Source organism: Phascolarctos cinereus, unplaced genomic scaffold, assembly GCF_003287225.1.
Source record: "Phascolarctos cinereus isolate Bilbo 61053 unplaced genomic scaffold, phaCin_HiC Scaffold_5;HRSCAF=322, whole genome shotgun sequence".
NCBI classification, from domain to species: domain Eukaryota; kingdom Metazoa; phylum Chordata; class Mammalia; order Diprotodontia; family Phascolarctidae; genus Phascolarctos; species Phascolarctos cinereus.
In genome coordinates this window covers 297,216,137-297,286,793 of record NW_027555958.1, presented here as the reverse complement: position 1 = coordinate 297,286,793, position 70,657 = coordinate 297,216,137, and the positions used below count along the sequence as shown (strand labels likewise).

General features: G+C 43.7%; 3 protein-coding genes and 1 non-coding gene across 15 annotated transcripts; 2 read left to right on the top strand and 2 right to left on the bottom strand.

Annotated features, from left to right (window-relative positions):
• Positions 1–21,843: 21,843 nt before the first annotated feature.
• TRNAQ-UUG (transfer RNA glutamine (anticodon UUG)) lies at positions 21,844–21,915 on the top strand. The gene has a single exon. It is a non-coding gene; the product is annotated as a tRNA-Gln (tRNA).
• Positions 21,916–33,428: 11,513 nt separating this feature from the next.
• GNGT2 (G protein subunit gamma transducin 2) lies at positions 33,429–39,564 on the bottom strand. Its single transcript, XM_020997372.2, has 4 exons — positions 39,477–39,564; positions 35,174–35,295; positions 34,607–34,713; positions 33,429–33,806 (listed from the first exon to the last, which is right to left on the bottom strand). The coding sequence occupies exons 3-4, from the start codon at positions 34,688–34,690 to the stop codon at positions 33,681–33,683; spliced, it is 210 nt and encodes a 69-aa protein (XP_020853031.1). The 5' UTR covers positions 34,691–34,713; positions 35,174–35,295; positions 39,477–39,564; the 3' UTR covers positions 33,429–33,680.
• A 1-nt stretch (position 39,565) lies between these two features.
• On the top strand, positions 39,566–53,692 carry ABI3 (ABI family member 3). Of its 3 annotated transcripts, none has more exons than XM_020997362.2 (8): positions 39,566–39,839; positions 44,050–44,217; positions 45,913–46,089; positions 48,582–48,667; positions 49,104–49,190; positions 49,408–49,544; positions 49,912–50,043; positions 53,105–53,692. In XM_020997362.2, the coding sequence occupies exons 1-8, from the start codon at positions 39,723–39,725 to the stop codon at positions 53,266–53,268; spliced, it is 1,068 nt and encodes a 355-aa protein (XP_020853021.1). In that variant the 5' UTR covers positions 39,566–39,722; the 3' UTR covers positions 53,269–53,692. The 3 variants fall into 3 exon arrangements, with proteins under 3 accessions (XP_020853021.1, XP_020853020.1, XP_020853019.1); XM_020997361.2 differs by having other exon boundaries at positions 49,405–49,544; positions 49,915–50,043; XM_020997360.2 differs by having other exon boundaries at positions 49,405–49,544.
• On the bottom strand, positions 51,786–63,084 carry PHOSPHO1 (phosphoethanolamine/phosphocholine phosphatase 1). Of its 10 annotated transcripts, none has more exons than XM_078155990.1 (6): positions 62,690–63,084; positions 61,424–61,659; positions 58,808–58,914; positions 58,548–58,670; positions 57,307–57,422; positions 51,786–56,086 (listed from the first exon to the last, which is right to left on the bottom strand). In XM_078155990.1, exons 4-6 carry the CDS (start codon positions 58,590–58,592, stop codon positions 55,213–55,215), a joined length of 1,035 nt encoding a protein of 344 aa, XP_078012116.1. In that variant the 5' UTR covers positions 58,593–58,670; positions 58,808–58,914; positions 61,424–61,659; positions 62,690–63,084; the 3' UTR covers positions 51,786–55,212. The 10 variants fall into 10 exon arrangements, with proteins under 10 accessions (XP_078012116.1, XP_078012117.1, XP_020853024.1 ...); XM_078155991.1 differs by having other exon boundaries at positions 61,583–61,659; XM_020997365.2 differs by lacking the exon at positions 58,808–58,914 and having other exon boundaries at positions 57,307–57,663.
• Between the last annotated feature and the right edge of the window lie 7,573 nt (positions 63,085–70,657).

The window sequence follows — 70,657 nt, the reverse complement described above, 5'->3', positions numbered from 1 at the left end:
ATGCCAAGCCCAGTTGCAAAATTTGCATGAATCTATTTGATAAACCAGAAAATTATTATTCACCCATAATAATTCACAATATAATTCACACATACTAAGATTTCCAGGTTCAAATGCTTGTTTCAGCATACTATCATGAGACAAATATATTAAGCATTTTAGTTCAGGTAAGAGTAAGACCAAATATATTCTATATTCCCATGGAAAGTGGGTTCCTTAACCATTCATATTTAGAACTATTGAGATTTTTTACATAATATTTTATCTTTTCCCCCAATTACATGTTAAAACAATTTTTAACATTTTTTTAAAGAAGTTTTGAGTTCCAAATTCTATCCCTCCCTTCCTCTTTCCTTCCCTTCCCTCCTCCCTGAGACAGTTAGAAATCTGATATAGTTTATACATGTGCAATCATGGAAAACATTTCCATATTAGTCATTTTGTACAAGAAGACTCAAAAAGAAAAGAAGGAAGGAACAAAGGAAAGAAGGAAGAGAGAGAGAGAGAGAGAGAGAGAGAGAGAGAGAGAGAGAGAGAGAGAGAGAGAAGAGAGAGAGAGAGAAATAGAAAAACAGCATGCTTCAGTAACTGTATTCAGACAGTATCAGTTCTTTCCCTGGAGGTAGATAGCATTTTTCATCATAAGACCTTGAGAATTGTCTTGGATCATTGTATTGCAGAGAATAGCTAAGTCACTCACACTTGATCATTGTATAATACTGCTGTTACTGTGTATGTTCTTTTCCTGACTCTGTTCGCTTTGCTTTGCATCAGTTCATGTAAGTCTTTCCAAGTTTTTCTGAAGTTGTCTTGCTTGTCATTTCTTATAGCACAATAATATTCCAACACAATAATATATCAAAGTTTGTTTAGCCATTCCCCAATTGATAAGCATCCTCTTGATTTCCAATTCTTCGCACCACGAAAAGAGCTGCTATAAATACTTTTACACAACTAGATCCTTCTTTTTTTTTTTAATGTCTTTGGGATATAAACCTAGCAGTAGCATTGCTGGATCAAAGGGCATGCACAGTTTTGTAGCCCAATGGGCATAGCTCCAAATTGCTCTCCAGAATGGTTGGATCAGTTCACCACTCCACCAACAGTTGCTTTAGCATCCCAGTTTTCCTACATCCCCACCAACATTTCTAAATTTCCTTTTTTGTCACATTAGCCAACCTGATAGGTGTGAGATAGTACCTCAGAGTTGTTTTAATTTGCATTTCTCTAATCAAACTACTAAGATTTAAAAATAAAGTGAGAGTTTCTTCTATAGACCAGACTAGTAAATAAAAAGCAGGTCTTGATTTTCTTCAATTTTATTTTCAAGCAGGTGTTATTTTTTTTTAAATTGGGGAGCATACCAAAATTTTTTTGGTAAATTAATTATTCATACTTCTAACTTGTTCATAAGTGTGATCACTTTATCTTTCTGGACCAGAGTATGAATTTGAGGTCTTTGCCTTGATTTTTTTAATACTGAATCTCCCCCCAAAAAAAATGACCAAATATGCAAGTTTCAGAAGGAAATGTTTGTTACAAAATTAATTTGCTTCTTCTCTATTATTATGACTAAGAAAAATTGCAATTTCTTCTTTTAGTTCAAACACTCTTTGAAGTACTTTGCTACAAGGAAGCAATGTGTTTCACAATAACAGAATGAAAGCTTAAAAAACATCAGAGTACCCTATTTCTATGTCATGTCATCACATAATACTGCAAAGAAGCTTCCCTTTAATAGATTGTTTTTAATGAAGTCAATTTTAAAGTGACTTGAAAAACCATATGTAGTTCTTCATTAAAATTTCTCAATACAAGTGGTTGTCCATCAAATGCACAAAAGAGGCGTTTTAAACTTATACTTGTAGACCTGCATTTTAGCTACACATCAATGGAGCTCCATCAGCAGTCCAGTAGAATCCTACCCCATTATATCATATTCATTTATAGATTTTTCACTAAAGTAAAAATTTCTCTTGATGTAACAGTTTCACAAAGTAAAAAAAAAAATCTTCCCTAATAACAGCTTCAAGAACATGTCATACATATATAATCGAATGAGCATTTTAACTATATTCGTTGCTTCATTCATTTGCCTACGAACAGGAAAGTTGTAGCTTCTCAATTAAGAGAAAAGATCTTCAAAAGTAATAGATTATTCTTCTTTCCACAGTGTAATTTGCTAGTCAGACCTTTCAAAGTTGCTTAACATACCATTCCACAACCATTCTTTCAACCTTCTCAGTTGGCTGAGGTGGCACCAGCATTGCTTCTATTGAATAAAAGCTTGTTATACTTGATGGTTCTGTAAGCTATCTTACATAATGTAAGCTTTCCTTTTCAGGTCACAGACCTGTTTTCTGACAATTTGTTTTTGATTATTAAAAGCATCTAATTTTCTCTAAAATAATTCTCTTCCTTTGCCAATGTATTCTGCATGTACACTTTCAAGATGTCATTTCAATTTCTTGTTTCAAGTGAGCAGAGCCAAGAAGACAATTTATACAATGACAACAATATTACAAAGACTTTAGACTTCTCAATAAAGCAGTAACAAACCCTGAATCCAGAGGCCTGAAGATGAATGAAGCATGCTAACTACCTTCTAACCGAGGTAGTGGACATATAATGAGACCTGCATTTTTAGACATGGCCGCTGTTGAGAAATTTGTTTTGTTTCACAATACATATTTGTTTTTAGGTTTTTATTCTTTTTTTTTGTATTTTTCTGGGGGGAGGGGTTGGCGATGAGGTTAAGTGACTTGCCCAGGGTCACACAGCTAGTGAGTGTGATATATTTTAGGTAGGATTTGAACTCAGGTCCTCCTGACTCCAGGGCCAGCGTTCTATCCACTGTGCCACCTAGCTGCCCTGGTTTTTTATTCTTCTATTTCTTTTTTTTTGTCGCTCATTTGAAAGGGTGGAAAGGAGGGAGGAAGGAAAAAATAAATGCTTCTTATTGGGGAAAATAATAAAATTAAATTAATAAAAATTATTAAGTTTCATGCTATTTGCAGCTAAAGCAAACAATGCAATTTTTTCTCTTCATCATTAATAGTACTTGTTTGTTTTGTTTTTTAAATTTTTTCATATGAGACAATTGGAGTTAAGTGACTTGCCCAGAGTCATACAGCTAGTGAGTGTTATATATCTTAGGCCGCATTTGAACTCAGGTCCTCCTGGCTCCAGGCTCTGTGCTGTATCCACTGCACCACCTAGCAGCCCCAGTTAATAGTAGTTGTGAATCCCAATGATAAATATAATGGATTACATTTTCTGGATTTAGGTTGTTACTCTGTGTCTCTATTTTTTTCTTTTTGCTTGTACTAGTTTCAGCTGTTCTGGTGGATTTTTTTTTCTTCAAATTGCTTATATATTTGTCTATCATGAAGAAATATAATTTCACTTTGTTTTTGGAAAAATGAGAAAACAAAAAACTTAAGACAATTAAATTTAAATTTAGTTACTAATTTCAAACCATTATCTACAATTACTTGCATCTACATAATCTACAATTACAAGGCATCATTTCAGTTTTGTAAAGTTACAGTCTTTTGGGAGACCAGCTTCTTATACTGTATGTGCTAAGATGAATGATATTCAGAAATGTAGCTAATATAACGGTACTTTTAACAAAGATTGTTTAACTTCAAATTTACATGCTTCACATTCACATGTATCAGGCATCAGGACAGCACGACTCCTCTACGTCATAAGCCTATGCTGACTAATGGTGACACTGGCAAATTGTACCTATATTAAGATCTGTCATGATAGACATGACAACTCAAATTTGACCTAATTTATGCATACAGTATTAAATAATCCCTAGCTTGCATTCACTGTTAGAGTGGATTTATTGAATTAAACTTACTATTATTTGCCCTACATTCACTGTTAGGATGAATTTTTTTTTTTTGCATTAAACTCCATTTTGTTACATTACATTGTAACAGGGATAGGCCAAACCCAATCCCTATGGGAATACTCTACAAGCTTGGCTGATGCAATCCTCACAAGGGCTTCAGAGCTGGTGAGACCATGACTATTTCTGGTCGGCTAACCAGATATCGGGGAGAACACACTGGAATGGAAATTTTACATGGTGAGGAAACAGACTTTTGATTGGACACTAAGCCAGAAATGAATGGGCACAAAAAAGGAACCAGTGGGCCAATGCTATCTCTTTCCTCTCCCTGGCTGCACTGGAGTGAGCAAGACTGTTATAAAGCCTCCAGGTGGGGAGAGAAGGGTAGTAGCAGTGGTGGCAATGGTCTCCTGCTACCAATTGCCTATCTCCTCACCTGGACAACATGTAGCCCCATGAACACAAACCTCTGTTCTTTGCCTCTTTCTGTTTATTCTTCCCTGCTCTAGAATGAGTAGTTATTGGACTAGGCTGCAACCCTGTGAGCTTTGAAAGGTTGGAAGATCAAATTGACAGAGGGATGGGAGCTGGAGTATACTCCAGACTTCAGTGGTACAGTGTATAGAGCGCCAAGCCTGGAGTCAGGAAGACTCATCTTCCTGAGTTCAAATCTGGCCTCAGACACTTACTAGCTGTGTGACCCTGGGCAAGTCACTTAACCCTCATCTATAAAATGAGCTGGAGAAGGAAATGGCCAACCATTCCAGTATCTTTGCTAAGAAAACCCCAAATGGGGTCACGAAGAATCAAACATGACTGAACAATAAGAAAATTCATTCATGTACCTATTCACTAGCCTGTAACACCTGTCTGAACAGCTCCCTGCTCCATCGACCTGCGGAAGCAGGTTATGAACCTGACCCTGCCTAACACGGGCCACATACAAGAGAGACCCAAACAGCCTGGAACCAAGAGAGTCAGCAGACAAGAAAGTGGCTCATAGTGAGCCCTCAATGCCTTATCTCACAAGAACAAAAGGGATTTTAAATTGTATGTAGCCTCTGGATCTGAATTAACAGGTATGACTTACAGTTATCAGTCCTGCCCTTACGTAGTGCTGGGAATACTCTTAAGCAAATGCACTCCCTGGTCATCTTCCGTTTGCACAGCTTGGGAGAGTGTAGGAGGCAGACAAATAACTCCAAACTGAGAAACAGGGTTCACCCTGGGAACTAGAGCTGGAAAGCATTTGAACTGTTGCTTTTATATGCGATACAAACGACTAAAGCCTTTGTGATTTTTTAATGAAGTTTTTACTAATCTAATTAAACTGTTTAACTGTGACTTTGAGATTTAAGTGACTGAAACAATGTATCATATGTGGAAAGGATAGAACTGAGGGGTAAGTGGGAGCTGAGGCAATCGACTTGACAGGTATATCTGGACAAAAACCCAGAACATAACACCAAGGGGCAGATGTTCCACATGTTGGAACCTGTCCCAAGTCCTAGCACAGGCAGGGAAAAGAAGACTTTCTGTAAAAGAACTTTCTGTAAAAATACAAACATGTATCTACCTTCACATATGTGTGTGGGACTTATTCCTGAGTTATGTTAGAGGTCTCACCGTCCTAGCCTCCCACCCTAGTAGAGTTAAGATAATAGCTACCTTCAAGGTCATGTAAGTGGGACCCCACGTGGGTGGACTATATGATAATGCTTTGCAGACTAACCAGTCCTTCTTTTCATACCATCAACTCATCATGATGTTGTAGGGGAAGGGAATAAGCATATATTTTAGGCATTGTGCTGAGTACTTTACAGATTTGATCCTCACTAGAACCTTGAAAGGTGGGTGTAATTATTATCCCCATTTGCAGTTGAGGAAACCGAGGCAAACAGAGGTTAAGTAACTTGTCCATGGCTAGTACCTGAGACTGAATTTGAACTCAGATCTTCCTGATTCCAGGTGTAGTACTCTATCCTCCGAGCCAGCTGGCTGCCTCTAAAAGACTTGAAGGCATAGCTCTTAAAGTGAGTGAATTTCCCTACTAATCACTGCCTTAGAATCTCTGGGAATCAAGGAAAACTGGTGAAATATCAATGACACATCGTAGAGATTAGCTGTTTCCTGATTAGAACAGGAAAGCTGAGAAGCCATTTTGGTGAGTCCATATCTCACAAAGTGACCTAGGGTTGATGGCAGTGCATGGCACCCATCGACGGTTGGCAGGGGACTTCATCTATAGACTTGAAGCAAGATGTGTTCATCCTAATGATGCTGCAAGATGATCTCCAGTGCTTCTGTCTTTGGCCTGTGATCTTGCATCAGAAGCTTTGATCGACCATGAACATCTCCTTCCATAGGATGTGTAAGTTTTGTGTGAGAGCTCTGGTTTCTCTGGTGCAGCCACAAAATCAACACATAGGAAGCATCCAGGGAAAGTGGACAGGAGGCCCTTCCTGGTCACCTGCCCTGCCCCCCCAAACTCCTCATGACTCCCACACTAAGTCGTGTGTGTGTGTGTGTGTGTGTGTGTGTGTGTGTGTGTGTGTCTATGACCTGTGTCAAAGCCCAATAGAGGGAGATTTAGAGTTGTCTCCTGTTTCTTTTTTAATTATCTATATTCTGAGTTACACTCCCAAAATGCAGGTAGTTCAAAGATGGAAATAACACTTAACAAAAGCTTTGGAGTTTTGTTTTGTTTTGTTTTCCTATAGGTTAAAGGAGGAGATCTAGAAACCAGTATTTGCATTTGGGACTGGGGAGAATAGGTAGGTGGCAAAGAGAGGTAGACTGGGAGGCCAGGAGACTCAGACCCCTAAGCCATGAGACCCTGGGCAAGTCACTTTATCTCTAAACCTCAGTTTCCTCATCTATAAAATGGGGGTGCTAATAGTACCGATTTCATGGGGCTGTTGTGAGGATCAAATGAGATAACATATATAAGGTACTTCACAGACCTTAAAGCACTATATGAATGTTAGCCATTATTATTATATATTGCACTGAAGGAGACAGCAGATTTGTAACTCAGCATTTGCCAAGGTGCTTGGCCTGACCAGGCCTTTTCTGCATTTGAAATGTAAAAAGGAATGAAAACTCTGCTTCCCTCAGCACCCAAATAATTTATACTCTTAGGCAGCTGGAGGCCCAGGTGTTTAGAGAGCCGGGTGTAGAATCAGGAACACCTGAATTCAAATCTAGTCTCACATAGTGGCTTTGCACTCCTGAACAAGACACGTAAACTCCTGTCTGACTCAGTTTCCTCAACTGTAAAATGGGGATAAAAATAGCACCTACCTCACAGGATTGCTGTGAGTCTCAAATGGAATATTTGTGAAGCTCTCAGCATAGTGCCTGGCACATAGTAGGCGTTTAATAAAAGCTCGTTCCTTGGTTTCTCTTTTAGTCAGTGATCCCCACAAGAATGCATGCCCATAACAGGCTGGCCTAGCCTACGATAAGACTGCTTCTGTTGCCTGGACCTGTGGTTTTCCAGCTTCCCCAGAGGTCTCCTCTGCTGAGCCTAGTTTTATTCAATGCCAGCACAAAGCACAAATACCAAGTGGGAAGAGTGGGACAAAGACTGCCTTTGTTACCTTTATGCCCAAGGGCCCCCCCTTCTTCTGAAATAGGATCTTCATTTCTCTGTTCAAGATCTATGCCTCAGGGCCTTCCAGCAGCAAAGGGGCTGCTGGCTTATATGGCCTCCTATGTGATAAGACACAGACACACAGGGGGCCTTCCCTTAAGTCAGCTTATGGTGGTCCATTATCTTATAGACACACATAGCACCACAGGGATCCAGTGTTGGGGGAGGGGCAAAAGGACGGTGTACAAAGAGGCTCAATAAATATACGTCTATAATAGCTAATTATTTTTTTTTGCTTTTTTGGTGAGGAAATCGGGGTTAAGCGACTTGCCCAGGGTAAGCTAGTAAACTTCAAGTATCTGATGCTGCATTTGAACTCAGGTCCTCCTAACTCCAAGGCTGGAGCTCTATCCACTGTGCCACCTAGCTACCCCAATATCTAACATTTATATAGCACTTGAAGGTTTGCAAAGTGCTTTACAGATATTAAACTTATTCTATCCTCACAACAATCTTGGGGGACAGGTGCTATTATTATCCCCATTTTACAGATGAGGAACCTGAGGCAGACAGAGGTTAAGTGACTGGCTCAAGGTCACATAGCTAGTGAGTATCTGAGGCTGGATTTGAACTCAGGTCTTCTTAATTACAAGTCCAACCCTTTATCCACTGTACCACCTGGCTGCCACATGTGTATATGTATATGCACATGTGTATAGACATAAATGGTATATATACATCTAATATATGAGGTATACATGTATACTTGCATATATAATGCAGATACATGCATTAAGGTCTGTAGAGATATGTCTAATCTGTGTTTCTTTAATATTTATCCATACATATATACCTATATACCTGCTATATATATACACATGTGTATGGTATATATGTATATATACACTATATAGTCTATATACTATTTGTGTGTATATATACACACATATATGTGTATGCACATATATGTGTGAAGGCACACATATATACACTATTTATTTATACATACATATTAACTATATACACATATAAGTATACACACACAGGGTATTCCAAAAATCTTATTGTAATGAAGCTCCTAATGCTTAATACCTCTCTAGGAATGTATGTACACACACATCTATGTGAGGCTGAGAGAACAAGAGAAGACCATGGTGTATTAGAGAGATAACTTTTAGGTCATGAAGACTTGGATTCAGATGCTGCCCCTGACAGATAGTGTTTGGGTGACTGTGGACAAGTCACCTTACCTGTGTTAGCAGTCTGAAACTTTAATTTGCAGAGGTTACTAATCTATATTGGTAGAAGGCATTCCCTTCATCAGGATTGCCCAAATCAATGAAATCGTGAGCCTAAATAAAGATATTTAGACAGATATAGGGTATCTCAAAAGTGTTAGTGTAGTTTATATTTTATAGATATATTATAGTCAATAAATAAATAAACACACACAAGACATATTATGTTCTTTTTAATACAAACATTTCAAAATTTTCTATACTTGAGATCTCCTAAACAGGGGTATTCCTCTTGTAGTTACATTGCAGGCACTCATATACAGTGCTGAGGACTTATCAACGACTTAAGTCACTCACTTGAACCATAACAGGTTACACTTATATGGTGCTTTAAGGTTTTCAAAACACATTATTATACTTTATCTTATATGAGCTTCACAACAACCCTGAGGAGTAGGTGTATTGGGTATTATCATCCTGATTTTTATAGAAGAGGAAACAATCTCAGAAAGGCTACAGTTTTTGTTGTTGCTCAGTTATTTCACATGTAACCCATTCTTCATGACCCCATTTAGGGTTTTTTTGGCAAAGATATTGAGGTGGTTTGCCATTTCCTTCTCCAGCTCATTTTACAGATGAGGAAATTGAGGCAAACACAGTTAAGTGGCTTGCCTAGGGTCACACAGCTAGTAAGTGTCTGAGACCAGATTTGAACTCAGATCTTCCTGACTCCAGGTCTGGCACTCCATCCACTGTGCCATCTGGTTGCCCCAGGCTACGCTCACAAGCTATTAAATGTCACAAACTGAATTTGAACCCAGGCCTTCCTGACTTTAAGCCCAGCATTCTTCCATTCTTCTTCCTAACACAAGCTTTTAACACCAAATTTTCTTTTAAAAAGGCAGGTGGGAGACAATTCTTGTATACAGTGATCAGATCTGTTGGATAGCTGGCAATTAAGTCACTTTTCTTAGCATTACTCTGAAAATGTGTCCAAAGCTAACTAATGCATGCTGCCAGGATAAGCTTTGCTAAAATCGCTGTGGATCAGACACTTGCAAGAGCCAAAAATAGAACAATAGAACATTAGAACCACCAGGAATCTCAGCTGCTATTTGGCTTACCCCTTCATTTCAAAGAGGAAGCCACATATCCAGAGAGGGGAAGCAATTTGTCCAAAGTCAAACAGCAAGTTAGTAGGAGAGCCAGAAGCAAACCTTGGGTCTCTTGCCCTCCCCTTTTCCCTCTTTGCATTACAAAGTCCCAAATCCCAAACGTTACTCTAATGAGCACAAAAGAATGCAGACACACTTGGCAAGCTTAACCAGGCATATGGTACTGAAGTTCTGTGAAATGGAGAATAATAAGACAGGTAAATTATTGCTTCAAAATAAATGATCTGTCAGTGTAACTTTTCTCTTGTGATAGGCTGAGGTGTCAAAATGGAAAATCTAAAAAAGGGGATGTTCATATAAATTTGCCCAAGGTCCTATGACTGGTTAAAAGGAGTCTAATAATTAATAATACAGAACAACATCATCTTCCCCACAGCCACGAAAATGATTGCCCTAAACCATAGGTCTGGCCATATTCCTACCCTGGTCAAGTGGTTCTTGGCTTTTCTTGCCTCTGGACTAATTCAATAAACACTTAGGTTCATGCAGAGACACCTCAGATTGCATTTCAGACCCATCATTACTGACTCCAGTCTACTTTTTTATTTTGGTTTTTTTTTAAATTTATTTATTTTTAGTTTTCAACATTCACTTCTATAAGATTTTGAGTTTTAAATTTTCTCCTCCTCTCATTTTTCCCCCCACCCCAGATGGTGTACAATCAGATATAGGCTCTATATATACATTCATGTTAAGCATATTTTCCCGTTAGTCATGATGTAAAGAACAATTAGAACTAATGGGAGGAACCACCAGAATGAAGCAATAAAACAAAACAACAAAAGAAAAGGAGAGCAAATAGTATGCTTCCATCTGCATTCAGACTCCATATTTTTTTCTCTGGGTATAGATAGCAATTTCCATCATGAATCTTTTGTAGTTGTCTTAGATTCTTGAGTTGCTGTGAAGAGCCAAGTCTATCAAAGTAGTTACATAATGTGGCTGTTACTGTGTACAATGTTCTCCTGGTTCTGCTCATTTCACTCTGCATCAGTTCATGTAAGTCTTTCCAAATTTTTTTTAATTCTGCCTGCTCATCATTTCTTATAGCAAAATAGTATTCCATTACATTCATATACCACAACTTGTTCAGCCATTCCCCAATTGATTGGCTTCCCCTCAATTTCGAATTCTTTGCTACCATAAAAAGAGCTGCTATCAATATTTTTGTACATGTGGGTCTTTTTCTCGTTTTTATGATCTCTTTGGGATACAGACCTAGAAGTGGTATTGCTGGGTCAAAGGGTATGCACACAATCTACCTTTTTAGACATTACACATATTCTCTTTTTACCTTCTGTTCATTATAGACACGTTGGCTAACTTGTGGTTCCTGACTTCTGTACTTCATAGGCTATACCTCATTCCTGAAATGCCATTTCTTCTAACTCTCTGTGTCAAGAATCCTTGACGGTTCAACTTGGGTGTCACCTTTTTGAAGCAGGCTTTTCTGGTTGCCATAGTTAAGCCTCCTTCTCTACTTAAATTATATCACATTTATTTTTTCTTTACATATTTTATCTATAAGAGCTCCTTGAAGAAAAGAAGGAAAGAAGCATTTGTTAAGCACCTACTCAATGCCAAGCACTGTGTGCTAAGCATTTTACAAATATCTCATTTGAGACTCACAATCTTGTGGTGCAGGTGATGTTATTATCCCCATTTTACAGCTGAGGAAACTGAGGGTTAAGTGACTTCCAGGGCTGGACTGCTTAGAAGTGCCTGAGGCCAGATTTGAGGTCAAATCTTCCTGACTCCAAGCCCAGTACTCTACCCAATATACTACCTACATGCCTTGAGGCCAGGTACATCTTTTTTAGGTCATGTCTTAGAATCCCCAGATCCTAGTACAGTACCTTGAACATAAAAGGTACATAATAAGTACTGAAATTAATGGAATTGAAGAAAATGAGCACAGTATTAAATCTGCAGTCAGTCATTTGGGCTCAGATCTCAGCTCTGCCCCTAGGTGGCACAGTGGATAGAGCACTAGGCTTGGTATAAGGAAGACTCATCTTCCTGAATTCAGATCTGGCCTCAGACACTTACTTGCTACGTAACCCCGAGCAAGTGACTTAACTCTGTTTGCCTCAGTTTCCTCATCTATAAAATGAGCTTGAGAAAGAAATGGCAAACCACTCCAGTGTCTCTGGCAGGAAAACCTGGATGAGTTGGACATGACTGAGACAACTCAACACCACTTGAATAAGCTTGCTGAACATTTGTGTAGTTTTGTTTATAATCATCATCAATTGAAAAGGGGATAGGGCCTCAGGGTCCATCTAATCCAATCCCCTCATATATACGTACATGGTTGTTGTTCAGTCCTGTCCCATTCTATGTGACCTCATGCACTTTGACCATGGGATTTTCTTTCCAAAGATATTGGAGTGGTTTGCTGTTTTCTTCTCTGGTGTGTCCCCATTTTACAGATGAGGAAATGAGGCAAATAGGGGTTAAGTGACTTGCCCAGGGTCACACAGCTAGTATGCATCTTAGGCTGGATTTGAACTCAGATCTTCCTGCCTCCAGGCCTGTGGCTCCATCTGCTGCACCATGTAGTTGTCCTCATATACACACATACATACATTATATGCATATAGAGCATATACGCACAGAGCATTCCAAAAATCTTAGTGCATTGTTAAAATAGAGCTTAATATTGCTTGAAGCCTGTATACATACACACACACACACACACACACACACACACACGTGAGAAAGTATGAGAGTGAGAGAACAAGAGAGAGATAATGGTGAGGTGAGGTGAGGAAACTGAGACCCAGAGAGAAATAATCTACCCTAGGTCACAATTTTCTCACCTGTAAAATGAGGTTTGGGGACTCAGCAGTCTTTTAGATCTCTTCTAGCTCCAAGATACAGAATCTCAGGACATTGGATAGAGCTTGCAACTGTTCCCTCCCACATCTATTCTTTCACATGATAAGCATGTATGATATCTATGTATTTTTCAAGTCCTTTAATCCTGAGATTTTTTCCATTTTCCCTGATTCTCTTTGAATTCCTTCTAGTTAGCCCTTAGCCACAGTTACACTGGACACACCCTCAACAAAGCCTTGTGCCATGCCTGCTGTCTGTGATGACTGCCAATCCATTTCTTATCCAAACAAGTATCTTAGAATGCTTCATACCGAGCCAAGTGTATGGAGCCGGAAGTTAGCCTCCTGTCAATTGTCAGTGATTTTAATTTTTTTTCAGTTAACAAGTATTTATTTTTTTCTCCCCACACTTAACTCCCATTGGGAAAAAAGAAAAACAAAATCCTTGTAAAAAATGCATAGTCAATTAAAACAAATCCCCACATTGACCATGACCAAAAATATATGTCTCATTCTACATCTTGTGTCCCTCTTGACGCTGCCAGATAGTAGATAATATGCTTCATCCTTGGTCTTTTGGAAACATGATTGGTCAGTGTATTGAGAAGAGAGTTCTTAAGTCTTTCAAAGTTGTTTGTTTTAATGCTGGAGGGGATATGGAAAAATTGGGATGCTAATACACTGTTGGTGGAATTGTGAACTGATCCAACCATTTTGGAGAAGAATCTGGAATTTTGCCCAAAGAGTTATAAAACTGTGTATACACTTTGACCCAGCAATACCACTGTTGGGTCTGTTTCCCAAGGTGATCAGGAAAAGATGAAAAGAATCTATATGATCTAAAATACCTATAGCAGCTATCTTTCTGGTAGCAAAGAATTGGAACTTGACAATATGCCCATCAATTGGGGAATGGCTAAGCAAGTTGTGGTATATAATTGTGATGGAATGCTGTGCTGTAAGAAATGATGAGCAAGTTGGAAAAAACGTGGAAAGGGGCAGCTAGGTGGTACAGTGGATAGAGTACTGACCATGGAGTCAGGAGGACCTGAGTTCAAATCTGGCCTCAGACACTTACTATGTGACCCTGGGCAAGTCATTTAACCCTGGTTGCCTCAAAAAAAAAAAACGGAAAAACTTGAATGAAATAACGCAGATTAAATGAGCAAAACCAGGAGAACACTGTATACAGTAACTGCAATATTGTTCAAAGAGTAACTCTAGGAATAATTAAGCTATTCTGAGTAACATGATCTTTCCTGTCAACTAGGAAGGACTTTTGAAGGAAAATGCTATCCACCTCCAGAGAAAGAATATGGAAATATGAATTATATGGTTCCATATATATGTGTGTGTATGTATATATATGGCTTTCTCTGATGCAGGGCTGGGAGTGGCAGACAGAGACAACTCAGAACTCAAAAATGTAACCAAAAATTTAAATCAAATTTTTTTTTATAAGGAGCAGGCAGCTAGATGTGTCTGTCTTCTGGGACTTGTCCTGCCAGGATGAGCACTGAACTGATGTTCTTATGTGATATAATTTTATAAACTTAGCCCTGATGTTATCTTTTAAAAAAACCAAAACACAAAGTTGTTTGTCTTTACAATGTAGTTGTTTCTGGTTCTGCTCACTTCACCCTTTATCATTTCATACACATTTTCCCAGGTTTCTCTGAACTCATCCCTTCTGTTGTTTCTTATGGCATGATGATGTTCCATTACATTTATATACCACAATTTGTCCAGTCATTTCCAATTGATGGGCAAACCTCCCTAGCTTCCAATTCTTTGCCATTATGAAAAGAGCTGCTGTAAATATTTTTGTCCTTTTTCTCTTTCTTTGATCTCTTTGGGGTATAGGCCTAGTAGTGGTATCACTAGGTCAAAGCATATTCATAGTTTAGCAATTTTTGTTTTGCTTCTTTTTCTTTTTTTTTTTCTGCCAAAGACAAGGTTTATTAAAGATCCACCATATTGGCCAGACTCTTAAGGAATCTAAGCATGTGTATCGCTAATGCAAGCAGGCTAGATTTTAAGAATCCAAGCACCTTAATGGAGACCAGATGGATCTTATATATGAAAGGACTGTGGGAGGGATCTAGCAGTGGACAAGTAGTTTGGGGTGACTGGAGGAGGGGTCTGGAAGAAGAGAGTCTAGGGAGGATCTTGATGGGAGTGACTAGGAGGGACAATGGGATCGAGATGGGATTAAGGGTGGGAAGTGGCTGGGGGCCATCAGGAGGTAACAGACAGTAGAGGGCTGGATTAGTTTAAGGGTAACAGAGAATTGGGAAATTGGGTGTAGGTGATAATGAAAGCCTGTTGATAGGATTATGGCCTCAGGCAAACTAGAGACTTCCTTGACCAAGTGGAAGAGTTCAAGGAGAGTCCAAAGGTGAGGTTTTCTAGGGCCCACAGACAAATGGGCTTGGGCTGTACCCCATTATTCTCCCCTCAAACAAATGAGACCCAAATTCTTTTGGGGTGAGGGGTGAAGGTCTTAGCTTCTGAAACTGCTTCCTGCTGGCAAGGGGCATAGAGCTGTCCCTGCCTTGAGGGGGTCCCAAAGAGGAGGTTGACTGGAACCAAGCATAGGTTGCTTCCAGGGGATGATGGGGGGACATTGGCTGGTAACTCTTGTTTGCTACCAACTGTAGGTGAATGTCCTGTAGTCTGGAAGACACAAATATGACAGAAAAGACTGCAGGGCCAAGATATAGGGAGAAGTAAAAGTATAAGAGCACCATTAAAATCATTTACATTTGACCTGCAGTATTATCTGATCTTACTACTTTTTCAAAAGTTTAAGTAACACTTTTGCAGGTAGAAGTTTTCCACCCTGGTTTCAATAGTTACAGAGACTGACTTCCACTTCAATTATCACTGAAATTCTCCTTCTCAAACCAAACTGAAGATGTTTCTGTTTCAATTTCAGTTGTTTGGGGGTATTGAATGACTACACATTCAGGTCAAAAAAAAAAAGACCTCACACATTTGCATTGATCTTTTACTGACCACTTGCTCTGATTAAAGTAATTTGCTATAAAAGGATAAAGCAGGATCTAGATTTAGGGCCCAAGTATGACAGGATAAAACATACTTAGCTCTGTTTGGATTCAGATAATTCAGTTTTCCAATCATGCAGTATCCAATCCACCTCATGGCCAGACTCGGGACTAGCCAGGTGGGTAACACTTCTTTTCAAAAGAACATAATAGGGAAACTGAGGTTGGAGGATCCCATCTTAGACTGAAGCCAAAATTGTTATCTCAATTTTTCCAATGCAGATTTCCCACCAGAATCACATTCTCTCTGAGTAGCCTGTGGCACCTCTCTCAGAGATGGTGGATTACTGATTACTGATGGATTATTATGATTCATCAGACAACTCAAAATAAAATCATTTACAATCCCATGAGTTTTTTCCTCAAATAGCAAGTTTCACTAATCACAGTTTAGGAAAAACTTTTCCAGGATTTACATCTCAAATTTAAATTTGTCCTGGTGTAAAAAAACAATCATTAGAGATTATTTCCTTATACTTGCAAATTCTCAGTAAACCATAACCCAAATAAGCTTTTTGGCAAGTTTACACATTAAAACAATAACCAACAACATCCAAATTGTTTTAGCTGCAACCAAATTATGAAAAATTGTTTGACATAACCAATACAAAAGTTTACCAATGTGAAACTTATACCAGTCAGGTGACTTCAATTTTGTTAAATGCATTACACAGAAAATCAACATCTGACCATTAACAGTTAAAACTAAAACTTTAAAAAGAGCGTGCTTACCAAGTTAGCTTCTTTACCTTGACCCAACTCCTCTCCCTCTCTCCCCACAGCTTCTGGGGGTTGAGGTGGGGTGGGGGGTGGGCAGGATGTGCTGAACCTGGTGATGCCCCAGGGCCCAAGGCCATTGCCAGTGGGGCCCATGCTGTCGCTGCTGCTGCTTCCCCTCCTTCCTTTCACCAGGTGGGGGAGGGCAAATTTGAAGGTGAGGGGGGAAGGGTGAAACTCTCTTCTCCTATAGGAGCAATTAACAAAGATACCCTCTTGATTCAAGGGAAGGGAGTGGGAGAAGGGAATGACCAGGGTTGTATGGAGGTGTTTCAAAACTCCTTAATGATAGATCACAAAACCTCCAGAATCTGCTAAGATGTTTTTAACTGTTCTAACTTTTCCCTGTAGCCTTCATGAAGGAGGATTCAGGGGTGTAGAGAGAAGGAAATAAGTAAGCCTCAGGGAACCAAGAAGTGAGAATTGACAATTGGGCATATGCTTCTGGATAGAGCGTCCATCCTTATCCTCTATGCTATGGAAGCTGTACCCAGCTCCATGGCCTCGACAAACTGATGGACCGAGAACCTGAGAGCATCAGGACGAGTGCAAGACAGCCTAAAAAGCACTTCCAAGCCTTCCTAGGTGCTTGGAGAGTGACCCCCAACTGCAGGGCAAGAAAGAGAGGGGAGGCTTACATCCCTTCCAGTCTTGGCTGGACAAGAGCTTGGGGTTAGGTAACTTCCCCACACAGGCCACCAAAATATTGAGGTTTAGAGGTTTAGGGGTGCTGGGACCCCAAAATAGTGACACATGGGTCCTACCCAAATGAATTTGACCCAAGCCGTCTCTCAGTCAAAGACAAGATTTATTAAAGATCCACCATATTGGCCAGACTCTTAAGGAATCTAAGCATTTGTATCACTAATGCAAGTGGGCCAGATCTTAAGAATCCAAGCCAGCTTATTTTTCAAATTGCTTTCCAGGTACTGGTTCTTGATCACTTTAAGGGAGTCTCTGGGAAGGTAGGATGGTTTTTGCAGAAGCTTTAGGCATGGGAGCAGAGAGAAAACTGAGAATTGTTAGGGAAAAGGTGGACTCTTTTTTTTTTCAATTTTTAAAAACATTTTTATTTAAAGTTTTAAGTTCCAAATTCTATCCTTCTCTCCTTCCTTTCCCCTTTCCCCTCCCTGAGATGGCAAGCAATCAGATAAAGATGATACATGTGCAATTATATAAAACATTTTCATATTAGTCATTTTATACAAGAAGACTAGAGTAAAAAAATGAAAGAGTGAAAAATAGCATGCTTCAATCGATATTCAAACAACATCAGTTCTTTCTCTGGAGGTAGATAATATGTTTCATCATTAGTCCTTTGGGATTGTCTTAGATTATTGTATTGCTGATAATAGCTAAGTCATTCACGGTTCTTCATCAAACAATATTGCTGTTACTGTGTACAATGTTCTCCTGGTTATGTTTACTTCACTATGCATCAGTTCATGTAAGTCTTCAGGTTTTTCTGAAATCATCCTTTTTGTTATTTCTTAGAGCACAATAATATTCCATTACAATTACATACTACAGCTTATTTAACCATTCCCTAATTGATGAGCAAAGGGATGGACTATTAAAGTCTTATAGACTCTGGGGATTCTTATGCCCACTCTCAATGGCAAGTCAACTCCCTATAGGGCAGATGTCCCCAAGTGTTCTAGAGGTAACCCCAAGAAATTAAAGAAACTCTTTTAATACTATCAGGTCAACCCACCATTTTGGACGACTTGAATCCCACTATCAGTTTAACCAATGAAAATCAATTAACTTTTGCAAAGAAATGTATTTTCTAAAGAAATAATGCAAGAATAGAAGTATAAAGCATTTCTGTCAGCACTGAGGCACATTCTCCCCTCTACCACCTAGGTTCCTGGGGAAATTGGACTCAAAGTTAAAATGGTTTCTACATAATATTAGTCCCACCAAGTTCCCTTTTAGATTCTGTGCAGCTGTTGGATGGAGTCACCCCCTTCGCTGAAAGGTGTGGAGCTTTGTTGCTTGCTGAATTCACTGCTGGGCTAGGTAAAGAGTTTCTACTCCCCATGCAGCCTTTAAAAAAGCTAAGCTTGCAATCCCTAGAAACAGTTCAGAGAGTTGAAACACAATCAAGGCAGGAAACAGTCTCAAGAGTGTGATCCCTATGCCTCTACCAAGGACAATGAGGGTTGGCAATTTTTCTCTTCTTTTGTCCTCCTTCTTCCCCACTATTCCTAAAGGCCCCAGCACCTTGCAATAAAGGCTATTTATTTAGAAAGAGATACCACATCTAGTCAGGAGCAGAGAGAGAAACACACAGATTTGGGAGCAGAAAGCAGTCTTAAATAGCAACACCTCTGGAAGAAGAGAAGAAAGGCAACTGTAGATTCAAGGGAGAATTGGCTCTGACAGCTGGGAGCTGAGCTGAAGATAGGAATGGACCTAGGGAGCCCAAAAAAATTAGACCAACAGAGACATTTAGCCCAAAGGGTGTTCAATGTAAGGACACCAAGAGAAGTGAAAAAACATAAGAGCCCTGCAGTAGCAGGTGTTTGAATCGCATTGGCAACTTGTATTTCATACATGTTACACCAATGTCTATTGCTCAAAATGCGTGCCTATTCTTCACTCTGATGCAGTGTGTATTAGCGGGAAAATGTGTCCCAGATTTCTGATGGGAATGTTTTGAAGCTGCTGTTAAACTATGCCATCTTAGTAAATGCCTTATGTCTGCTGGCTAACTATTCAGGGCAAATTCACCAATGGGGGCTTGCGAGCTATAATTTTAGGAGGACAGACCCAAAGAGCACCCTAGAACCAGTAAAAATAGCTACCCCTACCCCCAATCTGTGAATGCCAGTTCAGGAGGGAGCCCAAATGGACTGTATCATAATTTCCTTAGCCATTCCCCAACTAATGGATATCTACTTTGTTTCCAGCTCTTTGCCTCTATAAATGTTGCTGCTATAAATATTTTGGCACATACAGGGCTTTTCTATCTTTGATGTCCTTAGGGCATATGCCTGCCAGTGAGATATCTGAAGGATATGGATATTTTAACCACTTTCTTAGCATAATTTCAAATTGGGAGCATTTAAATTTCTACATCTTCTGAAATCGATACTGAAGTACTTTAACATTTGTCCTCCCTGTAAGGAAGTAAAGGGGAAAGGGAGAGGCTTTCACTCATTCATCCAATACACATTTATTTACTATTATATACAGTGACCTGTGCTAAGCAATGGGAGATACAAAATTTAGATTTAGGCAGAGTCCCTGCCCTGAGCAGGGTCCTGAGCAGGATAAGACCCAGAAACAAAGTATCATATGCAATATTAAATCATAAATGCATAAGAGAGTAACAAAACAAAGTCCTGTGGGAGGTCTGTGGGAGGGGGGGTCTTTGCAAAGGGGTATCAGAAAAGGAAATTGGATAAACTTTAACAGATATGAACGATTTTAGGAAATTCAGGACATTTAAAGGATATGTAAGAAAATATGAACAAAGGCAGGGAGGACTGAGAATGAAGGCAGAGTTGTGTGGACAGAGGTCACTTAGGTAGTGTGGATAGAGGGATTGGAAGAGGGCTGAGCTATGAAATAGGGCTAGACTGGTAGAGTGGGTTTCTTTTCTGATTTTGCACACCAGGACCTGGGGGGTAGGGGCTGGTTGAGTTGAACTGGTACAGATCTGAGGTGGGGTCCTCTTGGAAGAGGGAGAGTCCTGGCTGGACCTCTGGAGGACTTTGCTATGGGCCCACCTTCACCTTTGACCAGGAGCATAGCATCAGGAGAACCCCCCCCACCTCTCTGGGCCTCAGTTTTCTCTTAAGTTGGAAATTGGATCAATTTCATTCATTCATTCATTCATTCATTCATTCATTCATTCATTCATTCATTCATAGGCCATCTCCAGGCATCCTGATTGTGTATCTGGCCACTGGACCCAGATGGCTCTGGAGGAGAAAGTGAGGCTGGTAACTTTGCAGGGCCCTCCCTCACTAAAATCCAGTTCACTTGCCCATCATGGCATCACTTCCATGATGTCATGGTCATCTTCCAGAACGAAGGACAAACAACAACAGGCAGAGTAAGACCAGATTGTGGCATTGAACCCCAAGCAAAAGAGTCTGAAATTTATTTGGTTGGCACCAGGGAGCCACTGATTATTGCTGAGCAGACCAATGTGCATGGTCAGTCTTATGTCAAAAGGAAGATTAGTCCAATAGTGTCATGGAAGAAATTTTGGAGAAGGGAAAGGCCATCTCAACAATGCAAGTCAACAGTAAGGAGAGGGTATTAGAGGAAGTATTGGTGGTGGTTGTGGGAATGGAGAAGGTGGAACAGATTACAGCAGATCTCAAAAGCCATCTAGTCCAATCCCCTTATTTTACAGAGGAGGAAACAGGCCTAGAGAAGATGGGATTTTAACTCAGTTCCTCTGACTCCAAACCCAGCCCTCCTTCTACAACCCCACACTGCCTCTAATCTCTAGATGTGAGAGATAAGAGAATTTGTAACTGATTATGAAAGACGCAGAGGGAGAGCCGTACAACCCGGGGGAACTTGAATCCTCAGAAAGACGATCCTCCATTACCTCCTTTGAGAGCCTTGACCCCAAAGAGAAGTTTCAGACAAATAAGTGCTAAACGGGACCCAACCGGGGGTAGAAGAAATCTCTCCTTATAAGACTCACGCTGTTTTATTTTTAATTCGCCGATCAAATTAGGAATGGCGATAGGGGATTCGAACCTACAGTCCATCTCTTCCTAGGCTGACTCCCTCCCCACTTGGCCATCTCATCTTTTCCCGGAGTCACGCTCTTAAATAAATATATAAATACCCAAACAAGCAGCGCCGAGAGCGAGGAAGCCCTTTCCCCGCCAACGCTCAAAGGAACGGGCACGATCTGGGCATGGGCCGTAAGGGCACGGGACGGCGAGGGAGGAGGCAAGAGGTGGGGGAGGTGCAGAGTCCGAGCTCCCCTCGTTCCCAGGGGGCTCCCCAGTGCCAGGCTCGCGGGGACAGCCTGGAGCCCAGACTGCAGGGTGCGCGCTCGGGAAGAGGCGCGGGAAAAGAGTTGATTCCTCCGGGAGCCCCTGAGCGCGCCCCTGCTGCAGCTGCAGGAGCTCGGGGAGGTCTTCTTGCAGCTCGCCCTGCGAACCCGGATGGCCGTCCCGTTCGTAGACATCCCGGGTCCCCAAGATTCCATTTCTGCCCCCCGGGGAAATGCCACCGCTTGGGGGAGAGCAGCCCAAGTGATTTTACTGCTTGAGAAGGTTGCCGGCCGCTTCCAGCAGCCAGCGGGTCCCATGGTGTAATGGTTAGCACTCTGGACTTTGAATCCAGCGATCCGAGTTCAAATCTCGGTGGGACCTCACTACCCTTTTTGGATCCCATAATTAAAGTTTTGGGACCTCGCTGCAGGATGCGGCCATGGCGAACGAGGCCGCAGCACCAGTGACCCGCTGGACAGCGGTTTGGGGAGTCACCTCCCTCCCTTAAGACGCTTTCATTTCGTCTTCCAAGAAAAGGCCCCACTGCGCAAGCGCTAGAGACTAGGCGAAAAGTATGCGTGCTAGAGCCGGGAGGCTGAAACTTGACCCCTCCTTCCTTCCCCCGCCCCTTCCTAACCCCCTAGGAAACACCCGAAGGAATCCGAAAGATCCCGAGGCTGTTTCCAGAGGGGAACAGCAGAGCCCATTGGCTTTAAAGGAAGACCCGCCTCTCCCCGAGCGCCGTGCTTATTGGCTATTGTGCTCCGCTGATATTCCTTTAGAAACTGTCTGAGCCGAGCGGGACGAGGATGGGTGGAGGGGCGGGGAAATTACGTATCCTGGCGGCTTTCATTGGCCAAACTAGATGGAGGCGGTGTCATCCTTCCCATTTGCTTCTTACTATTGGTTGTAAGGTGATGCCCTTCCCCGCCCTCCTCAACACTCCCCTTACTCCTACCCACACTTAAGGTCAGATCCCTGGGGGACCCTCTGGAAGAGGAAGAGGTCATCCCCCTGAATTGTGTGGGTGTTTGTGTGTCTGTCATTAACGGTCCCTTAATCTGTTTGTATCAAGTAAGCAGGAGTCCCAGGGTCTCCAGTTCAATGCAAGCACAAAACATTTGTGACTGAGTGAATGAGTGAATATGAATATGAATATGAATAGCCTTTATTAACCACTTGCTGTGTTAAAGATGATGCTGTTAAAGTGCTGCAGTTAATATGCCAGCAAAATTGGAGAACTCAACAGTGGCCACTGGATTAGGAAAGATCAGTTTATGTCTCAAGCCTAAAGAAGGGCGATGCCAAGGAATATTCAAATTACCGCACAATTGAGTTCATTTCACATACCAGCAAAGTTTTGTGATTAAGATTCTGCAAGCTGGCTTTGGCAACATGTAAGCCAAGAAATACCAAAAGAGCAGGCTGGCTTTCAAAGAGGCGGAGGAACTAGAGACCAAATTACCAAACATTCAGTGGATTATGGAAAAAGCAATAGAGTTCCAGAGAAAAAAAACATTGACTTCTGCTGCATTGACTACACTAAAGCCTTTGGCTGTGTGGGTCACAACAAAATGTGACAAGTCCTCAAAGAAATGGGAGTGCCAGATCATCTTACTTGTCTCCTGAGGAACATGTATTTGGGTTAAGAAGTAGCAATTAGAACTGAACGTGGAAGAACTGACTGGTTTAAGATTGGGAAAAGAGTATGACAAGGCTGTACATAGTCACCTGGTTTATTTAACTTATATACAGAGTACATCATGTGAAATGCAGTCTGGCTGAATCAAAAGCTAGAATTAAAGTTGCCAGAGGGAAATATCAACAATCTCAGACATGCAGATGATACCACACTGATGGAAAAAAGTGAAAAAGAATTAAGAAGCCTTTTGATGAAGGTAAAAGAGGAGAATATAAACGCTGGCTTGAAGCTTAACATTAAGAAAAACCAAGATCTTGATAACTGGTTCCATCACTTCCTGGCATATAGAGGGAGAAGAAATGGAAGCATTGTCAGATTTTATATTCTTGGGCTCAAAGATTACAGCAGACAGCAACTGCAGCCATGAAATTTAAAAAATGCTTGCTTGTTGGAAACAAAGCTATGGCAAATCTGGACAGCATACTTAAAAACAGAGGTATCACCTTGCTGCCAAGGTATGTATAGTTAAAGCTATGGTTTTTCCAGTATCAACGTATGGCTGTGAGAGTTAGATTGCAAGGAAAGCTGAGTGCTGCAGAATCAACACTTTCAAACTGTGGTGCTGGAGAAGACTGTGTCTTTGTGAATGAAATAAAGGGGACACATTCAACAGACGTTGACAGAATCACAGAATTTGAGTTCAAAGGAATGAGAGACGCTGTCCAGTCTAACCCATACCCTAAACCAGGGGTGGGGAACTTTTGGCCTCAAGGCCACATGTGGCCTTCTAGGTTCTGGGCTGCAGCCTTTTGACTGAGTTCAAGTTTAAAGAACAAATCCTTGTATTAAGGGATTCGTTCTGTGAAGTTTGGATTCAGTCAAAGGGCCACACTTGAGGATCTAGAGGGCCACATGTGGCCTTGAGGTTGTAGGTTTCCCATTCCTTCAGCCTAAACTAAATGAATCCTCACTATATTATACCTGATAGATGATCATACCGCCTCTGCTGGAAGACTTCGAAGGAGGGAGAGTCCACTGCCTCTTAGAGTAGCCAATTCCACTTCTGGACACCTCTAAGTATTACAAAGTTTTTCACTACCTCAAGACTAAATTTTCTTCTTTTCAACTCCCATCACTGCTCCTGGCCTCTCTAGGGCCAAACAAAACAAGTCTAATTCCTGTTCCATATTATAGTTTCCCTTCTCTAGGCTAAAAATCCCTTGTTCCTTCAATCAGTCCTCATGATTCATATGACAAGGCCTTTCACTATCCTAGTTCAATCAGTCAATAAATATTTATTAAGTGCTTACTGTATGCTAAATGCTTACACTGTGCTAAGTGTGGGGGAATACAGAAAGAGTCGAAACACGAAAGACGGTCCTTGCCCTCTAACTAGGGAGATCACAAGGAAAGAGATATTTACAAGCCAGCTATATACTGGATAAATAGGAAATAATTAAAGCAGGAAGGGATTGAAGTAAGAGGGATTGAAAAAGGCTTCTGGTAAAAATATGGGATTTTAGATGGGGATTAAGGAAACCAAGGAAACCTGTAGGCAGGGGTGAGAAGGAAGAGCATTCCAAGCATAAGGAACAGCCAGAGAAAATGTCCAGAGCCAAGAAATAGACTGTCTTCTTCATGAAATAGCAAGGAGATTCAGTGTCCCTGGATTGAAGAGTACTCAGCAGGGAGTAAGGGAAGACTGGAAAGGGGGTTAGTTTATGAATGGCTTTGAAAGCCAAGCAGAGGATTTTCTATTTGATCCTGGAGGTAATAGGGAGCCACTGTAGATGGGGGGAGGAGAGTGATATGATCAGATCTACGCTTTAGGAAAATCACTTTGGTGGCTGAATGAAAGATGGATTGGGATAAGGAGAGACTTGAGGCAGGCAGACCCAATAGCAGCCCATTGCAATAGTCCAGGTGTGAGGTGATGAGGGCTTGGACCAGGGTGGTGGCAGTATTAGAGGAGAGAAGGGGGCATATTCCAAAGACGCTGCAAAGGTGAAATTGACAGTCTGTCAACAGATTGGATATGGGGGTAAGAGACAGTGAGGAGTCCAGGATGACTCTTAGGTTGCTTATTTGCTGTTTGTCCTTCGTTCTCAAAGAGAACTGTGACATCAGGAAGGTGATGCCATGACTTGCAAGTGAATTGGATTTAAATGAGGCAGCGCTGTGCAAAGTCACCAGCCTCATTTTCACCTCCAGAGCCATCTGGGCCCAATGGCAAGATACAGATGAGGACAACTGGAGATGGCCCAGGATGCAGTGGAGGACCTTGACCTTTTCAAGCTAAAGTCTTTAACAGGTCTCAGTTTGACTGAGGCAAAGCCTATTCAATGATTAAGGCTTAATAAGAAATGAGGTGAAGAGTGGCCTCTTTAAAAAAAATGATCTGAGAGGATTGTGAGCTTGAGATACTGGCAAGATGTTTATGCCTTCTATAGTAACAGGGAAGGTAAGAGGCAGGGAGGGTTTAGGGGGAAAGATAAGTCTGATTTTGGACATAACAAATTTAAGATGTCTATTGGACATCAGTTTAAGATGTCTAAAGGCAGGTGGAGATGTGAGATTGGAGGTCAGTGGAGGGGTTGAGGCTGGAGGGGCACATTTGAGAATTGTCAGCATGGAGTGGTAATTAAATCCATGGAAACTGATGAGATGGTTGATGGTTGTCCTCTTCTACACACTCCAGCGTATCAATGTCCTTCTCAACTGTAAGGTCCATAAGGGAGCACAATAATCCAGATGTGGTCAAGTCAACAAGCATCTGTTAAGTGCCTGTCATCTGCCAGCCACTATCGGGATGTTTGCATCCAGAAAGACAAAAAATAGTCCCTCACAGTCGAATGTGGTTTGATTAGGGCATCCCGGAAGCTATATGTCTCATAATACAGTCCACGATCTCATTAGTTTTTCTGGCTACTACATCATGATGCTGACTCATATTGAATTTTCAGTCAGCTAATAGTCCCAGATCATTTTGTTGGCTTGGGTTTTTTTTTTAAATAAACTGATATCTACCCTATACTTGTGAGGTGGATTTCTTGAATCTAAGTGGAAGAGTTTACATTTTATCCCTACTGAATTTCACCTTATTAAATTCAGCCTATAAAGATCTTTCTGGCTCCTGATTCTGTCATGCCTTGTGTTAGCACAGTTTTGTGTCATCTGAAAACTGGAAAAGCTGGCTATTTAGTGTCTTTATGTACAAATCGTTGATAAAATTATCTGACAGCACAAGGTTAAGCGCAGATCCCTGAGGAATTCCACTGGAGACCTCCTGCCACATTGACATTGAACATGGCCATTCAACCAATTCTGAATCCATTTAGTGATAATATCACCTACTTCACCTCTCTCTCTATCTTATCCAGAAGAACAGTAAGAGATGCTTTATCAAATGCTAGGTTGAAATCTAGCTAAACTATATCGATAGCTTTCCTTTTATCTACAGATGTGAACAGAATCACAGAATTTGGGTTAGAAGGAACATCACAGGCTGTCCAATACAACCCACATCCTAATCTAAATAAATCCTCACTATATCATACCTGTTAGGTGTTCATTCAGGAGGGAGAGTCAACCCCTCTTAGGGCAGCCTTGTCGAAGGCTTGTCAAAAACTGAAATGAGGTTAATCTGGCATGTCCTATTCTTGGTGAATCTGTGTTGAATCTTTGTAATCACCACTTTCCTTCTAAACGTTCTTGTTGTTGAGCTGTTTTTCCAGTCCTGTCCAACTCTTGGTGACCCCATTTGGGGTTTTCTTGGCAAGGATACTGGAGTGGTTTGCCATTTCCTTCTCCAGCTCGTTTTACAGATGACAAAACTGAGGCAAACAGGGTTAAGTGACTTGCCCAGGATCACCCAGCTAATAAGTGTCTAAGGCTGGATTTAAAAACTCACAAAGAGGAGTTTTCCTGACTCCAAGCCCAGCCTAAAATTTTCCCAGAAACGGTAGAGATTCTCTTCCATCCCAAGCCTACTCCATGGTGACAATGGAGTTGCCAGTATCTATGTGACACTCAGAAGTCTTTGGCTCAAACGCCATTTGGGGCTGAATTCTCTCATTTATATAGAGGAAAAGCTTCACCCCTGTTAGAAAGGCCCTGAATTTTAAGTGTTCTTGAAGCTGGATAAGTGCTAATTGGCCAGGATGCACGTGCCTGAGCTTCTGGTCAGTTGTCTCTATAGAAATGATTGGTCTTCAGAGCAATTAGACTTTGACACACAATCAAGGCTCTCTAAGCAATCTTTGCTGTTGGTGCCTGTTGTCTGTGGGAGAACTATGTAATGGACTGCTTCTTGTAAGTAACTCAAGAATGATTAACAGAGGTGGAGGTTATCTCAGGGTTGGGAGTCTGCTAAGCTTATACTAAGAATAACCTTGAGAGAAACCACTATTATCTTAACATAAGGGCAAGGACTTTTGCAAAATTACAAGGGGGAAAAAAACACAACCTGTCAAACTTTTCGCATGCTGATTTATGAGGCTACAAGCAGCTGTATTTCAAAGAAAACTATTAACTCTTAACATGCAAACAAATGGGATTTATTGTAATAAACCCCTCAGCACAGAAATATTTCTACTTAGGTAATGAGTCTTCCAAAATGGGGGGCTACACTCAAAGTTTCAGTAGGCAACAAGCAAAAATAACAGTTGCTAGCATTTTCCTGGAGAAGGAAATGGCAAACCACTCCAGCATCTTTGCCAAGAAAACCCCATGGACAGTATTGGTGTGCTATGGTCCACAGGGTCACAAAGAGTCGGACACGACTGAATCACTGAACAGTAAGCATTTTATAGGTTCTGAGGTTTGTAAAGCACTTTACAAATATTACCTCATTAGGTCCTCACAACAACCCTAGCAGATAGGTGCTATTGTTATCCCGTTTTACAGTTAATGAAACTGAGAAAATGGAAGTTAAGTGACTGCCTGAGATCACACAACTGGTAAGTATCTGAGGCAGGCTTTGAACTCAGGTCTGTCCTTATCTACATCCTGTGCTCTATCTACCAGGCCATCTAGTTGCCCCTAATAATGACAATGATAATTATAATGACAGTAATAGGGGGACAGCTAGATGGCACAGTGGATAGAGCATCGACCCTGGATTTAGGAGGATCTGAGTTCAAATCCAGCATCAGACACAGACCACGTACTAGCTGTGTGACCCTGGGCAAGTCACTGAACCCCACTGCCTAGCCAAAAAAAAAAAAAGGCACTGGCTAACAAAAAAAGAAAAAGTCATTCAGGATTCGGAGGAGTCCAGACCTCTCTATCTTATTTGTTCCCTGAGGGCCATAAGGCCAGAGCTGTTGAGGAGACAACTTGGCTGAACATCAAACAGCTGTGTGGGAATTCTCATTACTAGACTATTGCCTTTCTGTTTCTTAAAGTAAATGTACCTAAGCTACACCGTCAGTGTATTATCCTTTTGGGTCCTATGAATCTGGGAAGATAAGCATTTTGATGGGAAAGGAGACAGGAGCTCTATATTTAAACTATATTTGAAAATTTTCCTGAAATAAAATTCTAAGCAGGAACAGGATTTTGTGATAAATTTATGAACTATTATATGAAGATGATTCTTTTATGCTTTTAGAACACTTGACTGAGTCTAGAGTTAGTGTTCTCAATGTCTTTTGAGTCGCAAACAGCTTTGACAGCCTGGTGGAAGATTCTTCTCAGATTATTATTGTTCATCATGTCCAATTCTTCATGACCCCATTTAGGATTTCTTGGCAGAGATACTGGAGTGGTTTTCCATTTCTTCTTCCAGCTCATTTTACAGATGAGAAAACTGAGGCAAACAGGGTTAAGTGACTTGCCCAGGGTCACACAGCTAGTAAGTATCTGAGGCCGTGTTTGGACTCAGATCTTCCTGATTCCAGGAAGGCTCAATCCACTACGCCATATAGCTGCCCTATTCTTGCTACAGTTAGGCCAACTTTTTAATTATAATATAGTTGGGTCAAATTCGACTTTCTTTACCTCCCCTTCTAAATGGGAATAAAACCTTCATCTCATAAGGGACCCTCTTATCTTTATGCCTATATATGGGATGTCAAGTCATCCCTACATAAGGAAAACTTTTGTGATTATAAGAGCTTTCCAAAAATGGAATGGGATGCCTTGCAAAGTAGTGAGTTCCCCATCCCTGAAAGTATTCAAGCAATGCAATTCAAAAAGCAGAGACTGGATGACCATTTGTCTAGGGCATTGCAGAAGGTACTCCTATTTTAGAAGATAGTTTGAACTAGAAGAGAGGTAAGCTTTAAAGTTCTTTCCAATTCTGAAATTCCATGAATATAATTTTCCAGACTAAAGTTTTTTCTATCTTAGCCTCCTTCATTATTCCCCAAGCTAAGGTCAGGAGTTAGATGGCCTTCTTTCTCTTTAGACCTAAGTTCCTCTCTGATTTAAAGCTGGTTCCTTTTACCTCTAAATTCTATGATCTTTCTCCCTCAAACAGAAAATCCTTTCATTCTTAGACCCAGTCTCTTTGTAAATATACTAGAATCAACAAATTGGAGATTTTCTGCAATAAAATTCCTGGGAGCAATATTTTGGGGGGCAATATTATGAAATATCATATGAGAATGATTCTTTTGTATTTTTAAAACCCTAGATAGAGCCTAGAGATACCTGATCCAAGGTAAGGGGGCAGATTTCCCCTTTAGCACTCTTTTCCCCTCCCCTGTAGTTTCCTCTTCCTCTGAGGTGGAGAAAGTCTTACCTTTTCCCTTCTCAATCACCTAGAATTTTCTCCCACCCATTTTATTACAGCACTCCACTGAAGTCCTACTACAATAACCTCACTATGGTGCCTAGGAGACCCTATATTCTCAGAGTCCACTGACCTCAGGCTCTGACAGGCTCTATCATGCAGGAAAGGCTAGTCTTGGCCTAGTGATGAGTTAGATACTTGGCGAATGAGGACCAACCTAGCTAAGTTCAAGGTAAACTCATCAGTCATTGGCTTTTATTGTTGTCGTTATTGAGTCATTTCAGCTGTGTCCAACTCTCTGGGACCCCATTTGGGGGTCTTCTTGGCAAACATACTAGAGTGGTTTGCCATTTCCTTTTCCAGCTCATTTTACAAATGAGGAAACTGAAGCAAACAGATTTAAGTGATTTGCCCAGAGTCATACAGCCAGATTTGTGGCCAGATATCTGAGACTGGATTTGAACTCAGGTCTTCCTGACTCCAGCACTGTAGCTCTATCCACTGTACTACCTAGCTGCCTGGTCATTGGCTACAGCATTGCAATTTTGGGGGAAGTTTATCTGTTCAAGCAATAGAGAGGTTGTGATTTGTGTCAGTGAAGCAAGTATTCACACTGACCCCACTGAAATCACCAATCCTTCCAATATTATATATGTACATATTTCTTTTTTCTTTTTCGAGGAGGCGATTAGGGTTAAGTGACTTGCCTAGGGTCACACAGCTAGTAAGTGTTATATGTCTGAGGCTGGATTTGAACTCAGGTCCTCCTGATTGCAGGGCCACCACTCTATCCACTGCACCACCTAGCTGCCCCTGTATATGTATATTTCTGTGGAGGAGGCCTGGAAAGAACACTGAGAGGAGGGGAACAAAAATATTGCTGATCTGCTGTTAGTTTCAGAAAGGGCTTAGGACAACTACGCTCAGGCACAAAGAGTGACCAGCAGAGGGCAGAGCGCTCTCGCCCACGGCTGACCATGGAGATTCCTCAGTTGTAGAAGATGCCTCTTTGCCAACCCTGGCTTTCCAGATGGGATCCCAGATGCCCTTATTTTGAGAACCACAGAAGGACAGAATTGAAAAATACCTTCGAAATTATCTAGTTCAATTCTCTCATAAAGGAAATTGAGGACCAGAGAGAGGAATTGACTCCCTGTTCCCATATCTCTTCTTTGCTTTTTGCCCCACTCAACACTAATGACCCTATCTATATTAATGGGTTTGAACTAGACGTGCAAGTCTCTCGGATTAGTGCTTGACATGGGAGGGAATTCTATTCTGACGTGATCTTCCCTTCCCGTCCTTCTCCTCCCCTATCCCATGTCCTCAATAACAGGCAAGGGCAAGAAAGAACCTCGTTCTCTACCATAAATTCTAGTGCTGGGTTCATGTCCTGTGCCTTCCCTTTTCAGATTGGGAGATGCTTGGGGGCAGGGACTAGGTGAGGGTATGAAGGGTATCTCTTCTATCCTCTGTCTCTACTGGGGAGAATACTCTGGCTAAGTTTCCCCACAGATTTAAGGATCAGGGAGAAACTAACTTCTCCTCAGATACCAGAAGGCCTAGGAATTAGCTTCCCACCCCCCATGCGACCCAGCCCCCATCCCCTTACCCAATCTACCAATATGTCATGAGCTAGAGATGAAGGAGTCAGGATGGGAGGGAGCAGGGCTGATCTCCTTAGGATTACCCAGTATGACTAGTCTAAGAAACTGAATTTCAAAGCATTCCCTGGTTCAATCTTCTTTCTCTGTCCTCCCTCCTCTCCCCAACCCTGTACATCCTGGGCTGCCATCCAAACATTCTTTGAGTCACCAGAAGAGACCAGTTGATCCAGAGCCTGAGAATGGAATTTGATTTACTCAACAAGCAGTAAGAGATGATCCAGTGTCTTGGTGGACTGTCTATGCACCTTGGCTTCTTTTCTATCTTCCCTTTCCTTCTTGCCTGCCTTGAGATCATTTTATCATTCAACAGCATCTCCTCTCTGATATGGGTTAACTGTGGGTTTTAACGATCCAGCCTGTCCTTGCTTTGAGGATTACCTCTGACATCAGGACTGAGCCAGTAGTGGTCATCCTCTGAGGTGGACCCAAGGAGTCCTAAGCTCCAAGCATTACTGAGAGAAGCTCTACTAAAGATACCCCTTCCCTTGCCCTCCCTTTACCCCCCCTCCCCCACCCTCCACAATTAACTTGCTACGTGACCTTACACCAGGGTTAACCTGAAAACTTTGGATGGATTTCAAGGGATCCACGAACTTAAAGGGGAAAAATAAAAATAAAAATAAAAATAAAAATAAAAAATACATATATATATACGTGTGTATATATATATATACATATATATATGTATATATATATACATATATATATATATATATATATATATATATCTCATCTTTATTTTCACTAACCTCTAAGTTCGACTTAGCGTTTTCTTCCGTTATTTATAAGTATTCTGAGAAAGCTTTGCCAGACTGCAGAGGGGTCTATGATACTAAAAGGTTAAGAACTCCAGCCTTTAGAAAGGGGGCTGACTTCTAACTCTGACATCTTACAAGTCTATGGTTTTAGTGTATTGGGTTTATTTAGAGATTATGTCTGGAACTGAGGGAATTCTGTGTTTGGTGGAGAGAGATCATAGGATTTATAACTAAAAGGAATCAAATTTATAGCATCTATAACAAGCCCTTCCTCTTACAGAGGAGGAAACAAGGCCAAAGAAGCCAGCCCAACAGTCTCCTTGCCCCAAATCTATCAGACTTCTCAACAAATCATTAACAGCTCACACTTCTCTGGTGCTTTATGATTTGTCTCAAGACACTGCATTAAATTGGGTGTTGTTATTATCCTCATCCCACAGATTAGGAGAGAGGGGCTCAGAAAGGTTAAGGGGCTTGCCTGAGCCCTGACACTCACACAGTGTCAGAGTCTGGGTTTGAACCCAGGTTTCCAGACTCCATATTATTCTGGGCTTTTTCTATTATGCCATATTGGATCAGGAGCAAGAGACACAGAAAAAAGAGGATTATCCACCATTAGGATGGAGAGGGTGGGCTTTCCTCCCCCTTTCCCTGCCCCACATCACCTAGAACAACCTGGTAATGAAGAACCTAGTGGAACAGATGCTTTGGGATGCCCTTCTCCAACCTTCTTGCCAATGTCCCCTTCCCTTTTTCCCTTCCTGTCTAGACATTAACTTTGTTCCATCTCCACCCTTTTCCACCTTTTAAGAGTGGATCCCCCACTCTAGACTTTCCTTGATTCATATCAGACATCTTCCTTATCTTCCAGTAACACAGAGGAACTAGAGATTTCTCCATCTGCCCTACCTTTACTCCCTGCAGGCCCATGGGAGTTGCCATATGATATGATGATGTACTCTTAGCACTTCTGGACCTTTCCATCTCCCAGTTAAAGTGTGTGCTTCCTGAAAGCAGAGAATGTTTCATTTTTTCCTTGTATCTCCAGTGCTTAGCACATGGTTAGCACTTAATAAATTATTTTTAATCCATACATTTCTAAGGTTTTATTGCCCCCCAGATAATCTTTTGGATTGATCTGGTAGTGTTTTCCTAGATGGCCCAGTACAACAACGCTTTAACACCCAATTAGTTAACTAGGAAAGAATGGGTGTGACCTTGGAAGAGGGTGGACAGAATTGTCAGGGTCTCTAGTAGAATGGTATTTGGTTGCCGGGGTTTGGGTCTGTAGGTGATCGGCTAGGGGACCTTGGGGTGAGGTTCAGGATGGGGAAGGGGGGTGGTCAGCTTATCATACAACCACCTTTCTCCCTAAAGGGATTTTTGTCCTCAGGGATGCCTTTAAGGAGGGGGTCATCTCCAGCGTTGGCTTCCACATAGTCCTTAAGTTCCTTCCCCGTTTTGGAAATCTGTGAAGGAAAAAAAGTCTCCTTGCTTTGAGATCCTTGGCTGGGAGGGGTAAATGGTACGTCACCAACTGTCAGTCCAAGGGCCTAACATTGTAACACCCCATAAAGCAGGGACTTTCCCAAATGCATGAAGGATGGTGGTCAGACATCTGAAAGAATTCAGTCAGCAGCTGAGAGAGGATCTGGATGGCTTTCATCACAAAGATTTTGTCTTATTTATGTGGGTTGACTTTATCTTGTTTCGATTAGTCATGTCATTCTCGGTGACCCCATTTGCGGTTTTCTTGGCAAAGATACTATAATGGTTTGCCATTTCCTTCTCCAGCTCATTTCACAGAGGAGGAAACTGAGGCAAACAGGGTTAAGTCACTTGCCCAGGGTCACACAGCTAGTAAGGTCTGAAGTCACATTTAAACTCAGGTCCTCTTGATTTCAGGGATGGTGTTCTATCTATTGCAACACCTATCTGCCCCCAAATTCCCCAAACGATTTTATCTCTGTGTGGGCTAACAACTTGAAAGCAGGGGGAGGGACAGTCATATCTCCAGGCCACATTGAACCCAAGGATCTCTTTTTTGTTATTCAGGGAACCTTGGCAGGTTTATCTTATCCATCCCCATTTTTGCAGTCCCAGCTTTCTCGATCACTCCCCTGATTCCAGCTCCTTAGAAAGGAGTTTCCACCACCTCCCTACCCTTTCCCCCTACCAACAACTCATCCCATCACCTGTTCCTGTGCATCCCTCTCCTATTATGAAGAGGAGCAGATAGAGAAAACAAGGGAAGGAGGCAGACACTCACCATGGCTCTTTCATTCTTCACTTCCTTCTTAAGTTGATCAATCTGCATTTTTAACAGCTCCTTCTCAGTGAGATCCTGAGCCATGTTGCTCCAAAGAAACAGGGGCTCTATAATGATACATCATTCCATATTATAAATGCCTCTATCCCACCAAACAGTTTCTACATCCCCAGTCACTGTCAAATGAAATCATTAGACTCCCTCTCCTATGATTGCTAAATCCTTTTATTCAGGATGAAGCAAAAGCAGACCCTACTCTCTGTATGCAAGGAGCTTCCAGCCTGATGAAGGAGATCCTCCCACTTGGGGAGATCCTATTTGATAGTAGAGTCACACATGGAAAAGAGATGGAGAAAGAGGAGAAAAGGCCAGTTTTGGTCTGAGGCTTTCCCTCCGCCCCCCATTCCTGAAAAATGTAGGTGGCAAGCATGGGCTAATTAACACCAATAGGTTTGCTTCTTGATCCACAAACCCTTGAAAATGATTTTTAGAGAAACTCCTGGGAATTTATAGCCTAACTCCTGCTACTCAAATCTAGCCCCCAAGACAGTCCACCCTAGTTCTCACCTGTGTAGGTGCCTGTGTGTAGTGGTGATGGTGGGGTGCTGTCTGGAAATCTTCAGAGAGGCACCTGTCTCCGTCCTAGACACGATATTGCCTGATCCTCTTCTTTCCAACTGAAGATTTCTCTATTGAAGCAGCAGATGGTCTTAATGCCAAAATCTCTGATCCTTAAGCTGATTAACAGACTTGAAGTAGTAAGCCTATTAAGAGATCTGAGCCTCCACTGGGAACAGAAAGGAATTGACACCTGTCCCCAAACCAGCACATTGATCATCTCAAAAGGAGGCGCTGAGGATGCTTAGCCTATAGAAGAAAAGACTGCTAACACATGATTAGGGTCTTTGAGTATTTGGTGGGGGGGGGGGGATCAGACTTGATCTGCTTGGCCCCAAATCAAAAAACAAGGAGCAAAGGGTAGAAGTTTCAAAAAGGCCAATTTGGGCTTCCGTATAAGAAAAAATCCTAGTACTTACAGTCATCCCAAAGTGGAATATGATGCTTTAAGGGATAGTAGATTCCCTATGACCAGGGTCTTCAGGAGGAAGTTTTAATAACCACTTTAGGGGCTATTGTAAGGGGCATTCTTGGTCAGATGTAGGTTGGACTTTAGTCCCTAACGTCCCAAATGGAAGATTCTGTGACTTGAGATATCTAAGTGACTTTAGAAACAACCTAAGTGATCTTCCTGCCTCCCAGCCCTACCCATCACTTTGTTCTTCTTCAGTCGGGTCCAACTCTTCATAACCCCATTTGGGGTTTTCTTGGCAAAGAGACTGGAGTGGTTTGCCATTTCCTTCTCCAGTGGATTAAGGCAAAAAGAGATTAAGTGATTTGTCCAGGGTCACACAGCTAATAAGTATGTGATGCTGAATTCGAGCTCAGGTATTCCTGACTCCAGGGCAGTTATGTGGTGCAGTGGATAGAGAGTCTAGCCAAGAGTCAGGAAAACCTGAGTTCAAATGTGTCCTCAGACACTTACTAGCTGTGCAGCCCTGGACAAGTCTTTTAACTCTGCTTGCCTTGCTTTTCTCATCTGTAAAATGAGCTGGAGAAGGAAATGGCAAACCACCTCAATATCTTTGCCAAGAAAACCCCAAATAGGGTCATGAAGAGTCAGACACCACCAAAACAAGTGAACAACAAAATTCCTGATTCCAGGCCCAACGCTCTATCTATGGCAGCACCTAGCTGCTCCCTACTACCAAGATGGTTTCTCCAGAGTTCAGGTTGTATTAATTCCCATTCCAGTTCACATTCCCCAATTTTTCCTCTCATCTTGTTCTTTTGAAATTTTACCTCCTCTCTTCGGCTCACTTGAATTTTCTGCCCATCCAGGCAACCTGCATTAATATCCTTCTAACACCTTACCCTTCCCAACCTTGAACCTTCAAACAAACTTTTGCCTTAACTCAGGTCAAAAGGGAAGAAAGAGAGAGAAAACCATTCCCCTTCCCCCTACTCCTGTCCTGCTTTAAATAATAACTAATAAGGGGCAGCTAGGTGGCTCAGTGCATAGAGCACCAGCCCTGGAGTCAGGAGGACCTGAGTTCAAATGTGACCTCACACTGGATTCTTGACACTTACTAGCTATGTGACCCTGGGCAAGTCAATTAACCCCAACTGCCTCACAAAAAAAAAAAAAACACCATCAGTTAGCATTTATACAGCTATACACTCCACATAGATTATCTCATCTGATCAGTCTCCATTTGATACATTCTCTTCCTCCTTGAACTCTTCCATGCTTAATCCCACCTAATTATAAACACTCCTCTTTGGGGTCCTTTTAGCTCTTTCCTCCAGTTTGCATTTCATTTCTTTGTTTCCCTAGTCTATTTCTTTCTGCCTCTTTTTCTAATCTGGGTATACGCTCATAAATCTGGGGTCAGGGGCCATAATTTTATTTTCCTTTGGGTCTACTCCCAAGAGTTCTCAGAGATCTCTGCCTTCAGGTACATTTCATCCAGAGTTAGACTCAAAAAGTAGAGGAAGGAAGCTTAGAAATGTTCGAGGGCACTTGAGGGGTCATCTTGTCCATCCCTTTGCCTTTTATCTGGGTAACAAAACCAACCTCGATTCACTTTGGAGTTAAGGAGGAATGGAAGTGGTGAGGAAGCATGTGTTCTGTCCTGCTTTTGGCAGTATGTCAAATCCAAATTCAGTACTTAGCATGGTGCTGATGATAATAATATCCTGCCTTCAAGGAGCTTACATGCTACAGGGGGGATGGGCAGAGCAGAGGAGCTACATGTACGTGACTGAAACACAATGTAGGACCTTAGGTGGACCAAGGAAAGATCCCGACAATGTAATCTCGAACAATTTGAGGAAAGAAGATTTTGAGCAGGGGAGGATCTGGGGAGGATCTGAGGCTTCCTGGAAGGATGCATCTAGTTGAGTCTTGAAATAAGAGAAGAATTTGGAAAGGAGGAGATGAGAAAATGCATTCATTCTAGGCATGGAGATATGCCTGGACAAATTCATGGAAGTGGGAGATGTAATGTCAGGTTTCAGAAACAGCTAAAGTCATTCATTTTGACTGGAACATAGAGAAAATGAAAGGAGCAGTTTGAAAGGAAGACTTTAGAAAACCTTAAATGTCAGGGGAAGGAGCTTTCTTTTCATCCTGGAAGCAAGGAGGAGACTGCTGAGTTTTGATCTGGCAACATTGTAATGTCTATGCCTTAGGAAGATCATTTCGGCAGCTGTGTGGAACATGGCTTCCTTAGGGTTTTAGGATCTACTGTCCATCCACATACATAGAATGTTAAGGTTGGAAGGGACCTTAAAGGCGCTCTAGTCCAACCGTTTTGTTTTACCAATGAGGAAATTAAAGCCTAGAGAGAGGAAGACTTACCCAAAGTGAGTTCAGTCATTTTTTTCTCTTGTGGCTAACTCTTTGTGACCCCAGTTGGGATTTTCTTGGCAAAGATACTGGAGTGGTTTGCCATTTCCTTCTCCAGTTCATTTTACAGAAGGGGAAACTGAGGCAAACAAGGTTAAGTAACATGCCCAGGGTCATACAGCTAGGAAGTGTCTGAGGCCAGATCTGAACTCACAAAGCTGAGTTTTCCTGACTCCAGGTCTCCAGTGTCCAGCCCCGGCTTAATATTAGGCAGAGCCTAGAGCTCTTAACATCCAGCCCAGGGCTCCTTCCTCTTTACCACACTGCCTCCTTGAAATGGCAAGTTTCCACTAGAATTAGAATTTGTAACCTGTGTGCATTGTGGGCATGTTTTCTCTTGGCATAGCAGAGAGCAATGGACCCAAAGTCAGGCACACCTGGGTTCAAATCCTGCCCCAGATGCTTACTGGATGTATAAATTTGGACATGTTACTTAAATTATCAGTGCCTCAGTTTCTTTATCTGTAAAATGAGGGAGTTGAACAGAACTACTAAGATTTCTTCCAGCTGGAAATCTATGCTCCTACGATCCTTTATTGGGCACAAAGAAGAGTGGATCTTCACCCTCCATAATAATAACGCTCGAGCAACTTCATGATAACTCTTAGACAATTTCTGGGAAGTTATTCCTGACCTTTAATTTTGATACCTTGGCTACAACATGAGCCCCTTTCCATCTGTTTGGCCTCCGAAGGGATTAAAAAACAGTATCATTAGGCCCCCACACCCTACAGGCTGCTAGCTCCTATTCTAGGGATGGCTAGATGATAATGTGGTGGTTGGAGTGCTGGACCTGGAGCTGGGGAGATCTGAGTTCAAATCCTGCCTCAGACACTTACTAGCTATTTGACATTGGTCAAGTCAAGTTAAACTCTCTCAAGCAGTTTCCTCATCTACAAAATAGGGATATTAATAGCGCTTAATTCACAGAGCTGTTGTGAAGGTCAAATGAGATAACACATGTAAAATCCTTTGCAAACTTTAAAGTACTAAGTAAATGCCCGCTACTATACTACTATATCTATACTACTATATCGTTATCTCCAGGTCCTGTCCTGCCAGCTCACCAGCCCCCAGTGACTCATCTCTGAGCTTCCCAAGGAAGCCCCCACCCTCTGCCCTCTTCCCATCTCTCCACCCCCTTAAGTGGCACACACACACACACACACACACACACACACACACACACACACACACACACACACACCCTCCCCCAGCAGTAGGACCAGCCTCCTTCCTCCTCAGCCTCCAAGCCCTCTCCTCCCTCTCCCCCTCCTCCCCGCCCCCCACACCCTGGCTTCCTCTCTGGGGCCTGAGAGCAGATTCAGCTTTGGTTTCCTCCGAGGGGGGAAAGTTTAGGGGAGGGAGGAGGAGTGACCCCCAATTAAGTCCCTGCCTCACCCTTCCCCTCTGGCCAAGGGCTGAGTGGAGTCAAGAGAAGGCCAGGAGAGCAAATATCGGCTTCCTATTGTGTGGGAATGAGCCTCACTTCCCTCCCCTGGCCAGGTTTTGCTTCTCTGGCCCCAGAGAAAGCCAGCAAGAGGGAGGGCAGGTAGAGCAGCCAATCAGAGCCCAGGGAAGGCACAAAACCAGTCGGTGGCTCTGGGTGGCTGCTTAGTGAGAGCAGGGTAGCCACAAAGGAGGGCCATGGCTGAACTGCAACAGCTCCTGGAGTTTGAGATCCCTATGGGCCGGGAGGCCCTCCGAAGTAACCACAGCAGCCTCCTCAGAGTTGCTGACTACTGTGAAAGCAACTATATTCAGGTAGGTAGTGCCTGACTCTGCTCCTTCCAACCTCCCTCCCTTTGATTGCGCTGGCTCCCTAGTACTTGGATGCCATCCCTAGCCAAATCCCCATTCTTAACACTGATCCTCCTCATCCCTAGCTCTGAGATCTTCCATCCCCGATACTGAGTCCCTTGCCATAATCCTGACTCCTGTCTCTAACACTGAACACCAACTCCCATCAGCCTCAGGGCCTGGGCCATTTGAACCTGCTTTCTGTGGAACCCAGGGTAGGGGAGGCTCAGCCAAAATCATTACCCCCATATAAAAAAATTCTCCATTTCCTTGCAAGACCCCCTCCCCTTCCCCAATTGCTACTTTTTTTGCACAGCCCTTGGCCCCCATAGCCACAGGGCCCAACTAAGTGTGTTTAATCCTGAGCTCTTCCATTGAGAGGGGACACCACCTTAAACTATGTCCTCACCATCTCACACTTTCTCTCACCTCCTGACTCCCACCCACCCACTCACCAAGAGAAGAGGAGGCCTCAGGAAAAAACAAACAAAACTCTTCCTGATAGGCATAGGAAGTGTCTGGGGCAATGAGTGGAAGAAAGCTAATGGTGAGTTGTCAGTCCTAGGAAAACTTAAGGCAAAGAACAGAAGGCTGGTTAGACCGTGTTAGTGTGGGACTTAGAGGGAAGAAGTTGCAAAACGATCTCTGGAAGGGACCTGCCAACTAAGAGAAAAGATTCTGGGATTTTTACAATTCTCTGGATTCTGTAGTTATCCAAGCATCTGGGTGCTACTATAAGAGACTTGACTGGAGCTATCTGTCTTCTCTTGATCTCTTTCCCCAGCTCCTCTCAGAACTATAAGCCAAAAGAAGCTTGCCACTTTGGTGAGGGTGCAGTAGCGGGGTAAGGTGTTGTTTAGGGAGAACCAGTGGAAAGACACTGGGGGAGAAGAACAAGGGCTCTGTGTATGTGTATATGCATATGGGAGGGGCAGAATGATGGAATTTCTATTCATATTGGCATTGTATCATACAAGTGAGATACCAAACAGTATGCAAAATAGCACCTGCTCTTGGGCCACTGATGAACAGTCTCACTCTTACTGTAATGTGAGGTAACTCCATTCAGTTCAACAAATTGAGAAGAAAGCTTTGGCTTTGGAGTAAGGAAACCTTAGGTTCAAATCTTGTGTCTGCTATTTGGGTGGCCCGCCTCTTATCTTCAACTTTCTCATCTGTATCCCATGAGAATAACAGTCCCTCCTGCTTCTGAAGTCCTTCCTTCTAGAGATCTCAAAGCATTTTCAGAGAGGCTCTTTTTTGCCTTACTGGAAGGGAGAGAAGGAAGGAGGAGGCATGTTTCAGATTAAGAAACTGAAGTCAAGGGGAAGGAAGCAACTCATTCAGTCGGCGAAAGTATCTAAGGCCAAAGCTGAGGTTCTTAGAGACTCGGGGGGCTCTGGTCTCTGCAATTCAGTGAACTAATTAGACTTTCCAGGTCATAACTAGCTGCCTTCCTTGCTTTGTCTGGAAACTTACAGGCTGCTTCATCAAGTTGGGGGAAGATGGGTGGCTGGTCAATGCTGTTATTTAAAAAGCCCCTGGTCTACCCATCCCCACTTCACATTTCTCCCCATTCTGACCAGGTGTCAGGAAAACCACAAGTGTAGCAAGGAGGAGATGCTGGGGTTAACCACAGTTCTGTAGCTCATTTCTTAGGATTGACTGAGTTTCCTGATCTGGAGTAACTGGTATGAGACTTTTGGGGGGGGAAGAATCTTAAACTCCATTGTAGGGTCCTCATGATCCCCCAGCCCCATCCTCTTTCCCCGCTTGACTCAAGGGGCCTCTTCTTCATCAGCCAAAGCCAGGGTCAGGGTTCAGGGATGGGATCTAGACTTTACCCTTCCAGGACTGGGCCCAAATAGCTGTTTCCTGATAAGGGTTAGAGTAACCTTGAAGACTGTCTGTAAATTCAAGCTGGAGTCAGCTTGAGCTCCTGAGAGCATTTACCTCAGAAATCATGCCACAAATTGGTGCTTGATTCATGTTTTGTGGATTGTTTAGACTTGATAAAATTATGGAGAAAATGGCAATAATGCAGTTTCAACTTAAAAGTGTATCTTGGATACATTTTTTCCCCTTGAATTTACCGGCACACTCTTGTTCGTAGATCCTCTCCTCTAAACCCTATGTTTTCTTTTTTTCTTGGAAGCAATTGGGGTTGAGTGACTTGCCCAGGGTCACACAGCTAGTAAGTGTTAAGTGTCTGAAGCCAGATTTGAACTCAAGTCTTCCTGACTCCAGAGCTGGTGCTTTATCCACTGCACCACCTAACCACCCCCAAACCCTGTATTTTCCAAAGGAAACTAAGACCCAGAAAAGTTTAGTGAGTTCCCCAAGGTATTCAGTATCAGGGCTGAAATTAAAATTTCTATATATTCCCTTAGTGCCCAACACAGTGCTCTGTACACAGAATGTTTAATACATGTTTATTACCAACAATAATTATGAATAATAATAACTAGCACTGATATAGTGTTTACAGAATTCTTTACATATACAATCTCATTTTATCCTCACAATAACAACAGAAAGTAGGTCCTATTATTATTCCCATTTTACAGATGAGGAAACTGAGGCTAAAAAAAAAAGATGAAGTGACTTGCCTAGGATCACATAGTAAATAAGTTTCAGAAGCCCGATAAGAATTCAGCTTTTCCTGACTCCAATTTCAGCACTCTAGCTATAATTAATATAATTAATCTCCCACTTCTGTGCTTGTCTGCATAGCAACTAATTATTCTCTCCTTCCTTAAATCTCTGTTTCAACCACTCTCATGCACGGATCATATTCTAACCTGTATTATAGTTGTTCATATACATGTCTTATCTCCCCAGCTAAATTGCAAGTTCCTATATGGCAGGGATGGTGTCTCTTACCTAGGTTTATATCTCCTCAGTGCCTAGCACAGTGCCTGGCACATAGTAGGCATTTAATAAATGTTTACTATCATTATTGACTTTACACATAGTAGACCCTTGATAAATCTTTGACAGATGGATGAATGAATGGGAAAACTCCTCTGTCCTGTCCTCCTGCCCTCTTGTCTCTCTCCTTTTTCCCTATCAGTCCATCCACCAATAGCCAGGGAGGACAAGTGGTCTCCATGGGTGCCTAAAGATGAAAAAGAAGCTAGGTGGATCTCCTGTTTCAACCCTGCTGTCTGGGAAAAGAAAACTACTCCACCAGATGGACAGAGCCATCACCAGTCATTCTTGTGCCTAGGAAGGAGAGAGACAGAGAGAGAGAGAGAGAGAGAGAGAGAGAGAGAGAGAGAGAGAGAGAGGGAGGGAGAGAGACAGAGACTTTGGAACGTAAAGCCTAGGGGACAGAAGAAATAGAAACCCCAGGATACCGTACAACCACTGTGGGGAGGGGGATAGAGGCAGCCATGAAACAGCTTACATGACACGTAGCGGCTAACTCTTCCTGGTAGTCAGGGGTTCTTAACCTGGGATCCTCAGACTCTTAAGGGGATTCACGAATTTGGATTGGGGAGAAAAATCACATCTTTGTTCTCACTGACCTCTAGCTGAAATTCAGCATTTCTTTCAATTATTTAAAAACATGATTCTGAGAAGGGGTCCCTGGATAGTGGAGTCAGAGGACCTCGTTTGAATCCAGTCTCTGCCACTTATGATCTGTGTGACCTTGGACACGTCATATAACCCCTGTGGGCCTCAGTTTCCAAACTGCCGAAGGAGTTCAGGACACAAAAAAAGGCTTAGAATCCCTCTAATAAGCTCAATTGTCTCTACCAACTAAAAAAAAATCAAATTTCTGGCAATGCCATCTACATTCCAGCATCCTAGTGAAAGCTCTGCGTTTTTGAGGGTGGTGTGGGCCTTTCCTTGTTCATCATTCATGCTGAAGCATCATTCTTGGTGCACTTAACCTCTGGGGTGATCTTTTTCTCCTATTTTTACCTTCTACTCTCAGAATGATAGTTGTGGTATAGTGGGAAGGGTCTTTGATTTGCAATTATGAGACTTGGGTGAAGTCCTTATTGTCTGTGAAACTTAGGCAAATCATTTCCTCTTCACAGGGCTTTAGTTTGCTCATGTATAAGAAGAGAGATTTGTATGAGGGCCTTTTCAGCCCTGATGAGCAATGATGCATGTGAGGTCTGGGCAAAGGGCTGTGCTGAAGGTAGAACTGCATGTCTTCCAGGCCACAGAAAAGAGGAAAGCCCTGGAGGAAACCATGGCCTTTACTACTCAGGCCTTGGCCAGTGTGGCCTACCAGATCAGCAACCTGGCTGGCCATCTGCTGAGGATGTTGGATCTCCAGGACACTGGGCTGAGGCAGGTGGAGGCCAATGTGAGCACACTGGACCAGGTAAGGAGTAGGGGGAGAGCGAGGAGAAACTGTCCTTGGCCCAACCCAACAGACCCAATCTGAACCCTGTTCTTCCTTCTTCTACCCTGAACCTGGCCATGGATCCTTAACCTTAGGTCTAGGGGGCAGCTAGGTGGCACAGTGGATAGAGCACCGGCCCTGGAATCAGGAGGACCTGAGTTCAAATCAGGCCTCAGACATATAACATTCACTAGCTGTGTGACTCTGGGCAAGTCACTTAACCCTAAATGCCTCACCAAAAAAACAAAACAAAAAATCTTGGTTTTTTTAAAGATATTTTGACAGCTGTATTTCAATGGAATTGGTTTCCTTTGTAATTCTATGTGCTTTATTTTACACGCATTTAAGGACACTGTTTTCAGAAGTGGGCTTCATGAACTGCCAAAGGGTCTGTGATACAAAAGTGGTCAAGAACCCTTGTCTTGGATCCTTCCTCCCAGGAGGCCATTCTTCATCCATAATAGCCCATCAGATCCCTAATTCCACTGTGGACATTGCCCTTTCAAATTATTTTGAGCTTCCACACACAGTGTCTTCGTCTTTGTACTGGTTTTCTGGAGGGCGAGGAATCTGAATCTTTCCCAGTGCTTGTCCCTGGTTTTGTCTGCAGACATTCTTGTGGTCTCAAGAAGCTTGGATTTAGAGATAAAAGGGTCTTTAGAGCTCATCTAGTCTCACCACTTCATTTGAAGGAGGAGGAACCTGAGGCCCACAGGGGTTATGTGACATGTCCAAGGTCACATAGATCATAAGTGACAGAGACTGGATTCAAACGAGGTCCTCTGACTCTACCATCCAGCATTCTTTCCACTGTATTAGGAGATGGATAGAGAACCTGATATCTAGCAGAGGATGGTCAGTGGACTGGAGATAGCACCCTAGAGCAAAAGATTAGCATTTGGGGCGCATTCAGGCTGGAGGCAGTCCTCTGCGTGGACATGTTCCTCACTTCCCCTCACCCTGACACTGTCCTCTTTCCTTCCTGCATACACAAGCTGCACATATACTTCTGGCCTATGACACATGAATTCCCCCCCATCCCCCAATCCCCTCCCACCAGCTGACGAGGTGTGTCCTTTCCTCTGGCCCCAGAAACAATTCCTCTTCTCCAGGCTCCGTGTCTCCAGTGAGAATTCCATGGAGGGAACAGAGCTGATCCATCCACCCTTCCCATCCAGTCCTTCAGGCCCCAAATCCTCTCCCACCCCACCCCTTTCTTGGAATGATACAGTTCTGAGCTAATCTAGCTCCCTCCCAACATCTCCCCACCCCACCCCCGGGGGATTCCATGTTTTCTCCCTTCCTCCTGTTCCTGTCTATCTAATAATAATTGCCATTCCTTCTCCACAGGAAGTTACTGAAAGTGGCTCCATCCTCCCCTGCACGCACACGCGCAGCGCGCGCGCGCGCACGCACGCACACACACAACACACACACACACAACACACACACACACCCCACTTCCAACTGTAATTACTGTGTGACCTTGGAAACACAGCTCACCCTCTCTGGCCCTCATCTCCATGAGGTATAGTCCTACTTTCCTCCCCTCCCCCCACTAGTTTGAAAGGGTCCTTAAAGGGTTCTAAGTCAGGCAGGATCGTGGATCAATGCCCACAATAGGTACCTATCCTTCCTCCGACCTCTTCAACCCCCACCCCCTAATCTCCACAGATGGTGAACATGCACATAGAGAAGGTTGGCCGAAGGGAGATTGGAGCATTGGCTGTGTTCCAGCGGCTGCCAACCAGCCAGAAGATCATCCCCCCTGAGAACCTGCCTGTGATGGAGCCCTACTATAGGAAACCTCTCAACTTTACCTGCCTGGATGACGTTGGGCATGGGGTCAAGGTAGAACCAGAGGTTCCCCCAATCTTAGCCATGCCCTGGGGGCTTTCTCCCTCCCAAGGCCTTCATCTCAACATGCTTTAAACCCTAAGACAGGCAGGTTACTGTTTCTGTTCCTGAGGAAGGTACAAAACTAACCTCATTCCCCTTGTACTCCCTAATCTCCCTTTTCAGCAAATCACTCTACTTCTTCTTCTGCCTCTCGTTGTCAGGCCTCTCCCAATTGCCCCTTAATACCCTCACGTTCCACACCCCAAACAAATTTACATTTAAAATTTTATTTTTTTATTTTTTTTTTTGCTGAATGTGAATTTAAGTGCTGAGCTTCCTCTCTTACAGTGGGGTGCTGAGGAAAAGCAGTGGGTGCTGAGGCCTGAGTGTGCATGAGAACAGCCCCACCACTGCATGAGAATAGAAACTTCCTCTGCAGCGTTTGAGGTCTTCGTGCTTTCTCAGCACGCCTTTAGGGCTGTCAGAGCAGAGAGAAAGAAGGGGGCTGGGCTGCAACTGCTGACAGCCGCTCTCAGGGAACTCTGAGAGACTGGGGAGGAGGGGCAAAATCCCCCTAAGAATCCCTCCTGATCCGCCCCTGGCCCCACGTCCTCACTCTGAGAGACTGGGTTCTTCAAATCTTTATTTCTTATGCTGTTAATATGGCCATTTTAGACAATCCCTTGATCTCATTCCAAAGGAAATTCCACACTCTCAGTCATCCAAATGTCATCTATCCTCAATCCCCTCTTGCTGCATGCAGATTAAAAATCCATTTCCTCTTGCTGTGAGTGGAAATGGCAATAACCACCTTCCACATGGAAGATTACACTCTCCCTTTTTTCTGCCCTTGTCATCATTAACTACCCCTTATAAAAATAGCCTTAATATATATTTCCTCCCTTACACATACACACACACACATACTTTTTCTGCCTTTGTCATCATCAACTACCCCTTATAAAAATCACCTTAATATAAATCTCCTCCCTTGTATACACACACACACACACACACACACACACACACACAACTTTCTCTGCCCTTCTCATCATTAACTGCCTTATAAAAATAGCCTTAATATAAATTTCCTCCCTTACACAACACACACACACACACACACAAACACACACTTTTTCTGCCCTTGTCATCATCAACTACCCCTTATAAAAATCACCTTAATATAAATATCCTTTGTACACACACACACACACATACACACACAACTTTCTCTGCCCTGCTCATCATTAACTGTCCCTTATAAAAATAGCCTTAATATAAATCTTCTCCCTTACACACATACACACACACACCCCAATTCCTGCCCTTGTCATCATTAACTACCCCTTATAAAAATAGCCTTAATATAAATCTTCTCCCTTACACACATACACACACACACCCCAATTCCTGCCCTTGTCATCAGTAACTACCCCTTATAAAAATAGCCTTAATATAAATCTTCTCCCTTACACACATACACACACACACCCCAATTCCTGCCCTTGTCATCATTAACTACCCCTTATAAAAATAGCCTTAATATAAATCTCCCTTACACACACACATACAACTTTTTCAGCCCTTCTCATTAACTGTCCCTTATAGCCTTAATATAAAATATAAATCTTCTCCCTTACACACACACACATACACACAATACACTCATCTTTTTCTACCCTTTTCATCATTAACAACTCCTGATGAATAGGACTTTAAAGGGACCATGTTCCTTATACAAGGACATTTTCAACAGTTCTCTAACAAAACAAAACAAAAAACACCAGTAGGTGCTCATTTGCATATTACCATGAATTATGCTCTTTGCATGATCAATTGAAGTCCCAAACACAAATATCTTCCCAGACCTGGCTACTTTTCCCCTGATGCTTTCCAGAAACTGGCCTGACCTTCCAAACCTATTGCTTGATCACTGCTCAGTGAAGCCCCCCCACCCCCTTCCCTGAGAGTTCTGGGCCCCTCTGTTGCAGTCAGAGGTCTAGTCCAAAATAGGATCTTCCCTTCTCAGGCCCTACTGTTAAGACTCTTATATGGAGGAAAGAAGAAATCTGGATGGAAGTAAGAGGAAAGGAGGTTGTTGGAATATTAAGGGGGCAAAGACTTTGGGAGAAGTGTCTTCTCCAGAAGACCAAGAGAGAAAATAAGGGGATGTTGTGGCTGAGGAGAGGAAGTGGCTGGCAGACAGTGTGTCTGTCTCCACTCTGGCTCTGGTGGCAGTGAAATCTATATACCTCATGCTTCTGACGTGTGCTGGGTCCAACTGGAGTGCTTGGAGATTGTCAGATGAGGCAGAGGGGAGAAGGTGTAGCTGGGAAGCGAAACTGAGAATTGGCAGAATCATTTTCCCACCCAGTTCCCATCCCTGGCACCCCAGTTCCTCTCTTTTGGTTCCTTTTGAGGTCAAGGAAAGGATAGCACAGAATGGGGAACAGTGGGGAGGGAGGAGCCAGCCCCTTAACTTTGGCCTGTCTCTCCTCTCCCAGGATCTGAGCACCCAGCTGTCCAGAACTGGGACGCTCTCCCGAAAAAGCATCAAGGCTGCAGTTGCCCCTACCTCAGGAACACTGGGGTGAGTGAGGTTCTGGTATAGTCAAAAAACCCTTAGTTGTCCCTGGCTTGGTTGTTGCCTCCTTTTTTCAGATCGCTCCCAAACCTATTCCTCTCTTCCCTATCTAGTCTACACTCACCTAGGAGGCTGGTAACAGAGTATTTATTTCCTTGGTTGGGGGTGGGGGCGTTGAGGTAGGTGAAACAGGGGAAAGAGCATAGGACCTGAGATCAAAACTGGATGACCCTGACCAGCTCACCTAACCTCTTTCTCTCTCAGTTTCCACAACTATAAAATGGAGATTATAATAACACCTACCTCCCAGAGTTGTTGAGAGGATCAGATTTGTAAAGTGCTTCGCATCATATCTGGTCCATAATAAGCATTTAATAAATATTTGTTTCTATTCTTCCTCTTTCCATCACTTCATTTTGTCACTCCCCTCATTCTCCTCCAGTCGGGTCCCCAGAGTCCCCGAACCTGTACACCTCCCAGTCATTCCTGATGAAAAAGTCTCTGCAGCCTCCTCTCTGACCTCTACCAGGTAAGCTCTATCCACTGGTAAAGATTGGTGGCTGGGGAGAACAGCTGCCCTTCAGAAGTAGTTATCTCTACTACAATTCCTCCCCTCCTCCCCTGTCCTTGGGGTATGTAGAGTCTGGATGGTTAAGGAGTGTGGGACAGGGTTATTGGGTGGTTGGGGATCAGGACCAGAATCAAGGTTCCCATCTGTCCCTATGACCTTCTTTGGACTTCAGTAGCACTGAAGGAATCTGTGGGTTCCCTGTGGCCAATGTGCCAGTGATGCCCCAAGCCCCACCACTCCCTGGCTCCATGTCCCCAAGCGCTGAAGCACGGGAGAAATCTCTTCCTGAGGAGCTGCTCACACCCCAGACAGGTAAAGAACCCTATACGTCCTTCATTCTTCTCTCCAGCTCCTTCACCTATAAACTCCCTCCCCATTCCTTCTGGCCTTCCATTCCTCTCCCATCCACCTTCTCTAAAGGAGCCTTTGGTTTTCTCCTTCAGATTGTAATGTGCCACGTCAAAGGTAGCTGTGGGGGAAAATCCCTAAGTGGACCTACTGGGTGGGGCCAGGGGGACGTTGTGAAGGTACTTCTGTAACAGGGATTTATTAAATTACGTGTAGTACATATTTAGACTTGTTCTAGGTCCTGTGGAAGACATGGCAGAAGACAAGGTCCATTTTCATGAGTCTTCTGCCGAAGATCCTCCCCTCCCACCACCTTCTGCTTTCCTTTCAGCAGCAGATCTGCCCCCACCCCTAGACCTGCCCCCACCCTTGGAGACTGATGAACTGATGCTACCACCTCCTCCACCCCCTGACTTTGATCTAGAAGAACCAACCTGGGCTCCTGCTCAGTACTTGGAGAAAGGTACTACTTTCTAGGTATTACTTGAAGATGGAAGTGGATGGAATGCCAGGACTGGAGTCAGGAAGACTCATCTTCCTGAGTTCAAATCTGGCCTCAGACACTTAGTTGCCATATGACCCTGAGCAAGTTACTTAACCTTGTTTGCCTCAGTTCAAATGAGCTGGAGAAGGAAATGGCAAACCATTCCAGTATCTTTGCCAAGAAAACCCCAAATGGGGTCACAAAGAGTTGGCCATGACTGAAACAACTGAACCACAACACTTAGAGAAAAGTGTTACACCCCCAGCAAGGTTTCAGACCGTTTGGATGCTTGGGTTCCCTGGCAAGAGCCAGGGATTCTTATCCTCCTCCCAAGAGGACAGCCTCATTTGAAAGAAATAGGGCTTCAGGGTTTCAGCAAGAAATCTCATCTACAAATGAAGAAGGGACCCTTCCAGATCTAGTACTGGTACTCAGAAGTTTGTCCTCTTTCCAGCGTACTGAAGGGCTGGCTGACATTTAGTCTTCCTTTCCATGAATCCCTCAGAAACTAGTTTCTAATAACCTCAGAGACCATCTTGTCTAGTGTTCTCCAGTGAAGCTATACAGGAACTAGTGAAGTATCTAAATTCTAAACTGATTCCATGATCCTGGTGGTTTTAGTCTTTGCCTTCAACTATTGGCTAAGGAGAACAGGGACCTAGAATTTGGAATAATGAAGGAAGGAAATTCTTAAAAATATGCATTTTAAGAATTAAGAAACTTTAGCAGTTTGGCAAATCAGTAAAAAAAAATTGCCATGGGAGAAAATCTGCATTTTATAAAACTGAGACCCAGAGAGGTTAATGACAAGGACACATACCAACTAAGTTAGTGGCAGAGGGGGCAGTAAGCCCTTTGTGACCTTGGAAAAGTCACCTAGCTCTCTAGTCCTCAGGTTGCTTTGTTAAATGAAGGGGTTGGATGAGATGACTTCTAAGATCCCTTTCAATTTCAAATCTATGATCCTATGGGTTACAAAGCACAAATATGGCTTTTAATTCACTGCTCCTTCCACAACACATCTTCTCCAAGAATGAGAGGAGCAGCGTTCCAATCCTGTCACTGCATGACCTTGGGCGAGTCATTAAAGATCTTTGTCAGTTGCATCATCTTCGATATGAGTGTTGGATCAAAGGACCTCTGAAGTCCCATCCAGCTCTAAACATATGGGCTTGTGTGGTACGATTTCCAAACCTTGCCTGGGGCACACACACAAATATATTCAGACTAGGCTTTGAATCTGAGGAATTCAGAATCTGCCTCCTAAGGAAACAGCAGAAACCCTAATCAGATAACTGAAAATATTTCATGGCCAGGTTCAGTCTCAACATGTTCTTTTCATTTTTGTAATTGGTTCCCCTTCCTAATTCTGGGTGGATCATGCTGACTTGGAAACAAGTTTTTATTGGGTAGCAAAGGGAGATGACTAGGAGAGAATATTCTAGGGTCCAAAAGAGTAATCAGCAGATCTATGTCAATTTGGAGTAATAATAGCAAATATTTATACAGCACTTCAGTCTTATTATCACTATTTTATACCTGAGGAAACAGGCAGAAGGAGGTTAAGTGACTTGCCTGGGGTTATCCAGCTAGTAACTGTATGAGGAAAGATTTGAACTCAGATTTTCCTAAGCTAAGCCCAACACTATGCAATATGTGTAGAGTGCCATAAATATCTCTCCTTTACCCTATACTGCTTAACTTTTTAAAAAATCAATGACTTGAAGGCACAATTGATAGGTTTATCAAATTTTCAGTTGCCACAAGGCTGAGAAATAGTTAATACAATCAGGATCCAAAAAGATTTTGAATGAAAGGCCAGTTCAAAGATAAAATGTAATAGAGGCAAATGCAAAATCCTTCACTTGGGTTTAAACAATCAATGGCATAAGCGAAACATGGAGTAAATGTGGCTAGATAACAATTCATGTGGAAACTGGACATTTTCGTAGACTACATGCTTAATTTGAATCAATGTGTCATCACAGCTAAAAACCAAATCTGCTGCAATGAAGAGGTAGAGTATGCTGAATCAGATCATAGTTTCTCTAGCCTGTTCTGATCTGACAGTTGGATCTCATTTAGTGTCATGTTCTAGGCACCATAGCAAATGGACTAGTAAATTGGATGAAAACTTGTCATGGGAGGAAATGATAAGACTTGTTCTCTTTGGTTATATGGGGCACAACTAGAGAGGTAGATTCAGATTGGTGAGTTCCAGAGGAAATGAGTTGTCACTGGAGGTCTTCAAAACGAAGTTCAACAACAACCTGTTGGGGCTATTACTAAGGGGAATGGCTGTTCAGATATGAATTAGATTTAGCCTGAGGTCCTGTCCAACTCCAACATTGTAAGAGGTAGACATGAAGAGAGCAGCTGGGTGGATGTGCCATGCATAGAGTCAGGAAGACTCTTCTTCAAGAGTTCAAATCTCAGGGGCAGCTAGGTGGTGCAGTAGATAGAGCTCTGCCTCAGGAATCTGAATTCAAATCCCGCCCCAGACACTTGACACTTACTAGCTATGTGACCCTGGGCAAGTCACTTAACTCTGTTTGCCCCAGTCTCCTCATCCATAAAATAAGCTGGAGAAGGAAATGGCAAAACCATTCTCGGTATCTCTGCTAAGAAAACCCCAAATGGAGTCATGAACAAGAGGATAGTGAGCCTAAAACTGCATACTAATAGTCGAAATTTATGCGCATCCTAACGGCTTGCCCTCTGAAATGGATTCTCATTCACTCTTTAGGAATATAGTACTTCTTCCAGGAAGAGATCTTTTGGCAAAACCCTGGGGCTTTATCTTGTACTCTCCATTGTTCAATGTTGGGATCACCTAGTCCTGAGACCCAGAGCTCATAGGATCAGTGCTGTGAGGGACCTTAAGAGAACTACCTCTTAGGCCAAGATAAATCAAGTGATTTGCCCAAGGTCACAGCTAGCTTTGAGGCAAGATTCAAACCCAGGATCCCCTGTGTGACATACCAAGTTTCCCTGTCCTCACTACCTGATGGTCTCAGTGTGATATCCCCTTCTCCCACAGTGGTGACGTTGTACCCTTACACCTGCCAGAAAGACAACGAGCTCTCTTTTGATGTGGGCACCACCATCTGTGTCACCCGACGCTACTCGGATGGTTGGTGTGAGGGTGTCACCTCAGCGGGTTCTGGCTTCTTCCCTGGAAACTACGTGGAACCAAGCTACTAATAGCCTGTCCTTCATACCACCTGGGAATTCTGGTACCAAAAAAGGGACAAAGTGATGCGTTTATCTACCTTTCCCTTGTGCCCTTTTCCCAATATTCCTGGAGACAAGTTGGGGCAAATAAAGGGAAAGAGAAACTCAGTAGTTAAGACAAAAACAGAAATCAGGCATCAGCTCCAAAAGATCCCAAGTAAGACTGAACTTTTTTTTTTTGGTCTTATGGGCTGTGGTGGAATTATATTGGGTGGGGTGGGAGGTTAGGGAGATGGAGAGGCAAGAACAAGGGATGGTGCTAGCAGATGTTTTGTCAGTGGGTGAGAATTATGGTCCAAAATTTGGTAATCATGTCTCCAAGAATGGAGATTATTTCCCATCCCATTTTGAATAAAAGTCTTGACTGTTCCTGCTTGGGGACGAGAGTATAAAATTAGCCTGCCTTTGTTCTGATCCCTCCTCTCCCATCTCTAATTTTCATTGAAAACATTTGAGGGTCCACTATATGAACATCATCCCCAACCTTGGAATAGATGTCACCCCACTAAAGCTTAGGGCAACGACCCAAAACATCCCTCTTCTAGGAAACTTTTGTTATGTGTGACTTGGACAAATCATTTCACCTATGTTAGGCTGGATCAGACAGTGCCTACGCTCTAGATTTGGGGGACCTTTAGGCCTTATTCTCTTGCTGGATTTGTTACCTTGCTGTCCTCCTCTATCCTGGTCCTATTACACTGGGAAGTCCCTGAGAGCAGAGACTACCTATATGCCCTGTATTTGAAGACTCTGCCTTCAAGAGAAGGCTCAGAAAAAGGAAAATAAAAAAAGGCTGATCAATTGATGGCAACCTCCCTCCTGCTGCCTCCCACACAAGGAGACCTCACTCAGATGCCTTTTCCCTCTTCACTTCCTTTATCGCTCTCAAACACAGCAGGGAGAAAGGTAAGGAGGGGGACTTCGGGCTTGTGCTGGCTCTGCTTAAAAACGTCACGGCTTTGAGTTTCAAACAATCCAAGAAGGGGCTTGGAGAGGTCATTGGCATCTTGCTGCATAGATGGGGGTGGAGGGTGGGAACTCCTAGGAGAGTTGTGGCTGGAGGCTACCTCGTTCCACCAGAGGGCCACAGCTTCCCTGGCTCTTCCAACCGCCTCCCCTTTTTTTTTTTTTTGTAAATGGGTGGGCAAGGGGGCTCTATAGGGGTCATTGGGTGCAAGCTGAGTTGATCAGAAGCAGGCAGATGGACAGGGGGCTGAGTGTGTTCTTCCTTCCCAGCAGGGAGATAGAAGTGGGTTATGGCCTGGGGACCTGAGGATGTTGGGAAGGTTTCCCCGAGGCTGAGGAGCGGTAGTTGCACATTGGTGGCAGGGACAGAAAACAACTATTTAAATCCCTCACCCCTCCCCACCCAGAACAGCCTCACCACAAAAAATAACTGTAGTGTAGGCGTTTATCTTGGAAGCCCTGCCGCCGAAATCCGATGTCAGGTAGGACTAACTGCCTGGCTCCCCTCAAATAGGTGTGCACTGCCGGACTGTCAGGACCCGACTCTGGACAGCCCGACTGGGCTAACTGCATAGATGGTTACTGCCTCCTCATTTATATATGTAATATATAGATAGATATAGACATATACATATACACATATATATACATTGTATGCGTATATATGTATATATGTGTGTATTTCTGCCCCTCTTCCATCTTCCAAATGGATGGAGCCCAGGGTCCTTGCAGAACAGCTGGAAAGTACCGGGTCCGAGGGAGGGATAAACTAAAGCGAATTCGGGAGTCGGGGGTGAAAGTTCTTGTGTTGGTAATCAAAACACGGTTTCGCTTTCCCGGGTCCCCAGTCGGAGGCAAACACAAAGCGGGTGAGGGGTGGGAGAGCCCAGGAGCTGCGCCTTCCCCAGCTGGCCAGCCAGACCGCCCACTCCGTCCCTTCCAGGGCTCTTAGCATTTCTTCACCACCTCCTGTAAGTAGCGACGGATTTCGGCTGCTGACTCCCAGGCAAGCACGGTGCCCCTGAACGAAGAGGATTCGGTATTCTGGGCTTCCTGGATGAGTTGGTGCAGGGGGTAGCCGCGGCGCGGGAAGGTCACGTCGCCGACCCCCAGCAGCCTTGTGGGGCAAAAGTCATTGGCGCCGTCGCCCACATAAAAGAGATGCTCGAAGTGCACACCGTCCTGAGCCCTCTCGCGCAGGTAGTCGCCGAGCACCTTGTGCTTGCACATGTTGGCAGGGCAGCGAGTGCAGGAGTGCTTGTGGAAGGGCTGCAACACCAGTAAGCCACGCTCATCTGGGCCCGATGGGTTGCTGAAGACTTTTCGGAAGAGGCCGAGGTATCCCGAAGCACGCAGGGAGCTCTCCACGCCGAACGTATTGGCGTCTGAGATAAGGATGGTCTCAAAGCAGCTGCCCTGTTTGGTCAGGAACTGGAACAGGTCGGTCATGCCCGGACACAGGGGGATGTCCTCATAGACTTTGCGGAAGTCTTGTGGCTTTACGCCCTGCTCACCCAGGTACTGGAAGACCCGCTGCATGTACTCGTTGTAAAAGCCCTCGCGGAACGTGGCCCGCAGGCTGTCAGGCAGCTTCTGACCCGGGGCTGCGCGCACGATTGATTCGTCGCTGTTTTCGTTCACTATGGTCTCATCAAAATCGAAGGTTATCAGGAAGCGGGGCACCCCTGGCTCCGCCATCCTTGTGCCGTCCTGGGAGGAGGGAGCAAGTGAGAAGCGGCGCGGCAGGAGCCCGCCGGGGAGAGGACAGTTAGAGAGCCGTCGGGGCCAGCGGCGCAACCGCAGCCGCAGCCACATCCACCACCTGAGGGGGACCCAAGGGCTCAGTTAGCCTTGGCGTAGCCTCAACCCTGCGAGACCCGGGGGCCGCCGCCCATTCCCCACTCCTCCCTCTTTGTCTCGGTTTAGATTCTTTCATCAGAAAAATCCCCATTATCTGTAGTTCAGGTAAGGAGGCACTTCTTAAACACCGCCCCCCCAACCCAGACCGACGTAGTGGCTGCCCCAAACCTTCACCCCTGAAATGCAAATGGCTGCAAAATAATTTTTCAATCCTCGCAAAAAAAATTTTTTTTGGATCGGGGGGTCTGATTACTACTCCTTTCCCAGGAGAAATTTATGACACATTCCCCAAATAAAAGTAACTTATTGGGGGGGGGTGTCGTATTTTGAATTAGCTGCTCTTTTTTTTTTTTTTTTGCTCCTTTTTTGTGTCCTTGATCTTTGGTCCAGTAGACCGTGTAAAGGCGACAGCTGACTCCCCCTCCCCACCCCATATTCTCAATTCACATAACGAATTCTTTCTAGTTCGTTCCTAGGGCCATCTTTTCTGCCCTTTTTAGTCCTTTTCTGTATAGAATTCCTAACCCCATCTTTATGTCTCCTTCCTCTACCCCCAACATAAATTCCAGTGGCACTCAGAGGAGACACACACACACACACACACACACACACACACACACACCCCATGGAATTTCCTCATTCCTCTCTCTTACTTCCCAGAAGCAATCATGGGACTGTCCAAGCAGAAGGAATGGCTAGCATGGTTGTGGCCAAGGAGAGAGTCCCCAGCCTAGGGTGCATAAAATAAAGGACTGCTTCTCCAAGCTGTAGATTTCTAGAATGAGGCTAAGTGCCAAGAATGGTGGCTTGGGAAGTCTCCTAGAGACCTGGATGTTAGCCCTTCGAGTTCAGAGGTTTGTAACCTTTTCTGTGTCTCCCTTTGGAAGACTCCTGAAGCCTGTGGATCCCTTCATATTGTTGCCTATATTTATAATTGAACAGAGTACTAAATTTCAGTTAAAAGTTAATTTGCTTCTCATTCAAGTTCACAGACCCCAGAAATCTGTCCTCAGACTCCTTGGGGGACCTGGGTTAAGAATCCCTGTTCTAGAAGAAGGTGAAAGCAAGGAGTGCCTCTGTTGCAGTTTCCTGCACAAGTGTGGAGGCAAAAAGTTCCTGTAGCTAAGCTAAGTCTGAGATTCCCAAGGGCTCCCAACTATTAGTTCATCACTAATCACTTGCCAGTTCCCCAGGAGGGGGGTGTCAGCAGGCGGGGTTTCTGCCAGAGTTCGAAGCAGCCGGACAGCAGAATTGGGGCTGGGGAGTGTGGGACCATCCCGCAGGAAAGTACAGCACACCTGGGAGACAGGGAGGAGGGGGACAATGACAGAGAATAGGAAGGAGAAAAGAAGCAAGAAAGCTGACCAGATGGGGGAGGTAGCCCCATGAGCAGAGGAGATAGAAGTTGTGGCACTAGAACAGAAGGGGTAATGGGTAAAGAAAGAGGAGGACAGGAGGGGAAAGGTCCATCATGCCAGGAAGGATAGAGACAGAGGGAGATGATGTAGAAAAGAGTTCAGTATGGGGAGCCAAGGAGAGCTGAAATAAAGGAGTGGCAAGGACAGGGAGCAGAAAGACGAAGGGAGGAGGAAGAGGAGAAGGCGAGTGAGCCAAACAATGTCAGAAAGGAATAGAAGAAAGGAGCAAGACCCGGGGAAACCCACCTCTCCCTCCACTGACTGGCAAACAGTCTTGTTGATAAATATTACATACTATTTTGGAATATTCTGAATTCCTCCAACCCTACTCTCCTAACCCCAAATCACTGCATGGAGGAATGGACTCAGGACAACAGGGTCTTAGTTCTACCATGCTCATTTGCTATGCAGCCTTGGCAAGCCATTCATCTAACTATGCTCAGTTTCTTCACCTGTAAAATGAGGAGGTAGACTGAATGATCTCTAAGATACCTTTCTACACAAATACTCTTGACTAAGTAAATAACTGAGAAAGCCATATATTTATATAGCATCTCCCCTTTCTCCATCTCCTCTGTCTTCACCTAAGGGGAAAGAGGAAGGATAGAGCCAAGGTGATTGTCTTTGTCTCCATAGTACAAAAAGGGCAAATCAATTTCCCCAAGATTACGTATTACTTTCCAGAGTTGGGATATGAAGCTGGCCCTTCTACTTGACCAATGGGGCTGCTTCTGGGTGACCCTATTTCCCAAGTACTTGAGACACCCAGTGCCCCAGGATACTGGAAGAGCTGGACACAATGGAGAGCCTTGTACTGGATGCAAGGCACTGGTAATTCTTCCCAGTGGGATATACATAACCTCAGGATTCAGAGCTAAAGGGTAGAGTCTTAGGGGAATTATTTATACCCTGTGCATTAGGGCAGCCCTTTGGATGACCTATGGCTGTTTCCCTCCCGATACCCCTCCACAAACACTTGAATGGCCATCAGAGGGAGCTACTTACCCTAGACAGACATCTCAAGCCCGTGACTCGAAAACACCCGTTCATCCTCAGGACATTACCCTGGGCTCTGCCAGTTGAAACTTTTTACCAGTAGTTCCCAAAAGCTGAATTCTGATCTCCCTGCTAATCACATGAGAAAAGTCAGTGGAGAACAAAGAATCCAGATTTCCTATGTACTCCATCAAGGAATGAGCTCTGCTGTTTCCTATTGGAGGGGCTGACCAGCACATACAGGCTCAGTGCTAGGAGGTTCCAAATACCTGCTCATCATCCTTTCTACTCCTGTGCCCACCAGTGAGGGAAGGCAGTGGCAGCTGGATCACTCAGCATTTTTTCTTAAAGCATTTACCTTGTGCTGGGGTAGTAGCTGTAATAAAGTGGAAAGAGCTAGGATCAGGAGGAAGACTCAGAACCCAGCTCTGCCACTTACTAGCCTGTGGGTATCATTTAACATCTCTGAACTTCTCAGTTTCCTTATCTGTAAATACTTGCCTCTCGATGAGTCTTTGGGATCAAATGAGATATGGATGGCACAGTAGATAGAACACTGGATTTGGAGTCAGTCAGGGAGACCTGAATTCAAAACCTGCCTTAGACACTCACTAGCTAAGTTAATTTGGGTAAGTGCTTTTGCCTTTCTCAGTCTGTTTCCCCATCTGCAAAGTGAGAATACTAATAATAGTACAACATCTTACAAGATTGCTGTGAGGATAATAAGGGGTGGACTTTTTAGACTTTGGGACCACCCAGAATATGTGTAAAGCACTTTGCAAACCTTAAATGGCTATATAAATGGTTGTTATTATAATGGATGTGAAGTAATTTGCACACTAAAAGGTACTACATAAATGCCAGACTTTGTTTTTAGGCAACATTAAGGAATTAGGGAACACTTGGGTTCCATAGCTTCCACTTAGGGGTGATGTGGGAAGTGGGTATCTCTCTTAATAAGCCAGGAGAGTATATATTTCTGAGTGTCAGTACACGGACTTCAATTGACCAAGTATTCTTGGAGTATGAAAACAGATGGGTGGCGATGGAGGCGGCATCCAAGATAGAAAACATGGGAACAGGAGGAGGAAAGGTCTTGGTTTGGTCACTCCATGAATCTCATTGGCACCCACCAGAGAAGCTGATTTTCCTCTCCAGGATCCTAGTCAATGAAGTCTAAATTGGAGAGTTTCATTTGCAGGGTCCAGACTGTCCCTGATCCCTAAGGGGTAGTGGGAGCATTTGGACGGAAAAGATCAGAATCAGAATTAGGAGGGGTTGAATGTCCTGTTGGTTGCTGCCCTCTATCTGTCAATTACAGTAAGATGCAGGACCCCTCCAGCTTCCTCAAGGTTGACTCATCCATTGCTTCCTGGGGTAATTGAGAGGTTGAGAACTCCTTATGGCTATTAGTCAAAGATCCCACCTAGGACAGGGTCTAGAGAAGAACTCCACATCCCTAAAGATGACCTTGTCTCATTTCTCATGCCAAAAAACTCCCCAAAAAAACAAAAAACAAACAGAGTAGCAGGGAAGCTTCCCATCTAACAGAACTCAGGTTCTGTTAAGCTCAGAGAAGAGCCTATTGGATTCAATGTCAGCAAGAAGGCAACTGCAGAAAGTGGTGAAGGTAGGCCCACTGGGAAATTGAAACACTAAATGGAGAAGGGGGAGGTAAGAAATCATAAAAGATGGGGAAAATTGAAAAATAATTTGGGAATATTGCCCCTAGGACATCCGCTCATGGGGTAGGGTGTAGGCAACTCTGCCAGCCTTTTCCAGAAAGATAACAGGTATTGGGGATAGGCCAGGAGAAGGTCTCCTACTGGAGAAAAAAGGCCAGGAGATAGCATTCCTGTAGTCCAAGCAAACACTGATCGGGACCAGAGACAAACAGTAGTAGTAAGAGAGCTTGAGATTGAGTCCTTATTAATGTGGTAACACCACTGCCAAATCTCTGCCCTATTCTTGAATCCCTAAGGGAAAGGCTCTCCATGTACCATTTTACTCTTCCTGCCCCATCAGCTTCAATTCTCCCTTTCTCCTCAAGTCCCAAACACAAAGAACCCTGTCATTCTATCTCCCTGCCTCCATGGGGATCAGGCAGAGATGCAGAAGGTAAAGCTTCCCTCCTCTCCTTGGCACCATCAGCAGAGATACAGGTGGATGGCTCAGACCTGAATCCAAATCTGTTTCCCTCTAACTAGGTTTCAAATGGGTTACTCACCTCAACACTTCAGTGTCCTAACTCTATCCCTCTGCTTCATCAAAAGGAATTCCTCTAGGAATAAGTCTAGGGTAGGATGTGGAAACATTCATTCCCTCCCACCCTGGAGAATTAAAGAGGAGAGTGTATAGTTTTTTATAGGGAGAGAAATCTTAGCTCCATCTTTTTCCCCACCCAACCCTATCAAAAGAGCCAATCAGCAGAACTCTAGCCTCTCCTGACTCCAGTTGGGAAGGTAGTCACTTCCCCAGTCACGTAACACCTCCCCTTCTCTGGAGGCAAAGACTAAGCCCAGGAAAAGGTAGAAAACTTAAAATCTCAGGGTTCCTATCTCTCCAAGCTTAAAATAACTTTCTTCTATCTGGGAGGTGGGGACCCTTAGAATTTGGAATCAGAAAGGACAGACCTCAGAGGCAGCTAAAAGTCTCAGTGGATAGACTGCTGCACTTGGAGCCAGGAAGACAGGAATCTCAGTAGTGACTGTGTGATCCCGGGCAAGTCACTTAACCTCTGTTTACCTTAATGCCTAGGAAAAGGAAATGGCAAACCACTCCAGTCTCTTTTCCAAGAAAACCCCATGGACAGTATCTGTGCTATGGTCCATGGGGTCACAAAAAGTAGCACAGGACTGAAACAACAACAGGAAGGTTAACTGTACCCAGCATCCACATTTAAAATCTGGCCTCCATCCTCCTTATGTGGGGATACTATCTCCAGGGTTGTTTCCAAATGGGGACGTGGGTGTAGGAAATGAGGACTGTGAAAATACATAGTAATCTGTCGGTCCAAGACCAAAATTCAGTTCACCACTGAATACATTAAAATCTAGTGAAGATCATCCTCCTTTCCCGAGTTGGGCTCCTCTTCATCACAGGGTCTTCCTCCTTCATATCTCTGGAAGGCAGAAGGATTCCTCACTACCTACTTGAAGGTACATAAGTAAAAAGTCCAGAGAGGTTGAGCTACTTCCCCCAGAGCACACAGCACAGCCACGAATAGAATACTACAAAGCTCTTTGGTCTCCCTTCCAGTAATTCTAGCCAATATCTTCATCACCCCCGCAAATACACTCACACCTCCCACCCCTTACACTCTTCTAAGTGTCCCCTGCATCCCCAATCTCTTGCTTAACTCTTCTTGAGTTATTAGGAAATCCCTATTAAGCTGTAACCTTTGAGGAAGGAGGGGCAGATATAAGACCCGACCCAACCCAACCCAAACGAATAAGGTGAGGGAGGACGCTATGAGGGTAGCTCCTCCTAGGGGACTCCATCAGTGTCTTTGCTGGACCAGAATGGACTCCTCGCTGAGGTCAGGAAGGTGGCAGAGGGTGAGAGTGGGATATTTTTAGAGATGGCTGTGAAGGAAACACTTTGGAACATCCCCAGCTGGCCCGGGCTCATCTCTGGGGAAGAGGGGGTAGATGGAGTGGGGGAAGGGCAGGGGCGGGAGAGAACCAAGGGTATGTCTTGTTAGGGCAGGAGGGTGAAGGACAAGGGGAGTGGGCACTGGGAGGACCAGGTGGACCAAAGAAAGCAGGGAACCAGGCAAGGCTAGAGTCAAACTAGGGTGGGGAGAGAGGGAGTAAGGAAGAAGCAGCAGAGGGTGGACAAAAGCTTTTGCAAGAGAGTGCCAGCGAGAGAATGGGCACACATGCTATGGAGTCCAAATGAGGCTTGGCTCCTGGGAGGGGAAGGTGGGGGGGTGGTGCATGAAGATTCCAAATTCCTACCCCGGCTTGGGGTAGGAATCAGAACAGTTCCCCCACCTCCCCTCTGCCTCCCCGTTTCGACAAATACACCCAAAACATACGCTGTAGCCTCTCACTCGGCCACGCATTGCAACGAGCAATGCCGCTCCCTAAACACCACCTAAGCCCCTCACCCCAAAACCGGACCCTAGACCCTCTTCTCTGGGGACTCACATTGGCACGGTGGCAGCGACAGCAGCGGTGGCGGCGGCGACAGCAACAACGGTGGCGTGGAGGCAGCAGTGTGTCCAGGTTGAGCTTTTGTAGTGTGCGTGAGAGGTGGACAGGGGCTTGGATGAGATTTTGGGGTGCGGGATGGAATAAGGGGGGCAGAGTCAAGAGGGGACGCGGTGTCCTAAGCTCCCCTTAGTTCCCGGGCTCCGATGTACAGGTCCCCCAACCCAAGGGGCCGCAGATCGAGTTTGGCTCGTCTGGCGCCCCCAACCCGTCCCCGAAACCCACCTCCCACCTTGGTCCCAGGGCCGCCGCCGCGTCCCCTTTAAGTGCCCCGGAGCCGGAGCAAGAGCCCCGGCCGGCGCTGCAGCTACCGCTGCACCAGAGCCCACCGCAGTCCCTGTACGTCACAAGCGGCTGGCCAATCATAGCCGCACCGGCGCACATCGAAGGGGCGGGCCGCAGGGGTGGCTCCGCCCCTTAAGCCCCAGGGGCGGGGTGGGAGGAGGTGAGCCAAAGAAGGATCGGGCAAGCTGAGAGCCACAGCCCTTCGGCAGAAATGAGAGGGTGGAAGAGTGAGCCTCCTAAATTTGGAGAGGTGGGAGTCCTGGCTCCCTGCAATCTCCTGTCTCTGCATGCACACACCCTCCTTTCCGCTCCTCCAAGATATACCTCCACCACAATTCCTAAAAGTTAAAGCTGTTACCTTTAAATCTTTCCAGCTAATCAATGTCAGAGGCATATCAATATATAGCTTTCAGATTTTGCACAAATGTGCCCGAATTCTTCCACTTCAACCCCCCCCACACTTTTTTAAATCTCTTCAAGCCGCGGCCACCATACTCCCCCCCCCTTTTTTTTTTGGCAAGGCCCCAAGATTGTGTTGACTCGGGATTGAGAGGAAAGTCTTTGCCCCATCCACAGGAGTAGCTGCATTATGTTCTTCCCCCTCAGACTAAGGACAGCGCCGCAGCCCAGTCCCTAGGACCGACCCTAGGATCTAGTACTGAAAGTTCCCTTTCCTAAGAACTCAGAAGAAGCCCCAGGTTAGATTCCCGGCTCCACCACTGGCGCAAATTGGGTGATTTCGGGCAAGTCAAAACCTTTCTGGAGCTTGGTTTTCTCCTCCGTAAAAAGAGGCTGGACTGGATGTGACCTCTCAGGTACCCCTCCAGGTCCAGAAGACCTGGGCCTTTAGGAAGGGTAAGCGGCTTGTCCCCAGGTCGCTCAAACTCCAGGACTCGTTCTTCCTCCAGCCTAAAAATGAGGAGAAGGGAAGAGTCCAGAGTGGGAATAAGATCGTAGATTCAGAACTGGAAGGGAACTCTAGATCTGATCGTCTCACTTTACAGATAAGGAAACTGAGCCCGAAGAGGTTGTTTTCCCTCTCTTTTCACAAAGTGCACCAACGGCAAAAAGGAAAGGGAAAATTCACACCCTCCACGTTCCAGCTCAACTCCATAAACTCTTTCAAGTTCATACTCGTTAATTCAAATTTAAATCAACCAAACCTTAAGTACAGACTAAAAGCCAAACTGATGACGGCTAGGGATCCAGACACACACACACACACACACACACACACACACACACTCACTCACCCATCGTCATTTCTTACCCTAAAAGCAAAGATAGGGACCTCGGAGGGCATCTAATCCAATCCTTTCTACAGATAAAGAAGCAGTTCCTCATGACTTGCCCAAGGTCATACAGCAAGCGGCCAAAATTGGGATTTGAATCCAGATTCCTCTCTCTCCAAACCCAGTTCCACTGGGCTACCTCCCCGCTCCCCCCCATTTTTTTTTTAATTTTAAATTATGATCACTCTGAAAGTCAGTCCTGCAGTTTGGGGCCTTTTTGTTCTTCCACCGAGGGGGAGTGGGTGAGAAACTGAAAACCCAGGAGGACTATTTGTGGCCCCAGAGCCTGCTGAAACACACCAAATAAGATGGAACTAGAGAACAGAAGGGAAAAATCAACTACCCCAAACCAGACATCTGGTGGATAATGCCAACCAGGACCAAGGAGTTAAGGTAGGAAGGAGAGAGCAAGTTGGCAAGTAAGAAGTCACTTTGCAGAGACAGTCACTTTCTCCTCCCGGGTAACCAAGTCTGTCAACACAAATATCCCCATGATGGGAGAAACTTTTTGATGTTAACGCTATCTCCAGGTTCCTGGATTCTCCCTGGCAAATGTCCCATCAGAAACCAGTTCCCTACCTTGGCCCAACAGTGACTTCAAGCACTGGGAAAGCAAACTTGTAAACTCATTTGAATATAAGCCTGAGCTAAACACAATGGAGAAGGGAGGGCTGGCTGCCAAAAAAGTTGGGGGGGGGTGTTTCATCTAGAAGAAAAGACTTTTGGATTATCTGATGTTTTGGATCCCAACATGGTACCTACCATGGGATTTGGAATCAGAAGACTCCAAATAAGGCTGGTTATATGACCTCAAAGGTCTTTCCACATAACTTGGAGATTATGTGTTCAGACTTAGCCAGGTCAGATCACTTCATTCTGGGCCTTAATTTCCCCACCTATAAAATAAGGAGTTAGACTAAAGTAATATAAAAGATCATAGATTTAAAGCTATAAGGGACCTCAGATGTCATCTAGTCTAAATAATGTTGAGGTCAAGCTTGGAATCCAGGTCCTCTGATTCTTAATCCAAGGTTCTTTCTGCTGTACCAGGATTCATTCTATGACTCGATAGTTTATTATCACTGCTCATGGAGAAGCTATTCCCCACATTTGTGTTGACGTGCTCTAAAGAAGGCAATGACAGGGCAGGAAATGGCAGTTTCTGGGCAGGGCTTCTGTGGACCTTGGCTATCTCTGGGCAGCAGATGAGGCTACACCATGAATTATGAAGTGGCTGTCAGGAGGTATGGCGTAGGAGAGGGGGGAGGGGAGAAGGAGACTGGGTTAGACAAAGTTAGTCTAAGACCTAGTGTTCCAGGTAGGGCAAGACTGGTCTAAGGAAGGAAGAGTGGTGGTGAGTAGGTGGAGTTGGGTGGAGTTGGAGTTGGGGGGGAGGAGTGTACCAATAGGGAGATTCCAAAAGATTGTTTCTAGGGACACAGTCACAGAAGTTTATCAGTCACCTGTGGGCATGGGCTGAGGAATGGGGTGGCAGATGGGGCAGGAGGGCAGAGTCAATTCCATTCCATTCAACAAGCATTTATGTTAAGGTTCCAGAACATAAAGACAAAAACAAAACTATTTGTCCTGAAGAAGCTTACATTTCTACTGGTATGAAAACAACATGTACACACATTAAGTAAAAACAAAATACTCAAAATATGTGTAAAGTAATTATGGGGTGGGAGACAAGGGGTGACCAGAAAGCCCTCCTGTAAAAGAGACAGCTAGAAGGTGAAGGAGAGAGAGTAACTGGCATGTAGTCAGGAAAATCTGAGTTCAAATCTGGCCTCAGATATGTGCTAGCTGTGTGACCTTGGACAAGTCACTTAACCCTGTTGCTTCAGTTTCTTCATCTGTAAAATGAGCTGGAGAAGGAAATGGCAAACCACTCCAGTATCTTTTGCCAAGAAAACCCCAAATGGGGTCATGAAGAGTCAGGCCTTACTGAACGACGAGAGGTGGTATTTAAGCTGAATTTTGAAGGGAGCTAGGAATCTAGAAGCCCAGGGGCAAGGAAGGAGGGCATTTCAGGCATAGAGGACACAGCCTGTTCAAAGGCATGGGATGGGAGATCACAAGTCATGGACAAGAATCAACATATATGCTAATTCGGCTAGAATGAAAAATGAGAAGATGGAATATGAAATAAGATTGTGGGCTCTTTCAGGGCAGAGACTGTATTATGCTTTTCTTGGTATCCTTAACCATTAGCATAATATCTAGCACATATAGTAATCTTTTAGTAAATACTTACTGATTGGCTGCTTGAAGAAGGATTAGAAATTAAAGACCAGAATGGAAGAAATTAGGAAGCTACTACAATCTTCCAAGTGAGAAATGAGAGGGGGCTAAATTAGGGTGGTAACTGTCCAGCGAAGAGAAGGGGTCTGATGAGAGAGGTTTGTAAGGCAAAATCAATGAGGAGAGGAAGAAGTCTTAGAGGTTACAAACCCAGGGGAAGTGGGGGGAGAGAATAAGCATTTATATGTCTCCTAAATGCCAGGCACTGTGCTAGACACTTTACAAATATTTGAGATGAGCCATGTCACAGATAAATAAAATTAGTAGATAATCCAAAAGTCATTTTTGAGGGGGTTAGCTATCCATTGTGAGAGAGGAAAATGAGGGGGAAATGAGGACTTGATGAAGGTGGACCTCTAAGGTCTCTCTTAGCAGAATCCTAGGATCCTATGACCCTGCAAGGACTTGATTTGTTTACCTATAAAATTAAGGGGTTGACCTAGATAACCTGTGAGGTCCCTTCCAACTCTAGAGCTATAATCTTAGGATCTCTATGGTCTTTTCTAGCTGCAAATCCTTCAATAACAATAACTAACATTTATAGGATGCTTTCAAGTTTGCAAAGCACTTTAGATATATTATCTCATTTAAGCCCCGAACAACCCTTAGACATAGATGCTATTTTGATCCCCATTTTGCAGATGAAAAAAACTTAGGCCGAGAGACTGACTTGCCCAGGGTCACATGACCAAAAGTGCTTGAGATAGGATTTGAACTCAGGTCTTCCTGATTCCAAGTCCAGCATTCTCTGTCCACTGGCTGTGATACCTATTAGGCAAGGAGTTGGTTTATCTGGACTCTGTAGTAGGGCATACAGAGGCATTGACTGACAGTAGGGCCCTGCACTACCCTGAAAAAAAAATCAATGGACTCTGGAATCAGGAGTCCTGGATTCTAGATTGAGTTCTGCTATTCACTAGCTCTATAATCATTAGCAAATCATTGATCTGAACCTGTTGTCTCACTTGTAAAATGGGAACAATGTAGGACACACCTTACTGACTGCATAGAGTTAATTCAGGAATTTTTTTTTTAATCAAGGTTAAGTGACTTGCCCAGGGTCACATGGCTAGTAAATGTCTGAGGCTAGATTTGAACTTCTGACTCCAGAGCCAATGCTCTATCCATTTCACTACCTAGTTGCCCCTTTATGCAGGAATTCAATGAAATAATGTATCTATAGTAACGTATAAGTGTCAGCTTTATATCAACAAGCTTTTATTTAAAAAAACAACAACAAGCTTTTATTAAGTGACTACTATATACCTGGCCTTGCGTTGGGCACTGGGAATACAAAGATAAATGTGAAACAACCCATACCCATTAGTGTTTTACATAGTCAAACCACTTAACATTCTTGGGCCCCAGTTTCCTCATTTGTAAAATGAGGGAGTTTGATTAGATAATCTCTGAAGTTTCTTCCAACCCACAACTCTATGATCAGGAGCTTACCCTAAAACCATGTAGTACATTTGAGACTGAACTGGAGTAATACCCCTTATGAAGGGAGGCCTAATTCTCAGTCAAGAGTTTAGTCAAAGAAGAACATGCTGGGCCATATTCTTCCCCATCCAGAAGAAAGGAAGAAAGAAAGAAAGAAAGAAAGAAAGAAAGAAAGAAAGAAAGGAAGGAAGGAAGGAAGGAAGGAAGGAAGGAAGGAAGGAAGGAAGGAAGGAAGGAAGGAAGGAAGGAAGGAAGGAAGAAAGAAAGAAAGAAAGAAAGAAAGAAAGAAAGAAAGAAGAAAGAAAGAAAGAAAGAAGGGAGGGAAGGAAGGGAGGAAGGACTAAGGGAGGAAAGAAAGAAAGAGGGAGGAAGGGAGGAAAGAATGATAGAGGAGGAAAGGAGGAAGGAAAGAAAGAGAAAGGAAGGAAGGGAAAGAAAGAAAGGAAAGGAGGAAGGGAGGAAAGAAAGAAAGAGAAGGAAGAAAAAAGAAAGAAAGACTACAGCAATGCCATTTTGAGGCTCTGATGTGGGCAAACACTTCCCAGACTAACTTTCCTTACCTGGGAGGACATTGGTCAACAGAGAAGAAGGAGAAAGCTGGTCTGGAAGCCAGAGAAGGGTTCTATTTGGATTACTGTTCTGTCACACTGTCAGGGGAGAGAGGCTGGTCTGTGGCTCAGGTCTCCTACTGGCAGCACTCTGGGAGAGTCACATCAGGTCAGGGTCTGGACTTGGGTCCTCGGCTCTGCAGGTAGGTTGGGTAACGTGGTGTTATCGGCTCATCCAAAGGTGATCGGACTCACAGAAACACATTCATTCTAACAAAGCTCACCAAAGGCAGATTAATAAAACAGACTGCTGTTTTATTATAATTTCACAGACATCCCTGTTTCCATAACAGAAAGGGTGCTTTTAATATGAGGAGTTATAAATGGAATATCCTCGGTCACATCAGGTGTCCCAATATTTAGTTTGGAAAACATAGTCACCATAAATATATTAGTCAGTTCTCTGCATGGAATACTCCCTTCTTGTGGCTCAATATACACAGGAGACCAAATTATAAAGTCAGAAAGAAGGTTGCTTAGTAAGCACAGAATTAGAGCAAAAGAGGATAAGGGTCCTGACTTAAAGGATATTTTCATCAAACAGTGGTAGCCTGATGATTTCAGTCTAAAGAACCAGCATCTAGAATTGGATAGGGCTGGAGAAATCTGGACAATCCTCAGCATAAAATACAACCATATTTATTAAGACTCTGCTGTGTGTTAAAATAGCTGTGCTATGCTCTGGAGGAGATGCAAAATTTAGATAAGACATGGCCCCTACCTCCAGTAAGGTTATATATAGTCTGGTAGGGGGAGAAGACATACAGATATCATCAATAAGACATAATGATAATAATAGCTAATAGCTAACATTAACATGGTGCTTAGTATGTGCTAAACACTGTGCTAAGTGCTTCACAATTATTATCTCACTTGGTCCTCATAGCAACCCTGAGAAGTAGGTGCCATTATTATCCCCATTTTACAGTTGGGGATGCCAAGGCCAACAGGTTAAGTGAATTGCCCAAGGTGACACAGTTTTGTTGTTCTTGTTCAGTCCTGTTTGATTCTTCATGACCCCATGGACCATACTGTCAGCATGGTCTGTGGGGTTTTCTTAGCAAAGATACTGGAGTGATTTTCCATTTCCTTATCCAGTGGATTAAGGCAAACAGCGGTTAAGTAATTTGTCCAGGGTCACACAGCTAGTAAGCGTCTGAGGTCAGATTTGAAGTCAGGTCTTCCTGACTCCATCCACTGAGACATATAGCTGCACACATATGGAAGACAGGTACAAAACAAGTGTGAAAGGTCTATTGGAGAAAGTAATTTCTAACTGGGGAAATCATGCAATACTTCCTACCTGGAAGTGGTTTTTAAGATGAGCTTTAAGGACTGGATAGAACCAAACAATGGAATTTATTATTATTATTAATTTATATTATCACTTATTAATTCAATACATTATTATTAATGTAAAGTCTTACACTTGGGTTCAAAAAATGAATTACACAATATAAGATTGAAAGTCATGATAAACTAGATAGCAGAGACTGTTTTTGTCTTTGGTCCCCAGAACTACCACCTTTGTACAAGGTAGATACTTAATAAATGCATGTTAATCCAAGGCAGGAGAAAGTTTCTGGCATATGTGAATATATTAATATATTGACATCTATATGTCAATAGCTGACATTTACATAGGGCTTTAAAGTTGACATCTCATATGATCCTTGAAACTACCCTGTGGGATCAGAACAACAGATGTGTAAGCTCCACTTACCAATGATAAACACTTTATAGAAATGAAGGGGCTTACACAGCTAAAAAATATGAAGAGGTTGATCTCCGGGTCTCTCCTGATTCCACCTTCGAGGCCCATCTACTCAGAGCTCAAAGGGGCCTCAGAGGCCACTGAATTGAACCCTTTTCTTTATAGATGTGGTAACTCAGACTGGAAGACTGAAAGTTTCGCTGACTCCTGGTCTGGAACTCTATTAACTACCCCAGGCTGCCTCAGTGACCAGTCAAGT

Bases quoted from the DNA above. Each gene is read 5' to 3' on its own strand.
- ABI3 (XM_020997360.2), top strand. From the start codon at position 39,723: ATGGCTGAACTGCAACAGCTCCTGGAGTTTGAGATCCCTATGGGCCGG. The intron at 49,545-49,911 runs GTAAAGAACCCT...CTTTCCTTTCAG, and splicing joins GCTGCTCACACCCCAGACAG to CAGCAGATCTGCCCCCACCC. The intron at 50,044-53,104 runs GTACTACTTTCT...CTTCTCCCACAG, and splicing joins TGCTCAGTACTTGGAGAAAG to TGGTGACGTTGTACCCTTAC.
- PHOSPHO1 (XM_078155990.1), bottom strand. From the start codon at position 58,592: ATGAACGGGTGTTTTCGAGTCACGGGCTTGAGATGTCTGTCTAGG. The intron at 57,423-58,547 runs GTAAGTAGCTCC...CCTGTCTCCCAG, and splicing joins GCTTGAGATGTCTGTCTAGG to GTGTGCTGTACTTTCCTGCG. The intron at 56,087-57,306 runs GCAAGTGATTAG...GGTCCCCCTCAG, and splicing joins ACCCCCCTCCTGGGGAACTG to GTGGTGGATGTGGCTGCGGC.
- GNGT2 (XM_020997372.2), bottom strand. From the start codon at position 34,690: ATGGCTCAGGATCTCACTGAGAAGGAGCTGTTAAAAATGCAGATTGAT. The intron at 33,807-34,606 runs GTGAGTGTCTGC...TTTCCTTCACAG, and splicing joins TGAAGAATGAAAGAGCCATG to ATTTCCAAAACGGGGAAGGA.